The sequence below is a fragment of the Arachis hypogaea genome, chromosome 14 (genome assembly GCF_003086295.3).
Source record: "Arachis hypogaea cultivar Tifrunner chromosome 14, arahy.Tifrunner.gnm2.J5K5, whole genome shotgun sequence".
Classification (NCBI taxonomy): Eukaryota; Viridiplantae; Streptophyta; class Magnoliopsida; order Fabales; family Fabaceae; genus Arachis; species Arachis hypogaea.
The window spans coordinates 117,698,373-117,770,461 of NC_092049.1; the positions used below are offsets into that span (position 1 = coordinate 117,698,373).

The 72,089-nt window shown below is 36.3% G+C and overlaps 1 protein-coding gene and 1 non-coding gene across 3 annotated transcripts; one reads left to right on the forward strand and one right to left on the reverse strand.

Annotated features, from left to right (window-relative positions):
• Nucleotides 1-39,116: 39,116 nt before the first annotated feature.
• LOC112746648 (small nucleolar RNA R71) lies at nt 39,117-39,224 on the reverse strand. Its single transcript, XR_003174519.1, has one exon. It is a non-coding gene; the product is annotated as a small nucleolar RNA R71 (small nucleolar RNA).
• An 11,568-nt stretch (nt 39,225-50,792) lies between these two features.
• Nucleotides 50,793-53,467, forward strand: LOC112743802 (G-type lectin S-receptor-like serine/threonine-protein kinase SD2-5). Of its 2 annotated transcripts, XM_025793147.3 has the most exons (3): nt 50,965-51,615; nt 52,120-52,327; nt 52,406-53,467. In XM_025793147.3, the coding sequence occupies exons 1-3, from the start codon at nt 51,094-51,096 to the stop codon at nt 53,128-53,130; spliced, it is 1,455 nt and encodes a 484-aa protein (XP_025648932.1). In that variant the 5' UTR covers nt 50,965-51,093; the 3' UTR covers nt 53,131-53,467. The 2 variants fall into 2 exon arrangements, with proteins under 2 accessions (XP_025648930.1, XP_025648932.1); XM_025793145.3 differs by having other exon boundaries at nt 50,793-51,615; nt 52,120-53,467.
• The last annotated feature ends 18,622 nt before the right edge of the window (nt 53,468-72,089 follow it).

Sequence of the window (72,089 nt, forward strand, 5' to 3'; positions counted from 1 at the left end):
AGACTTTTGATTTATTTTGAATATATCTCTCACTTTTGTATTTGTATTTTGGCCTAGAGGCTTGTATTTGAGAGAGAAAAAAACTTGTATATGCCATTTTAAACTTCAGTTTCCTTTTTGTCGGTATATTTGGCTAGTCGGCTTAAACTCCGCGAGCCGTGGCTAGTTTCGTATGATATCACACTATTATACTATTATTTTGTTTATATCACATCTATTTCTTGTGCTTTAAGTTAGACACTTCGTTAGTTCTTTTTGCGCTTTTAAATCCTGTTTTTGAACCTTATCCTTCATCAGGCTTCTAGATAATATTATTCCTTCTATATATCATATGTATGAGCTTAGAACTATCATAATCCTTGATTAATCTTAGCTTTATGACGTGAGGTAAAGTTTAGGCTAATTGGGGTGTTACATTTAGTGGTATCAGAGCGGTTCGTCCTCGTGAGCCTGAGGGATGGACCGATTGTGCTTCATTACACACTCCGTGTGTCTTTTCTTTCATGCTATTTAGGTTATCTACTTGATATTTCATATCATGCTTGTTTGTGAGTGCCTTTTTGTGATAATTGAAGCACTAGACCTTTGATATTATGACTGATCACCTTGATATCGAATGTTTGGTGCAGACAGGAACCCTAATGGCTACTCACGGATGAGGTTGTACACGTTCAAGAAGAGAGAGTAGGAGTGAGCGACCGGCCGACAATCATGCCGAGTTCATGGCGGCAATGGCAAACCTTGCGAACACTATGGAGGCTAACACTGCTGCGACTCTGCAAGCTGTGCAGAGGTTAGGCCAACTGGCCGGAAATGGAGACGGAAATGGCGAGGGAAATGCGGATGACAATGATGAAGGGAGCGGAGACAACACGGGAGGTGCTTGGATGACCTTAGTGACTTTTCTCAAGGTGCATCCGCCAAGTTTCAGAGGTTCAACAAATCCCACAGAAGCGGACAACTGGTTCCAAGCGATGAAGCGTGCGCTGCAGGCACAGCATGTCCCGCCCAACCATTACGTGGAGTTTGCTGCTTATCAGCTTTGGGAAGAGGCCCAGCATTGGTGGCAAGCAGAGTGCCGATTGTTACAGCTTCAAAATGCCGACGTTCCTTGGGATGTGTTCCAAACGGCCTTCTACAAGAAGTATTTTCCTGAGTCTACAAGGGAAGCAAAGGAGATGGAACTATTACAGCTGGAGTAAGGTTCCTTGTCGGTGGCAGAATATACAAGCAAATTCGAGGAACTTTGTAGGTTCTCTAAGGCGTGTCAGGGTGCCCTGGAGGCCTATGAAAGCTAGAAGTGTGTCAAGTATCAAAGGGGTTTGTAGGACGACATCAGAACTGCTGTGGCTCCTATGGAGATCCGTATTTTCTCCGATCTGGTGAACAAGGCAAGAGTGGTTGAAGAGAACGCGAAGACGGTAGCCTCGTCAAGGGACACTCATGGAGTAAACACTAGTAGGGAACGCGACAACAACCTTGGACCAAGGGGACAAAACCTTAAGAAATATGGTGAAGGGAAGTGGTCAAGAGCTTATTCCCCGAATATGAAATGTCAAGAGTGTGGGAACTACCATCCGAGTAAGCCATGCCAGTTGGGTAAGAAACTATGTTACAAGTGTGGCGCACCAGGACATTTGGTTAGAGATTGTCCACACCGAAGAACACAGGAGGCGGGTCGATCATCACATCAAGATTGAGGTAATTACGAAGCCGATGGCTAAACCTCAACTTATCTTCATAGTATAGACTATCGTCATTCGTGTCGAAAAAGGTTTTATAGCTTAGATTGATTTTTAAATTTGGTTTGAAATTCTGGTTTGAATGATTTGGTTTTGAAACTAGGACTGGAATTTTTTATCAAATGATATGATTTTTAAAGGAAAGTGAGTCCTAGGATTTTGTTGAATTGTGGTTTTGGTTGTAAATCTAACTTATCAAAAAGGGATTCAAATTTAAAGGTTTTGATTTAAAGGTTTCAATGAATTTAGGAAAATCAGGCTTTAAGATGATTGATTTACAAATTAAAAAGTTTTTGACTCTTTTAATGAGGTTTTAACAATGGTCTCATTTAGATTGGACTTGTTTTAATTTTTCAAAACCAGTAATTAATTTAAGAAAAAATTTTCGGACTCATAATGACGATAATCAGAGTGACGCAGCGGAAGTTGTACGTTAAGTTATCGAAGTGTGAGTTCTGGAAGGAAGAAGTGAAGCTCTTAGGTCATGTGGTGAGCAAGAAAGGAATAGTCGTAGATCCTTCTAAGGTAGAATCGGTGATGGAATGGGAAGGACCTATAACGGTGGCGGAAGTCAGAAGCTTCTTGGTTTAGCCGGATATTACCGGAGATTCATTGAAGGATTTTCCCGGATTGCACTACCGATGAACAAGTTGACAAGAAAGTAAGTGCCTTTTGGGGTGGACGTCGGAGTGTGATGAGAGTTTCTAAACTTTAAAGTAGAAGTTAACTCCAACACCTGTTGTAATCTTTTTGGAACCGCATGAACCGTTCGAAGTGTACTGTGATGTTTCTCTGAAGGGTTTAGGTTGCGTGTTGAGGCAACACCGGAATGTGGTGGCGTACGCATCGCGTCAGCTGAGACCGCATGAGGTGAATTACTCAACTCATGACTTGGAATTAGTGGTGATTGTGTTTGCACTAAAGATTTGGAGGCACCCCTTGTACGGAGTGAGGTTTAACGTCTTTTCTGATCACAAGAGCCTCAAGTACGTCTTTGATCAGAAAGAGCTTAATGTGCGTTAGAGGAGATGGATGGAGTTGCTTAAGGACTATGATTTTGAAATGAGTTATCACCCTAGAAGGGCAAAGGTGGTCGCAGACGCATTGGGTCGGAAATCTTTAATAATTTTTTGGATGAGAATCAAGGAAGAGGAGTTAGTGAATAAGTTTGTGGATCTTAAGCTGGACATTGGTGAGGTTGCCGGAAGAGCTTGTTTGAGCCAGTTGCAGATTTCAAGCATGTTTGAGACGGAAAAATTCAGAAGGCTCAGCAAGATGAGTAGAAGCTTCAGAATTGTTCCAACAGTTGGTGATAAGGGGCGTGAGGATTTCACTAAGGATGGTGAAGGATTGTGGAAATATAAGGGAAGAAATTGCATACCGGATGTCGGGAGGTTGAGGTAAGATTTGTTGTCGGCGGCTCACTACAGTGTATTTCCTATTCATCCCAGAAGTGCGAAGATGTAATATGACATGGAGAGGATGTTCTGGTGGCCTGAGTTGAAAGGTGATGTAGCTACAATGGTATCCAAGTGTGGATCTGTCAGAAAGCGAAGATAGAGCATCAGAAACAGTCAGGAATGATGCAGCCTCTTGAGGTTCCTCAGTGGGAGTGGGAAGGAATCGCGATGGACCTTGTGACCGGTTTGCTGAGGACTAGGTTAGGATTTGATGCGGTTGGGTGATCGTGGTTCGCTTAACCAAATCTGCTCATTTTCTGCCTATCCGAGTGAACTATTCTCCAGAGGAGTTGGCGAGAGAGAACATCGACATGGTAGGATGATGGTGAATGAGATGCTTTGGCAACTTGTTGAGTTGGCAATGTCGAAAGTAGGATGCTTCAGGGAGAATATATATAATCAGATATATATTACGTCGAGTGATCTGGATTTTCGAGGGAGAAAATCTTTTAAGGAGGGGAAGATGTAAGAACCAGCGTTTTTACGAATAAAATTATTTAAATGCCCAAATTAAATTCCGGGAAGTTAGAATGAGAATTTGGAGATTTAAATATGATTTTGGAACTCAGTAGGTTTTTCTGAGTCAGGAAATGTGTTTTCTGCGAAAAACCGTGAAAAACCGTGAATCGAAAATTGAACCAGTTGAACCGGTTCAAGTCTGCCCGATACTACGCGAGAAAAAGTGGAAACAGTCAAATACCTTAAAAAATATTAGAAATGAAAAATCGGACGTTAGTGTTAAAGGTTTGGCCCAAAGTTGGGCCAAACGGGAAAAAAACACTAACGGATTGGACCATGTCCAAGTTGGGCCCAAGCCCAACATATAAAAGGGTTCATTAATGAACCAACTCAGCACAACACAATCACAAACACACCCACACCAGCTGAAAGGGGAGAAAGAGAAGAAACCCCTATGAGCACTATTCATCTTCTTCTTCCCAAGCTCATATCCTGAGCTACGGAGCTCCGATCGTCGCACCGTTTATGGCTACGCGTTCCTTGTGAAGAGCTCTACAAAATCCATACAAGAAAGTAGTAAGGTAACTAGGAAATCTTTTTTATTCTTCTCTACAAAGTTTCAAAAATCTAGGGTTTTGTGTTAAGTGAGATTTTGTGATTTTGGATGTTTAGGTTTGCTCTAATCTTTGTTTAGCCTTGGATTTTGGCCATCAAATCTGTTGGGAGAGATAAGAAATACTAAACCCTTGTGAAATTTGATTTATGTTAAGCCCTAGGTTGATTGGTGGTGATTTATATGTGTATAGCTTGATTATTGTGTAATTGGGAGCTTTTGGAGATTATTGGTGCTTGTTGGAGTGGAATTGAAAACTTGGTTTGGAGTTGAGAGCTTGCTTGTGCTCATTGTGGGTTAAAGGCATATTTGGAATCGGTCACGGTATGGTTTCAGTTTCCTCTATGTAGTATATAATATTCATGGACACTTAGGCTAGTGACCCATAGGATAGGTTTGGATTTGAATGATGGTATATGATGATTTGTTGATGATTTGATGATTATTGAGTTTGATTATGATGAGTAATAAGGATATGATGAGTATGAATGATTGGTGAAGTTGAGATGTGAATTGTGTTGATAGATATATTTGATATTGATGTCGATGAATTGGTAATGTAGTTGGAAGATTGTTAATGAGAGTTGATATATATGATATATTGATGTTGATGTTGTGAATGAGGAAAGTGAAAGAAAAATGTGGTAAGCTTGGTGTAATATAGCATAGAGGGTTAATTTTGATGAAAATTGGAGTTTGGATTGTGTTGGTTTGGTTTTGGTTGTGTTTACAAAGAAATTGTGGAAATTGTGATTTTTGGATAAAAGTTGGTTTTTAATGAACTTTGTCTGATCATAACTTTTGCCTCGGTTTTCAAAATCTGATAAAACTTATCTAAATTAAAGATCTTTGAAAACCCTTTAAATTGATATAAAGTTTCTGAAATTTGAAATTTTGTAGAGGAAGTTATGATTATTCAAAGTTGGTGTTAAAAATCTGAAATTCTGCAAAGTTGCAGAATTTCAGGATTTTCTGATATTTGTAGACGCACAGTCCTGTGCGCACGCACAACCCTGCAAAAATTCTATTCTGTGCGGATGCACAGACCTGTGCGTATGCACAGGTAGGGGAAAGGGCTCTAGTAGCAGCTCTACCACAGGTTGTGCGCACGCACATCAATGAAGAATTACGACCTGTGCGGATGCACAGCCTTGTGCGCACGCACAAGTCGGGAAGGGACGTCTGTTAGGGGCGCTCGCACAGCTTGTGTGAGTGAACAGATTTTATTAATTTTAGTACATGTGCGTACACACACTTTTAAAATCTTCCTAGGCGTGCGTACGCACACCCCTGTGTGGACGCACACGCCCTGTTTCATAATTTTAAACTTTGTTTTCAACTATTTCACCTTCCCAACAAGGTCGTAAGCTTCTTTAACACCATTTTAAGGCATTTGGGCTTAATTATGAATATGGGAATATGAGAGATAGGTGAAGAGTTTTAGTTAATGATTTTCATTAAAGATTAGAGAACGGAGACCTAGGTTTCTGGTGTACTGAGGATGGTTTGGTAGAGTGTGAAGGGAGAAAGGTGTATGAGTCCAAGATTCTGACGAACTAGTGAATTTGGAATAGAAAGTCATGAATAAGTGATGGTCGTGATGAGTTGAAGATTTGGAAATGGATGAGTATGGTTGATGGAATGAGAATGAGTGGAAGTGTGTTATGAGGAGTGACCTCTGAGTTTGATTTTGTAATTGTAATATGCATTGCTATCCGTCGTAGGGGTTGTGGCAGTATCCCACCTAGGTTCGGATGTGAGACTTAGCATTGAGCTTCTCACTCATTTTGATTGCTCCAGAGGGAGGTGGTAGGGCACGCATCCCTCGGAATATTTCCCTCTGAAAGGAGAAGGTGGTAGGGCACTCTCCCTCGGAATTTTCCTCCTGAGCATGGGTTTCTCTCTAATTGCAAGGTGGTAGGGCACTAACCCACAGAATCATGCAACAACCAGAGGAAAGTGGTAGGGCACGCTCCCTCGGAATATTTCCCTCTGACAGGAGAAGGTGGTAGGGCACTCTCCCTCGGAATTTTCCTCCTTATGCGCAATAGAGAGACTAATCCGGGAGTTGTCGACCGGATTTGCTGTCGGGTTTGGCACAATAACCGACATGTGATATCATAGCCAATAGGATAGGCATTCATCATATTCATCTTATATATGTTTGCTTGCTTTGACTACTTGAGTTTGCCTACTTGTATAATATGCCTACTTGCTTCTTGAACTACTTGTTACATACTTGAATATTACTTGTGTTTTCCTTGCTTGTATTATCTGTGTTTGTCTGGTTTTGAGGAGGTTAGGTAGGCGATGACGATAGGTTCACATGGAGGCTAGGTTGGTGAAGGCTGTGGGACAGCGGTGTTTGGTTAGAATAGAAATCCTTTAAGAATAGACTACCCTTTTTATGTACTAAGGTTTTAAGTTTTGTTAAGGTTTTACATATTATGCTTTATGGTTTAGATTGCTTTAAGCTTGAATTCTTGTGATGGATATGGATTCTAGGATTGCCTTTGGCGTCCCGGGGTCTTATATCCTACATCACTGGGTACTGTTACCATACTGAGAACCTCCGGTTCTCATACCATATTTTCTGTTGTGTTTCTCAGATGCAGGTCGCAACCCACCTCGGTGAGTTGTCTAGTTGGTGACAGAAGCAGATGATCTGGCTATTTCTTTTGAGACTTTTGATTTATTTTGAATATATCTCTCACTTTTGTATTTGTATTTTGGCCTAGAGGCTTGTATTTGAGAGAGAATAAAACTTGTATAAGCCATTTTGAACTTCAGTTTCCTTTTTGTCGGTATATTTGGCTAGTCGGCTTAAACTCCACGAGCCGTGACTAGTTTCGTATGATATCACACTATTATACTATTATTTTGTTTATATCACATCTGTTTCTTGTGCTTTAAGTTAGATACTTCGTTAGTTTGTTTTGCGCTTTTAAATCCTGTTTTTGAACCTTCATCAGGCTTCTGGATAATATTATTCCTTCTATATATCATATGTATGAGCTTAGAACTGTCGTAATCTTTGATTAATCTTAGCTTTATGACGCGAGGTAAAGTTTAGGCTAATTGGGGTGTTACAACTCCAATGAGGAAGAAGATTCTGAAGGTGAAGATAAAATCTGCTTTATGGCTGGTAATAATCATCTTAGCTTTACTATGACTGGTCTATAGATGATTTACATGCTATAACTGATGATCTTACACTAAACACCTCAAAACTGTTGGATAAGTACAATAAATACAGATTTGAAAAAGATGTGTTAAAAGATGAAAATAATTTTTTAAAAGAAAAAGTGAAGGAAACTGAATGTGCTTTGGATATTATTGAAGAAAACAGATTTCTAAAATCTGAACTTGAAAAACTTAAAGGAAAGCACATTATGGATCTGTCTTAAGAGCTGATTGTTGAAAATGAAAGATTAAATAAAATGATTAAAAGGCTGAATGGTGACTTAGCAAAATTTGCTCAAAGTTCTAGTAGCTTGGACAAGTTACTTGCAAGTCAAAGACCATTGTTTGAAAAATCTGGTTTGGGTTATGTAACCAAGGAAAGTGGAGTTTTTTATGATTCCTCTATGAAATTTGTGGCTTCTTCATCAAAAACCAAATTCAATTCCAACAAAACTGGTCTTGGATATACTCCCACACATGAGGAGGAATTTGATGAATTTTATACTAGTGAAAATGAGCCATCATCAAAAACCGAACCTACATCAAACAAGTCAGGTTTGGGATACATTTCGAATAATGAGGTTGCTTTCAAAAATCCACCATTTTACAACAAAACCTCACATTTGAAAGGCCCAAAAGCTTTCAAAAATTCTGGTTGGAATGATTTTACAAAGAGGAACAATTACAATAAAAATCAATTTGTCAAAAGAAAAACACTTCTTCCAAAAACTAGAAACTTCCAGTTATTTAATCATTTTCAGCATAATAGCTCACCTCAATTTCAGCAACATGCATAAGGAAATCATTGTTTTAATTGTAAAAAATTTGGTCACTCATATTCACAATGTTTCATTAAAAAAAGAATTGTAGGAAACCAATTTTACAATGTTGTGTGTGATTTCAATGCACTTGGGCAACCAAGATGGATTAACTTCAAAGGATCCAAATTAATTTGGATACCTAAGGTTACTTGAAGTTTTTGTTGCAGATTTGCCTAGCATCCAAGAACAAAAGGGATATGTGGTACTTAGATAGCGGATGCTCAAGGCACATGATTGGAAGGTCAACTTTCTTCATCAAACTAAACAAGTATGATGGAGGTTTTGTGACCTTTGGAGACGATGGTAAAGGTAAAATAGTGGCTGTTGAAAAGTAGGTAATAATCACTCCACTTTCATTGATGATGTCTTTTTGGTAAATGGCTTGAGGCACAACCTTTTGAGTATAAGTCAACTTTGTGATTTAGGATATTTAGTGATTTTCAAAAGACTTGAATGCTGTATGGTAAATGAAAATACCAATGAAGTACTTTTTGTTGCTAAGCATTGCAATAATGTGTATGGACTTACCCTTGATGAACTAAAGGATCAAAATGTAGCTTGTTTTCATTCTAAAGAATCTGAAAAGTGGCTATGGCAAAAGAGAATGGGTCATGCAAGTATGTTTCAAATAAAAAAACTTGTAAAGAAAGGTTTATTAAGAGGTCTTCCTTTGATAAGGTTTGACAAAGACATCACTTGTGATGCTTGCCAAATGGGAAAACAAACAAAATGTTCATTTAAGTCAAAGGAAGACATCTCTACTAAAAGGCCACTTGAATTGCTACATATTTATTTATTTGGTCCAACAAGGACTCAAAGCCTAGGTGGTAAACATTATGGTTTAGTGATTGTGGATGACTATACTAGGTTTGGTTGGGTTTTATTTCCTGCACATAAGAATTAAGCCTTTTCGGTCTTTGAACCTTTTTGCAAGAAAATTCAAAACGAAAAGGATTTAAAGATCTCTTCTATAAGAAATGATCATGGAACTGAATTTGAAAACCATTTGTTTGAATCCTTTTGTGAGGAATTGGGAATATCTCACAACTTCTCTTGTCCAAGAACACCAGAACAAAATGCTGTAGTGGAAAGAAGAAATAGAAGCATACAAAAAATGACAAGAGCTATGCTTTGTGAGAGCAATGTTTCAAAGTTCCTTTGGGCTGAAGAGGTTAACACGGCTTGCCACATTTTGAATAGAACCATCATAAGAAATTTTTTTAAGAAAACTCCTTATGAACTTTAGAAAGGTTACCCACCAAACTTGGACTACTGTAATGAAGTGATCAATTATTGGCTATAAAGATGCAAGGGGGTTTGGTTTGGTAAAAGGACAAGTAAATGGCAAGAAAGGTAAAGCAAACAACTAAATAAAGCAATTAATAAAGAGAGACATTCATGGCAAGGATTGAGAATATAGGCTTTCTATCCTAGTCACTCATAACAATAATTAACAAGAATCTATCCTATTTTATCATCTCTAACAATGGAAGAAAGTACAATGTTGTCTTCACACGAGAGAAAGTCAAATAAGACCAGCTAATCTCAATCCAAAAGTCCTAATCAACTTACTAATTGAATTAGCAAGAGATTAGGGTCAATGGAAATAATAGTAACTAACAATTCTAGATCACTAACATGAGTTGGGTATTAATGACTTAAGATTGCCTAATTCCTCTTTCTAAGCCAAGAATGCTCAAAAAGCTACTCTAACATCCAACCAAACATTTTGTCAAACACTTGGAATGCATAAAAGGAAAGCATAGTAAATTGCAAGGAAAGAATAAAATCTAACAACTACTCAAATGTAAGGAAATTAACAACAACTCAATTAAACAACAAGGGAATATAAAACATGAATTGCATTAAAAGAAAATCCAAATTGACAAGAGAGTTCACAACATAAAATGGTCAAAATAAGAAATTAACAAGAGAAAAGAGATGGATTAAGACAATACAACAAGGAATTGTAAAGAGGACAAGATGAAAACAAGAATTAAACCCTAGATCTAAGATGCAAATACCCTAAGAATCCTAATTCTAGAGAGAAGAGGGAGCTTCTCTCTCTAGAAAACTAAACTACATGGTGCTATTCTACAACTAAGTGCTCCCCCCTTTTTCCCAAGCTTGAATTCTGCATGAAATAGCCTTAGGAATGATTTGGATTTGGGCCTGGGCAGCTCAGAAATCGCCCCCAGCGTTTTTACTTTAATGAGGTCACGTGCGAGCTGTGACGCGTACGCATGGGTCACGCGTACGCATGGGTCACGCGTACGCATGGGTCACGTGTACGCATCGTCTGGCATTTTCTTCCCACACGTACGCGTCATGTCACGCGTACGCATCGCCTGGCGACCTCATCTTCACGCGTGCGCGTCTGTCATGTGTGTGCATCGATGTATGCACTCCAAATCCTTATTTTTCTATGAGTTCTTCACTTTGCATGCTTTTCTCTTCACTTCTTCCATCCAATACTTGCCTTATGAACCTGAAATCACTCAACAAACACATCAAGACATCGAATAGAATTAAAGTGAATTAAAATTAGCTATTTTAAGGCCCAAAAAGCATGTTTTTATACTTAAGCACAAATTAAGAGAGAATTACAAAACCATGCTATTTCATTGAATAAATATGAGAAAATGTGATAAAATCCCCTAAATTAAGTACAAGATAAACCACAAAATTGGGGTTTATCAACTACTTGCATATCTTTGGATGCAAATACTTTGTTCTTAATAACAAAGATAATTTGAGAAAATTTGATCCAAAGGCGTATGAGTGTTTGTTTGTAGGATATTCCACAACTAGTAAAGCATATAGGGTTTATCATCAAGATGCTAGGATAATTGAGGAGTCCATACATGTTACATTTTGTGATACTAATTTGGTTCAAAGTATTTTAGAAGACTGTGATGCAGGAAATCAAGCTCAAAAGGATGATGAAATTGTACAAAATCATGAAAATGGAAATTCTGGACAAGCTGAACCAGAAACTGCAGTGGCTAAAAATTTAAGAGACAATTCCATTTTGTCTCATGAATCTGAAGGAGATCCTGAAACCAGTAGTTTCTAGAATCCCTTGGTAACTGAATCTGCCTCCAAGTCCACCAGACCTCGTGAATGGAGATTCTTGAAGAATTATCCTGAGGAATTTGTCATTGGAGACGTTTCTCATGGGGTTAAAACTCGGTCTTCAACTAGAAAGGCAAATGAAGGAACAAACATTGCTCTTCTCTCTCAAATGGAGCCTCAAAATGTCAAGGAAGCCCTTGATGACCCTTCTTGGGTAAAGGCAATGGAAGATGAGCTTCAAGAATTTGAGAAGAACCAATTTTGGACATTGGTTCCAAGGCCGAATGGAAAGAAAGTGACCGGCACCAAGTGGATTTTTTGGAACAAGCTAGGAAAGGATGGTAGCATTGCAAGAAACAAAGCAAGGCTAGTGGCACAAGGATATGACCAAGAAGAAGGAATAGACTTTGATGAATCCTTTACTCCTGTTGCCTGAATGGAATCCATTAGACTTCTCTTAGCTTATGCTGCATTTTGTGGTTTTAAATTATATCAAATGGATGTGAAATGTGCATTCTTAAATGGTGTGATAGATAGAGAAGTGTATGTGGAGCAGCCACCAGGTTTTGAAAATAAAGAATTTTCCAACCATGTTTTCAAATTATCAAAAGGTCTCTATGGTTTGAGACAAGCTCCTAGAGTTTGGTATGAGAGACTTAGCACCTTTCTTTTGAAAAATAGTTTTCAAAGAGGCACCACAGACATAACTCTAATTATTCTTTCATTCTAGTCCAAATATATGTTGATGTCATTATTTTTGGATCAGCCAATGAATCCCTTTGTACTAAATTTGGAAAACTCATAACAAGTAAATTTGACATGAGTATGATGGGTGAACTGAATTTTTTTCTTGGGCTACAAATTAAATAAACTGAAAATGGTATTTTCATTCATCAAGAGAAGTATGCCAAGGAACTAGTTAAGAAATTTGGTATGAAAAATGGCAAACCCATGGAAACTCCCATGCACCATAATTCAAAATTAGGCAAGGGAGAAACTGAGAAAGATGTAGATGAGACTAGGTATAGAGGAATGATTGGCTCTCTTATGTACTTAACTTCCTCTAGACCTGATATTGTGCAAAGTGTTGGGATGTGTTCTAGATTCCAATCAAAACCAAAAGAGTCTCATCATTTTGCAGTAAAGAGGATCATTAGATATGTTCATGGCACATCCAATTTTGGTTTTTGGTATCCTAAGATTGATGATTTTTCTGCAGTTGGTTATTGTGATACAGATTTTGCCGGTGATAGAGTTGATAGAAGGAGCACATCAGGCTTATGTTACTTCCTTGGAAAGTCCTTGAATGTCTGGTCAAGTAAGAAGCAGCCAACAGTGGCTTAATCCACTGCAGAGGCTGAGTATATAGATGCTTCTTTTTGTTGTTCTCAACTCATGTGGTTAAAAACACAGCTTGCAGATTACAAGTTAAATGCTGTAAATATTCTCCTGCTGTGTGATAATATGAGTGCCATTAATATCTCTAAAAATCCAGTTTTGCACTCTAGGACCAAACATATTGAAGTGAAGTTTCACTCAATTAGAGAAAATGTTCAAAAGGGGGATATTAGCATTCAATTTGTTAAATCTGAGAAGAAATTAGCAGATATTTTTACTAAACCACTAGCTGAGGACAAATTCTGCATGCTTAGGACTAGCCTAGGAAATTTAAGCTATGATTCATTGTTTGAAAGTTGTTAATGTGTTTGTTGGAGTTTTTGTCTCATAAACAGGTATGAGACAATTCTGGGCAAGTGAAGAACGTTCCCTTCAAACAACATTCTCTGGACTTGTTTCTAGTGCAGATTTATCTGTGCTAATCTCAAAAATTCAGTTCATGAGTGGTCCAATATGTTTCCTTAATTCCAACCACCTCTGGGCCCAATATGAATGATATATATTCTTTTTGTTTTATTTTTGTTGGCCTGTTTTCTTTGGTTTATTTCTTTTTGTCCTTTAGTCCAAAAAGATTTCAATTTTTTAAATTAATTTCCATTTTAATTTTTAAATAAAATCAAATCTTTCTTTTTATGATGTCAAGTCATTTCAAGTCAAATCAGAAGGTGATGCAGTTGCATGGTTTGATAAATTTTCTTTTGGGTATGGTTACCAATACTTCTTCTTCTCTTTCTATAACTCTTCCAACCCTTTGGTTTCTCCCCACTACCTTTACTGCTTTTTTTCCTTCAAAAGTCTGAAACTAACCAAATGAGGAAGAAAACCATATCTCAAAAGCCTCCTCGTGAGAAGATATACAAGCTTCCTACAAAACAAAAACCCTCAACTCGCTCTCAGGACCGAACCTTCACTCCATCTCCTTCTCCTCCTACCTCACCTCCTCGGTCTGATCCCATGGCACACACTAAGAACCCTTCAAGATTTTCTCCTTCAGCCAAATAGATGCCACCACCGAAGGAGCCTCCATCCAAACCTGGTTCGTCGAAGCCGAGTACTTCAAAAGGGAAACGACCAGCCACAACTGAACCCTCCTCTGAGCCCACTCAACCTAAGACAAGGTCTGTTCCCTTGCGTTCTCAGAGAGGTAAACTTCGACTCCCTCTTAAATCTATTAGAGAACCAGACATTGATCTTTTTGCTCATAAATCTCACTTCATAACTTCTCATTCCAACTATAACCCTTATAGATTTAAGTCTGCCATGAACAATGACTTTTATGAAGGAGTTATTAAGTACCGTACCCTGTGTCCCTCTTTTCTTGCTGATTTGCCAAACCTGAAAAAGAAAGGTTTTTCATTTGTTGAAAATTTAGAATTTTTAGACTGGAATCGCCTTTTTAACATCAAAAAGCATGTTTACCCTCTTTTGGTTAAAGTGTTTTATGGTAACATGATATATCATGAGGGCAGAGTGCATTCTTATGTCAAGGGCCAAGATATTGTTTTAAATAATGAAACAATCAGTGATTCATTGAAATATACTGATGTTGGAGCTTGTGCTTATACTTCTGTTAAGTGGGATGAAGGAGTTGGTATTTCTTTCAATGATGCTTTGGCTCATATTTGTGAACATGTTTCCTTGATTGATGGCATTACACCCACTCACAAAGCCCTAGGATATGAACGTGCTCAGTTGCACCGAATTGTCAACCACATCATACTTCCTCAAAGTGGTTCATATCAAAGGGTATCTTATACTGACACTATCGTTTTGTATGCCCTGCTCACTAAAACAGAAATTTATTTTGCTTATTTGATGGTTAGATACATGTTTGACTCTGTTAGTAGTGAGAAAGACAAAGTCCTTCCTTATGGCATGTTTCTAACTTGTATTTTTGAGTATTTTGGTGTTGATTTGTCCAATGAGGACTATGAAAATAGACATTCATATCTAAAGGGAGGTGGTACAGTGAAACAGCAAAAATGACCTACTTGTTTTGAGAGAGTGGTACTAGATGATGAACATAATGAGTTCATTCCTGAGAAATCTCCTCCACCTTCTACCGAAGGCACCTCCATCTCCATTGGACAAAAATCTGCTCTGTTTAATGTTGTTAGGGATGTGGTCCAAGAGTTTGTCTCCCAATCCAATCACATGATTGCCATGAGTAAGGAACAAAGGAAGCTAGCAAGCAAGCATGAGAATTTCCTCCGTAAATCAAGGGATAGAGTGGCTGTATTTATGAAGTTCATTGATAATCTTTAACAAGATGAAGATCATGCCACTGATGCTGAAGAAGAGGCTGATTCGGAGGGAACTGGTTCAGATGCCTAGATTTGTCTTATGAGCTGCTGCTGTCTCATATTTTTGTCTCATGAAAACTGTTTCTCTTGTGTTTTTTTAACTACTTTCTGTTATTTCGGATGACTGTAATACTCTAACTACTGCTACACTTACTTTGAATTCATATGGTGTTTTAGACTGTGCATTAACTTTTCTTGCAGGTTTTAAGGTGCGAATTTTTCTTGATCTTGCCTACCTTCCACCCTTGATGACAAAAGGGAGAGTAGTAGTATGGGTTGTAAATTTTTAGTAGCTGTGTTGTGCATATCTGTTGTGATATTTTACTGCTACAATTATTCTTTGTTGCATGAGAACTTGATTTGCAAATCCTGCTACTGCAGTGAATTTTTGGCATGAGATTTGGAACTTGCTTTTATATTATGATGATAGTCTTAATGCCCTGTTTTGGTTGAAGCATGATCATTTTCTAAGTTCCTTTGTTAATCGTGCTGACATGACATGTTGAATATTGGGCTGGATTGGTGTTGCTAGTTGTTTAAACTTCTTTAGTCAAGATGAATTTTGTGTAGCTCTTTATTGTGCTCTCTATAAGTATAATGTAAACAGGAACAAAAAGAAAAGCATAAATCTAGGGGGAGCTACTCTTGAAAAGGAAAGGGGGAGCAATACATAAGCAAGAAACATCATTCAAAGGGAAGTCTCTCAACTCTACTAAAATTCAATTTCTTTTGGTTAATGTTTAATTATGTTTGTCATCAAGGGGGAGATTATTGAGCTAATTACCCAATTAGTTGTTAATCTTTTTGGTTGAGTGATGCAGGCCAAAACCAATACACAACAGCAGCCCAATTAGATGAAAATAAAAACAAGGCTGGTGGGCTACAAATAAATAGAAGCCCAAAGAAAAACAAAGCAAGTAATCAACGGGCCAAGCAAATCAAATCCGATCTAAGCCCGATTGCTTCTCTCATTCAAACTCTTCCAGTTTGCCTTTACCAAAAGCAACGTAAACTTTTTCCTATTCAGTCAAAACTCAGAAAGAGAAAGAGAAAGCTTAGTCCCTAAGTTATTCACCAAAGAAGCAAGAAAGAGAAGATTAAGCAAAAGGTTGAAGTCTAATCACCTACATCAAACTGCATCAAGAAGTCAGAAGCTAAAAGGTGATTTCATTTCCTTATACATGCATCATATCTTCTTCTCTTCATCTTCAATGTTTTGCCTATCCATTCTGGGTTACATGGGAAAGATGATCTCTACTCTTCACTCATGTGCATCTACAGTCATAAGTGTGTCTTGGGGACCAAGTTGTTTTTCAATGGCCAAGATCTGGGTTTACCATTGAAGATATCTGTTTCTGTTATCCTGTGGCTTTCGGTCAACAAGAAAAGGTTAGAACCAATTTCCTATTTTGAGGATTAATGGAAAAAGTGAGATGGTGAGTTGGTGAAGCACAAAGCTTGAGAGTTGACCTAGGAGAGAGCAACTCAGTAACATGCAAGGAGATACAAAAGAAGTTGGTTTACCATTTAGAAGCCAAGGAGAGATAACCAGTTTTCTTGAGGTGTACATTCTGAGAAGAGCTCTCTGAAGAAATTCATCTACTTGGACAGTGCTTCCTAGTCATAGGAGCATTCCGCCAGAATGAAGAACTGAATCAGAGGCTAGCAAATCTGGTTTATCACATAGCAAAGAGGCTGTTGAAGAGTCAATCTCCTTCATGTTTTGTAGATTGTAATTTACTTTTCAATGTTTATCTTTCTGTAATTTCTTGAGGTAAAAGGCTGAATGAGAGAGTCATTGAAAGAGCCTAAGAGAGAATAAGGCAGAGAGATACATATGAGTGAAAAGCCTAGAGTTATTTCAGATTTTTTTAGGTTAAGTCTGTATCTTGTATCTTGTACCTGTGAGGTATCCCTTTCTTAGTTGGGTGAGCACTAAGAGGGAATAGTTAGGTATTAGCATAACCAAGTCAAGTTAGGTTAGAACTTGAGTGTGAAAGGATTATGTCAATCTTGTGGAATTGGTGTATGTAATACTTTAACTATAGCGGAAATTCCACCATTGTTGTGGTGGAGATTGGACGTAGGTTGCATTGCACAAAGGCAACCGAACCAGGATACATGATGATGTCAGCTTCTCTCTTCCCTACTCTGTTTTGTTTTCTAATATTCATGAAGCAAAATAAAATTGTCTCATAAACTTTCCACTGCTGAGTTCAAACAGATTCAGATTGCAAGTTAGTTTTAAAAAGGTTATTACAGTAACTTAAAAGAAGGTCATAGATTCAATCCCCCTTCTCTAAGCCTTCTACAACCTTCAAGACATAACTCGGTCTTTAATGGCTAAGTACTTAATATCGATGTGCTTACTTCAACTACTACTTCTATTATTCTTAGCCATAAATACAGCAGTTGAATTGTCACAATATATTCTCAATGGCCTAGAGATAGAATCCATAATCTTAAGCCCAGAAATGAAATTCTTTAACCAAACACCTTGATATGTAGCCTCAAAACAAGCAATAAACTCGGCTTCCATGGTAGAAGTGGCTATAAGTGATTGTTTTATACTCTTCCAATATACTGCTCCATCAGCAAGCATAAAGATGTATCCTAACGTTGACTTTCTAGAATCAACACATCCTGCCAAGTCTGAATCTGAGTATCCAACAATTTCCAAATTGTCGGTTCATCTATATGTAAGCATGAAGTCCTTGGTCCCTTGAAGATACCTTAAGACCTTTTTTGTAGCTCTCCAATGGATAATTCCTGGATTACTTTGATATCTTCCTAACATGCTAACAGCAAAACAATGTCAGGTCTTGTACAGACCTGAGCATACATTAGGCTTCCAACAGCTGAAGCATAAGGAATATTTTGCATCTGTTTCTTTTCAAGTTCATTTTTGGGACATTGATCTAAGCAGAATTTGTCACCTTTTATAATAGGTGCAACACTTGGTGAACAATTTTGTATTTTAAACCTCTCAAGTACTTTATTAATATAGGCTTCTTGAGATAAACTTGAAATTCTTTTATGTTTATCTCTATGAATCTTTATGCCAATGACATAAGATGCATCATCCATATCTTTCATATCGAAATGTCTAGAGAGAAATTGTTTCACTTCATGTAACAACCCTAAATCATTTGTTGCAAGCAAAATATCATCTACATATAATATGAGAAATATGATCTTGCTCCCACTAACTTTGTGATATATACATTGATCAGAAATATTCTCAATGAACCCAAATGAAGAAATCACATTGTGAAACTTCAAATACCACTGTCGGGAAGCCTGCTTAAGACCATACATTGCTCTCTTAAGCTTGCAAACTAACTCCTTACCAGCACTTGAGATAAACCCTTCGAGTTATCTCATATAGACCTCTTCTTTCAAATATCCATTAAGAAAGGCCGTTTTCACATCCATTTGATGCAATTCTATGTTAAAGTGTGCTACCAATGCCATAATGATGCGGAAAGAATCTTTCTTTGAAACAGGAGAAAAAGTTTCCCTGTAGTCAACTCCTTCCCTTTGAGTAAATCCTTTAGCAATAAGTCAAGCCTTGTAGTGCTCAATATTTCCTGATGAATCCTTCTTGGTCTTAAAGACCCATTTACAGCCAATGGCCTTTTTCTCATCAGGCAATTCTACAAGATCCCAAATTTGGTTATCCGCCAAAGATTTCATTTCATCCTTCATAGCATCTAGCCATAAATTAGAATTACGACTTTTCATTGCTTGTGAAAACATCATTGGGTCATTTTCATAACAAACATCATAGTCAGACTCAGCAAGATACACTACATAGTTACTAGAAATTATAGGTTTTCTTATTCTTGTTGATCTTTTTAATGTTGCATCATCAATCTCTTGTAAAGGTGGTGGCATAACAGGTTCTTCCTCTTCTTGAAGTTGCTCTTGAGCAATATGCTCTTGAACAACAACAACATTTTCATTATGAAAAGTTTGATCCTCCACCATATGATCTACTTGAACATTATCTTCATGATGTGAAACATCAGTAATAGGTTGTTCTACATTGACCCTATCTATATGGGCATTGTATTGAACAATCACTCTTGTACATGGAGATGTTTGATAAACATTATCATTCTTAACAACTTTAAGAGGATGATTTCTCCCACTTTCCACATCATGCTCTAAATACCTTACATTTCTAGACTCAACTATTTTACTTGAATGGGAGGGACAATAAAATCTGTAACCCTTAGACTTTTCTGCATAGCCGATAAAATAGGCACTTATCGTCCTTAGGTCCAACTTCCTTTCTTGTGGAATATAAACCCGAACTTCGGCAAGACAACCCCAAATGCGTATATGATTCAAATTAGGTTTCCAACCTTTTTATAGCTCAAATGGCGTTTTAGAAACTGCCTTTGTTGGAATTCTATTTAATATATACGCGACTGTCTTAAGGGCTTCACTCCACAAGGATAAAGGAATATTGGAGTTGCTAAGCATACTCCTCACCATATTCAGCAAAGTCCTATTTCTTCTTTCATCTACACCATTGTGTTCTGGTGTGCCAGGCATGGTGTATTGTGCCACAATACCATGCTCTTGAAGATACTTTGCAAATGGACCAGGTGCTTGTCCACTTCCAGTATATCTCCTGTAGAATTCTCCACCTCTATCTGATCTCATGATCTTAATTTGCTTTCCGCATTGTTTCTCTACTTCAGCTTTATAAACTTTAAAAGCGTCCAATGCCTCATATTTATTATGAAGCATATATAGATACATATATCGTGAATAATCATCAATAAAGGAGATAAAGTATTTCTGACCACTTAAGGACATATCAGGACAACATATGTCAGTGTGAATTATTTCTAATATGTCAAAACTTCTCTTAGCACCTTTTTGAAACTTTTTAGTTTGCTTTCCCTTAATACAATCCACACAACTATCAAAATCAGTAAAGTATAGAGGTTCAAGAATCTCATCACTTACTAATTTCTTCATTCTCTCAATGGAGATGTGTCCCAATCTTAGGTGCCACAACATGGAGGATTTTTCATTCATATCATTACCATGCATAACCATAAAACCAGATGGAACATTATTAGCTAAATAGAGTTTAAATAAATTACCAATTAAAGTACCACGTCCAATAATATTAGAATTTTTAATAATGTCAACAGAATCATTATAAAAATTTATACATAATCCTTGTTTTACAAGCTTAGATAAAGAAATAAAATTTTTAGAAAAATTTGGAATAAAAAGTTTTTTCTAAATCTAAAATACAAGCAATACTTAATACAAGGCTAAATGTTCCACCAGCTTCCACACATGAACGCATTCGATTGTCCATATAGATGCTCACTTCACTTCTTATTGGTTTTCTTTTCCTTATGAAACCTGCATGGAATTTGAAATATGAATTTCAGTACCAGAATCAATCCACCAAGTGTCATGACATATTTCAACAAAATTAGATTCAAAACACACTGAAAGAATAAGATCACAAAGGTTAGTACCTTTTTTTTCAAGCCAAACTTTAAATTTTGGGCACTCCTTCTTCATGTGTCCTTTCTTTTTACAAAAGAAACACCATGCACCTTCTTTTTTCATAGGATGGAATACAATACCCTTTCCTTTCTTCTTATGAGCTTGCTTTTTACCACCCTCATTTGTCACTAATAGTGCACTTTCACCAAATTTCTGAATTAGCCTTCCTTTCTCTTGCACACACATCACCAGTAATTCGTTAATAGACCATTTTTCCTTATGAGTGTTATAAGAAATCTTAAATGGCCCGTACTGGGTAGGAAGAGAATTCAGAATAAGATGCACCAAAAATAAGTCAGAGATCTCAACCTCTAAAGCTTTCAATTGTGCTGCAATGTCTCTCAACCGCATGATGTGTTCACACACACCTCTTATGCTGATAAGCCTCATGGATGACAATTGTGTCATTAGGGTACTTGCAAGTGCCTTACTAGAAGACTCAAATTGTTCATCAATAGCTTTCATGTAATCCTTGGCATTCCTGCAATCAGGAATTGAACCTTAGATACTAGTTGAGATACGAGACTTAATGAACATCATACTTAAACGGTTGGATTTCTCCCACCGTTCGTATAATGCTACCTTGGCTTGAGAACTAGCATCAGTATGAGCCGGAGACTCTTCCTTACGAAGAGCATAGTCAAGGTCTGCACACCTTAAATGAAAGAGAATCTTATCTTTCCATTCTTTATAGTTGTCACCACTTAACAAATGAACTTCAGATATAGTTTCATATATCATTACTGCTGCAAATAATAAATCATACTAACATTACTCAACTTTAAATAGGCACATCAAAATCCATAACATATGATAATACAGGCGAATGCAAGTCATATCAAAATAAATATGAGTCATAGTGTCATTAAAATCTACCTGTGGACAAAAATTTTAACACACATAATATTCACTTTATTAACTAAAGTATTGAAACTAGAAAATAAAATACTACTTCTTAATACCTGTAGGCTAATTAAAAAGTAAAAATATTTTCTATTTCAACCTAATTATATGTGAATAACATAATAAATTCCTGTGGGTAAGTTTATTATATAATTCACAACAATTACAAATATATCATATTAATATTTATATGATTTCTTTAAATATAATTATTATCAAGGATACTGTGGCTATTCCTCAATAAATCATATATTAATCACAATATGATATGCAGCGAAAGAATTTATATTGCATGCAAATATAATCATCAAATAAATAAATTCAATAACATGAATAATAATATCAAAAGTGAAGATGATTTAGTGGATAACTTTTTTGTCAATATTTAAAAGATCCAAGTTCAAACTTCACTGCTACCAAAATTTGAATTTTTTTATAACAAATTTAAATTTTAAAATTTTGAAACCCAACAACTTCAAGGTAAAAGTAATATTATATAATAAACAAAATCCATCCTTGAAACAAGTTTTTTCTGTTTTCTCTCTTCCAACGTCTTCCCTTTCTCTTTTTTTTTTTTTAAATTCAAAAATGAGAAAACCTATGGGAATCATGAAAATCATACCATTATAAAGAACAACTATGACACAAATTCGGAGAATTCCTTCTGGCTTTTTATGGCGCGTCAATTTCAATGGTTTTTTGTTTACTTATTCCAAAATTTATACTATACATTTTTATGTTGAAAACAATTTATCAAAATAATGCACAGTAATAATTAAATTTTGAAATGGCAAAGTAGAGACAATTTTATTCTAATACCACATGTTAGATATTTTATAAAACCAATAATTTACGTACCTCCAGTCATTGCCAATAAATTCTTTGATTTAATTTAAAATTTCTAATTCTTGATTCACAAATCCAGATGGAATCAAGGTGTATTTATTTGTTATTATTATGATTAGAATTGAGGATCTAAATTTTATAAAATTTATAATGAACAGTCGTATTCTTTTCATAAAAAAATAGACTAACTGTCAATATAATTAATGAATAATTACAATATCACTCAAATTGATTTTTATATTAACAAATTAAATCATAATTAGAATAAAAATTTTAACAAAAAAAGTTATCAAACATTAAAAAACAGCGTTCAAAAAACTTAAAGGCATTTTTATCTTTTTATCGTGTTTGTCAAAACACACTTTTGTAGTCGTCATTGTTAAGTCTCTGAATATTTAGTGAGGTGCTGTTATATGTAGTTATCATGACTGACATGTAATATATATTATTATTAGACCTCGTTAATGAAGTTGCATATTTTATCATCATTAAGTCTCTAAATATTTAGTGAGGTGTTGTTATATGTAGTTATCGTGACTTACATGTAATTAATATATATTATTATTAGACCTCGTTAATGAAGTTCCATATTTTATCATCATTAAGTCTCTAAATATTTAGTGAGGTGTTGTTATATATAGTTATCATGACTTACATGTCATATATATTATTATTAGACCTCGTTAATGAAGTTGCATATTTTATTATTTTAAAGTGGACTTTCACAGTTATTTAGTTAATACTTCTTCAAATTTTTCTATACTACTGCTACAAGGACGAGTCAATTGAGAGATCAAAATTGTTACTTGTGTTGATTTAGATAATACTGCTTTTTTTGGGGGATTATGTGGTGCCAAAGTTAATGACTTGTGTTTATGACTCGGCTTAATTATCATATGATTGGTAATTTGCAACAGCTAAATGTGTCTTGATGGTAAGGGCCAGTTTGGCTAAACTTCTTAAATAAGTTCTTTTGAAAAATGAGATTAAAATATAAGGACTTTTATTAATATTAACTTTTAAATAAGTTATTTTGAGTTTGGAAAGTTATTATGGAAGTCATTGTTTTAAAGTTGTGCATTAAATAAGAGTGATAAAATAGCTTTTGAAAATAGGAGAAGTCACATTTTTTAACTTCTTCAAAAGCTCTTAAATAACTTTTTAAAAAGTTAAAAGTTTATCTAAAAATTTGTACCAAACACATTAATGTAACTTTCTATAAGTCAAAAGTTGAAAAAAGTAACTTTTTGGTGTTTCCCAAACGGGCCCTAAGTAGTGATAATTTCTAGTGATGTTAATTACATGACAAAATCATTTTAATAATTAAGTTTAATTAAAACAGTCTAATAATTTATTAGTATAATAAAAAATAATTGAAAAAGATAGAAATGTATAAAAATAACTTGGTTAAACTTAATTATAAAAATAATTTATTCACCTAATATTTTTTGAAAACTGATTTGGTGATTAAAATTTAATAAGAACTAAAGTGCTCAACCAAAAATATTACACTTATTTCTCGATTGCATTCCTAATATCCTTCTTTTGGGTTTTCTATTATTTTAAAAAAAAAATATTGACACAAAAAATCTGCTACTTATTTGTCTATATACTATATTATCTAATACTTTTTTTTTAATAAACAATTAAAATAATCAATTTTTTCATAATAAAATAATTAATTTTTTTTTAATAAAATAATCAAATATTGTTAAATAAAATATCAAAACGGACCAAATCCGCCGAATCGGCCTATCAAAATTGTAAAAAAAAAATGTTTTCTTAATGAGTATTTTTACCATCCCTAATGTCAAATTAAAGTTGGTTAATAAGGATTAAGGATATACTGTGTTTGGTTATAAAAGAGGCAATAGACCAAAGAGGTGATTAGGAAAATTAACGAAGCTAGGTGGGGATTCATCCTAGAGTCAAGTATTCTTACAAGAAAACTGGAACAATATGGAACAAATGCTTTTTTTCCCCCTACAGAAGAATTGATTTTCATTCATTAAAACCGTAAATATACGCGATAATAAATTCAGTATCACAGTGATATGCATCATAGATTATTACAAATTCCAAAAGCACAAATGCTTTGTTCAATTAAACTCATATTCTTTATCATGTAAATCTGGAAATTAAGTTTTTTTTTTTTTTAGCCCTTTTGTCCTTTTTGGCGGGGTCTTTTCTTTCTTTTGGATTGTGCTTGGTGTTTCCCCCTATTTTTTAGGGATGAGGTGCTTGGTTTGTATATAGAAATTCTCATATAGTGAGCACTGAATAGACAGTTCAAGTTGGAAAATTGAGTCTGGCCTTTTGGACACTGGGCCTGTATTGTGTTCCATTAAGAAATTTAAAATATACAACATAACCCAGATTCCAAGTAAAAAAAAAGCCAGATTGAAAAACAAAATCTACAATTATAAAGGTAACTAGGTAAGGCTGTTTCGGAAAAAACAAACCGTGAAAGAACAAAAAAAATCTTTATTTTTTGACCAAAGATAAGAGACTCGAACCTGTAACCTTTTAATTGAGTATGGAGAGATTATGTCATTTGAGATATAATAACTTATTAGCACAAAATAAAATCTTTAGATAAAGTACGGTTTTAATCTTTAATATTTTCTGACAAAAAAAAATCTTTAATATTTGGAATAATTTTTAATTTTATTTTTAATTTTTAAAATGTCTTATTTTATTTTGTTTTATTTTAATCTTCTAGTAAAAATTAAATATTTTTTTCAAAAAAAAATTGTAATTGTAGTGGTCACGATCATTGTTGTAGTGTTTTGAGAATGAAAGTGACATGATAATTTAAAAAAAAAAAAGATAACAATAAAAAATAATCCTTTTAGAAAAAAAAATTTAATTTAACCAAAAGACTAGAACAAAATAAAATATATAAAAAGAATAAAATATTTCAAATGTTAGTTAAAAACAAAATTAAAATTTAACCTAAATATTATGAACTAAATAATATTTTACTTAAAAAAAATATTTATGTGAGTATAAAAGTTTTTTGAATGTAATTAATTTTTAAAAAAAGTATTTTTATTAACAAAGGTAAAAGAATTTCTTTACTTTAAGTAATATGTTACTTTCAGAAAAACAATTTTAGAAAAAGTTTCAATAAACTATGAATTAAAAATATTTTTTTACTTTTATCCAAATATAAATTTATTTTTTTAAAAATATTTTTTAAAACAGATATAGTCCCCCAAAACCCCAAAAAAAAAAAAACACTGCACTTAATTACTTAAATTTGGTTTAAATCAGAGCTAGGGATGGCAATACCACTTGAACCTGCAGGTATCCACCACACTCCTATCCGTTCGGGGCGGGTAATTACCCGTTCCGCACCAGAGCGAATTTTTAGTGGAGCGGATTCTTGGAAGGGATGGGATGGGGTCGGATTTAGGTAATACTCGTTCTTATCCGTCCTGCTATATATATATAATATATGTAAAATAATTAGTAAATGATTAATAATATTGTATCATATTTAAATTTTTACTTTAATTTATGTTATGTATGTGATGATGATTAAATAAATTTTAAAATTTAATTTTATTTATTGAATTTTAATAATTATAAAGACGGATAGAGACGAAATGAGTTAAAATTCAGCATTTTATTACACGCGAATAAAAGAAAAGCAGGTTCTATGTAAATTATTATACGACGAGACAAAATCGGATAAAGCAAAAATCTGTCCCAACCCATTCCGTTGCCACCCTAATAAGAGTTTGCGAATTTGACAACTTGTATGGCGTTGGCGTTGAGGGTTGGTAAGTTGGAAACCAGCATGTCATCCAACCGTAAGAGAAGTGTCAGCAGCAGCAACAGTGGCCACGTGTATCAATGACAGCATGCCACGTCGCAAGCATAGAAGCAGGAGAGGACAAAGCCAATGGAAAGCATCATAGGACACTTCGGTATAGCCACTTGGAAACGAATTTTAAGGATAGCACTCAATGCCTCAATGGAGCAAAGGGATTTTGATGGACAAGGGTCCCACATGCTCACCCACGCCTCAAAGGCTTAAAACCCCACTCACTCACTCTCTCACTCCAAAAACTCTCAACCGAGGTCCCCCATATATGGAACATTATATATTGTTTGACTTATGCTACTTTCCTTTCATTTTTCAAGTAAAGGCATAGCAAGACTAAGATTACTCTTTTTTAAATTTAGCTCATTTATGCTCTAAAGATACATGTAAAGAATATAATAACAGAAAATTTTAAAGATTATTGTAATCATTATATTAGAAATATAAAAAAAAGTTAAATTTTTAATAATTTTTAGTCAAACATTTCTGATCTTTTTATAGTATTTTTAAAATATTTTCTTAGGACTAAAAATATTCGTGGTGCAATTTGAATCAATTGTGAGTTAAAAATTCATTCGATCTGAATACTAATTTTATTTACAGTATAGTTTTAATGGATTATTTTTAGAAAATCAAATCCAATTTCAAAAGGTTTGGATTTAACAGAATTTACGATTTCGTAAATTTAAAAAATTAAATATATATATATATATATAACGAGTCTTAATATCAAATTTTAAATAACCAATAATGTCATAATAAGTCCCAACAATATCTTAAAAAACTAATAGTAACATAACAATAGAAATAAAATTATAGATTAGTTTAAAAAAATCTTATTTTCAATTAATAAAATATTCACTAAATAATAATACATAAATAACATAAAAATTTATAACAAATTAAACATATTATAAGTAAAATTTTAAATATAATAATAAAATAATAATATTATAGCACATTGTACGATTTGGATTGGATTGGATCCGTTTTAAGAAGTAGATCTGAAATTCGATCAAATCCATGCAGTTTGCCAAAAATAGAATCCAATTAAATTCAAATTAGTGCGGTTATAATCGATTTTCGATTTGGATTAGATAAGTGATTTAATTTTGATCAATTTGGATTTAAACACCTCTATTTAGGACATAAATTAACAATTAGCAAAATTCTTTTTTTTATACTAGATTTGTTCCGTTCTGTATGAAGCTGCGGAGTTATAGCGATTCCTTCCGAGCAATGCGTTGCTTGATTTGAGGAGCTATACGTCAGCTTGGTTTGAACACCGCGGCAAAAATACCTGCAAAAGATACTCCGACAATCAAGTCAAAAAAAGTGCTTAAATAAGATATTATTAAGTTATAAATAAGCTTTGTGGAACCTGTCTTTCCTGAGGTTATGTCTTCGTTTATATAGACGATTTGTATACTAATTCTTTGAGTTTGTTCGAGATTCCAGGTAGGGGTACTGGTGCCGTTTTCTTCGGTAACGACTTGTTGATAATCTTTGACTGAAAATGTCTCGGAACCGATTTTACTGTTATTGCGGCCGAGTTATTCGGTTTGTTATTATTTGATTTGTTAGCCGAGGTATAGGAGACATATCATAGCCCCAAGCTTGTCTTGGTTAGAAGAAACGAAGGCGAGCTTAAATTTCGCATATACCTCGGCCATGGATATTGTGTTGTGTTAGTGCACCTCAGCCCCCAAGCTCTGCTTAGTTCTGTACAGAATTTGAAACGGTTTGCATTTAATGTGTGTCTTGCTTCTCGCGCTTGTTGGATTGATTGATGTGAAACGTGGTGCGCGTTTCTAGGTACCCTTGACCATTGGATTTTTACGTGAATTATAGCTATTCTTTGAAGGGTTGAGATTAAAAACCTTTCGTTGGTAACCGTTTATCCACTTCCATGTTAACTGTGTTTGTAACCCTTGCCTTAATTTTTAGACATCATAGATTTCCTGTGTAATCTTCTTTGACTTGTCATAGAATGAGTAAAAAAGGTGAGTGTTAATCTTCTCTTCGTGGTTTTTCTGCTTAACTTCTTTTCTGCTTCTGACGATGGAGAAAGAAAAAGTAGTGGTTGATGAAAATGATCCTTGTAACTGGGTTGATTCCAAAGTTAGGAGTTACGTTTCTCAGTTTGATGACGAGGAGTCTGTGAAAATGCGGGGTTCAAATTTGTGTGTCAGGGAGGTTAGTCAGATTAGGATAGAGATTTTACCTTGCAAGAGGGATGATCGTGTATGCGAGCATTTGTGTGACTGGTCTTACTTTTACATGTATAGCTGCTTATTTACAGAGTTAGGTGTTAGGGTTCCTTTCATTGATTTTGAGTGTGGTATATTATACTGGCTAAATTGTGCTCCAACCCAGCTGCATCCGAATTCCTGGGCTTTCCAAGTGTTAATGGACATGTTAGAATATCCTCCTTCCCTTAGATTATTTTTTTTTCTTTATTTCAAGCTAAAGGATTTGGGCGTGGGTTGTGGGTTAATCTAAGTAGTCATCATGGTCATTCAATTTTTGCTTTGTATAAGTCATCCTTTAAGGACTTCAAAACCATGTTTGTTAAAGTTAGGAGTGCGGAGGAAGACTTTCCTTTTTATGTAAATGAGTATCTTGAGGTTGTTGAGGTTAAGGGCGGGTCCTCAGCTACATTGTAGATGGTTGAGTCTGCCTATGAGTCTAAAAAAAAAAGTTGCACGGTTATGTTGAAGACAAACATGCTAGGTCATTGTGGGCTAAGCTTTTCCCTTTTATGACCTTGGCTGATGAACTCTACCGCTTTCCTGAGGATATGAAAATGATCAATGAGGTCGGTCGTGCAGGAACAAGTAGATTCCTTCAAGTACAAATAGTGATTTGCATCTCTTTTCCATTTTATGGTAGATTGCGTTGTGATTTTCATTTCTTTTTTTTTTCATAGGTGATTGGTCCCCATATCGTGGCTATTGGTAGGACACAAGAGCTTGCTCTTGAAAAGGAGGAAAGAGAAGCTTTGAGTGTTGCTGAATTATCAACTGTCGTGCAGGAGAAGGAGAAAGTAATAATTGAGCTTTCTTCTTCTCTAAAACAGAAGGAGACGGAGCTTATTGAGGAAAGACGTCTTCAGCTAGGCTGAGAATGATCAATTGACGGCTAGGCTGAAGGAGTTGAAGACCGAGGTTTATGAAGCCTTTGTACAAGGTTCGACCGAGCTGTATCTCAAGCCAAAGTCCTTTTTCTTGAGGCAGATGTTATGAAGCTTGATGCGACTAAAGTGGTTGTGAATAATGAGTTAGTTGATGATGATGCCATGGTGGAGAAAGAGAGCGAGAGCGCAAGCATCAGTGATAAAGCAGAATAGTTTGAATATCTTTTCAGTTTGCTTTTTGTTAAATGTGTTGGAAAACTGTTGCTGTATTTAGCAGTTGATTTGGACAATTGCCAAGTATGAATCTCGGTTTCTTTTGACTTAAAGTATTTGCAATTATATTTGTGATTCGGTTTTCTGATTATACTTTTGCAGCAATATAGATAATAGACATAGAAGTAGTAGTAGAATGAAATATATTGCATGTATTTACATTGGAATTGTAGCGTCCGACCTCATTAAAACCCCCTTTGAGTAAAAACCCATTTTTAGGGAAAACCTTCAAAACGGGAAAAAGAGTACCTTCATCCGCTCTTACTGAGATTGTTTTATGACTCGTACAACTTCAAAGAAGAAATATTCCAGGACCTTGACATGGGATCTTCCCTAAGTGACTCTAACTTATAAGCCCCCATTTCGAGGACTTTGATAACTCGGAATGGGCCTTCCCAGTTTGCTGCGAGTTTACCGTGCACTAGAGGTCTTTGTGCTTCTTTTGTTCGTCGAAGGACGAGGTCTCCTTCCTGGAAAGCTCGGGGAATTATCATTTTGTTGTGCCTTTTTTCTATGAGCTGTTTCATTGCACGCTGCTTTATAGCTGCTATTTCTCTTTCTTCTTCTATGAGGTTCAGGTCGGCCTTTCTTGTGTTGATATTATGATTGTGATCATATAATTCAGCTCTTAGGGTTGGGGTGCCGACTTCGACAGGTATTGATGCGTGAGCATCTTATGCCCTTTTTTCTAGTATTTTCTAGTTGTTTTTAGTTAGATTTTTTTAAGTTTTATTATATTTTAGTGCAAAAATCCTCTTTGGATGCTACTTTGAATTGTTTTGGTGTTTTTATAATTTCAGGTGAATTTTGGGCAAATTTGGCAGAGTTTTATGCAACAACGAAGAAAGGATAGCAGATGTTGTCAACCCTAACCTCCTGTCATTCCAATGAGTGTAACCTGAGTTACAAAGATCCAATTGATGCGGTCTCAACGGCGTTAGAAATCCAAATTTCAGAGATTTTCAACGATATATAATAGTCTATACTTTTTTTCTGCAATCACTGCCAAATCTGGTGCTAAACGTCGAGCCTGGCGTTTAGTGCCCAAGAAGGACAGACCAGCGCCAAAAACTTCCCCCTGCCGGCACTAAACGCCCACCTGGCGCTGAGCGCCAGTAGAGAACCTTAGCATACACGAATTTTGACCCCCTTTGGGACATTCAAACACCCATTATTGGCATTAAACGCCAGCAGCAGCTGAATCACTCCTGTTTGGGCCTCTCAAGTGGATTTAGCACTTCTTAGCCTATTTTATTTTCTCTTTGTAATTTTTATTTACAAATAAAATCTTTTAGGTCTAGAATTTATTATTAGGTTAGTATTTAAGGAATAAGATCCACCCTTTAGAGGGCATGAAGGATCTTCTTCCTTCCGCACTTTTCAGAATCCTGTTTTCTCTGTAAGTTATGAGCAACTAAATATCTTGGTTAAGGTTAGGAGCTCTGTTTATTTCTATGGATTAAGATTAGTATTCTTCTATTTTAATTTATGTTTGATTCAATTCTAAGGTGTTGTTTTCATTCTTAATCTGATGAACTGAGTGGAACGAGAGTATGACCCTTTTCTACATGAGTTCTTGTGATTCTCGAGAGAGTTATCTCGCTTGAACTACATCTTGAAAACACTCCTCCTAAATTATTAGTTACATGAACTAATTGGGATATGTGACATATAATCCTGTTAGCTTTGGGTAATTAGGTTTTTGTGGCCATAAACTAGTTTTCTGAACTTCACCATCTAATCTGAATTGAGTGACCACGAGAGTGGCATTTGATGAGGCTTAGAGCATATTAAATCACTAAGAGATTAGGGTTTAATCACTTATGGTTTGTCATAGAATGAATCATTCATTGTTAAAATAGTTGGTAAGACGTTTTAATCCGAAAAAGTAAACATCTGCAAGACCTTAACTGTTTTCTCACATTGTTTTCACACTGAACTATTTATTGCTTTCTTTATTTCTATTGTTCATTGTTTTATGCGTTTTATACCAACAACTCTCTTTTACTATTTGCCTGACTAAGTTCAATAGGACAATCATTGCTTGCTCAGTCCGACAATCCTCGTGGGATCAACCCTCACTCACCTGAGGTATTACTTGGATGACTCGGTGCACTTGCCGGTTAAGTTATACGAGTTCTAATTTCGCACACCAGGTATCAATGCTTCAGCTCCATAGACTAATTTGAAAGGGGTTTCTCCCGTAGATGATTGAATGATTGTGTTATAGCCCCATAGAATTTCTGGGATAAGGTCAGCCCATTCTCCTTTTGCATCATTGAGTTTCTTCTTTATTTCCAGCAATATGACTCGGTTAGCTGCTTCTACTTGCCCATTGTTTTGTGGGTTTTCAACCGAACTAAAATGGTGTTTAATATTGAAATTTTGTAAAAATGACGCAAGTTTATAGTCGGTAAATTATCTGCCATTATCGGATATTATTTCACTTGGTATACCGTACCTACAGATAATGTTTTTCCATAAGAAATATCTCACCTTTTTAGCTGTTATGCGTGCCAGTAGCTGTGCTTCTATCCATTTTGATAAATAGTCTATTAAGACCAAAAGAAATTTTACCTGTGTTGGCGCTTTCGGGAAGGGTCCTAGGATATCTAGTCCCCATATGTAGAATGGCCAGCTTACCTCGATAGTATGTAATTTCTCGGCTGGTGTTATTGTGATAGTGGCGTGCCTCTGACAATTTTCGCATGTCTTTACCTTGGTGATGCAGTCTCTTTTCATGGTCGGCCAACAGTATCCTGCTCGGAGGATTTTGGTAGCTAGAGCACGGCCTCCGATATGGTTTCTGCATACACCTTCATGTGTTTCTGCCATGACTACATCGACCTCTTCCTTGCTGAGGCATCTGAGCAGTGGTTTTGAGAAACCTCGCCTGTATAAACTGTTTGCGATGCTTATGTAAAAACTTGCTCTTCGTCGGAAGAGCTGGGGATTTGATTCTCCTTTCGGGATAGTTCCTGGATTGATATACTCAAGAAAAGGTGTTCTCCAATCTCTTACCTGTGTGATGCTCAATATGCAAGTTAGTTCAAAGCTTGGTTTTTCAAGTATTAATTGTGATAATATTGGTGTGTGCGTTGCTGGCTTAGTGGTAGCCAGTTTAGACAGTACATCGGCTCTAGTTTTTTGCTCCCTATGCACATGAATAATTTTGAATTTATCGAATTTTGAAATGAGATCTTTTTCTATGAGCCAATATTGCTCCAGCAAAGGATCTCTTACCTGGAAGTTTCCTTTAACTTATTATACGACCGGTAAGGAGTCGCAGTAAGACCGTGAGTCAAGATATTTGGAGACTTTGGATGAGCTTTAATCCTGCCAGCAGAGCCTCGTATTCTGCTTGGTTGTTGCTTGCTATAAAGGAGAATTATAGTGACTGTTCCGCTATCACTCTGTCTCTATCCTTTAGTAATACTCCTACTCCGCTTCCTTCGCAGTTTGATGCTCCATCTACATGTAGCTTTCAATTTGGCTTCTCAGTTGTATTTCGGTAGTAAGCTCAGAAACGAAATTAGCCAGTATTTGTGATTTCAAGGTCGGCCTTGACTAATATTGAATATCAAACTCGAAGAGTTTGATGGACCATTTGATCAATCGTCCAGCTAACTCGGGTCTGGTCAAAATTTGTCTCAAAGGTTGATCCGTTCTAACTATTATTGTGTGGCTTTGGAAATAGTGCCTTAATCTCCTTGCTGTGGTGACCAAAGCCAATGCCAGTTGTTCTATCTTCGGATACTTTGTTTCCGCCGATTGTAAGACTTTGCTGACGAAGTATACATGTTTCTGGACTTTTCCTATTTCAACAACAAACAGCAAACTTATAGCATGGTTAAAAATTGATAAATATAAATGTAATGGTTTACCAGTATCTGGCTTCTCGAGTATTGGAGGCGATGATAGGATGTCTTTCAGCTCAACAAAGGATTTTTCGCAGTCTTCATTCCATGTGAACTGTTTGTTATTAGATATGGTCTAAAAAAATGATATGATCGGTTTGCTATCACGGATAGTGGTGCGCGAAATTAGAACTCGCACAACTTCACCGGCAAGTGCACCGGGTTGTCCAAGTAATACCTCAGCTGAGTGAGGATCGATCCCACGAGGATTGTTGGATTGAGCAAGCAATAGTTATCTTGCTGGACTTAGTCAGGCAAAAAGTAAAGAGAATTATTGTTGTTGTAAGCGCATAAAATAAGAAAGTAAAGAAAAGCAATTAAAGATTGTTAAAGAGATAATATATGGAAGTAATTAAGGGTTCGGAGATGCTTATCTTTCCGGAGTAATACCTCTTACTGACTATTTTAACAATGAATGATTCATTCCATGACAAATTGTAAATGATTAAACCCCAATTCCTTGGAAATTTAATCTCCTCTGATTCTCATCAAAAGCCAGGGTCAGTGGTCATTCGATTCGAACGAGGCTGAAGCTCATTATTCTAGTTTAGCGCCACAAAAATCTTAATTATCCAAAACTGACAGGATTTCATGTCACATATCCCAATCAGCCGCAGGTAACCCTCAGTTTAGGAGGAGTATTTTCAAGCTGTAGCTCAAGCGACCTTGGTTAGAGTATCACAAAGAGCTCATGTAGAATCAGGGGTCATACTTCCATTCCACCCCAGATTCATAGGATTAAGAACGAAAACAACACCTTAGAATTGAATCAAATATTAATTAAAAGAGAAGAGTAATAATATTAATTCAAAGGAATAAGCAGAGCTCCTAACCTTAACCAGGAGGTTTAGTTACTCATAACTTTTACAGAGAAAATAGAGTAAAGAGGATTTGTCTGTCTCCCCTCCCGGGAGATGTGATCCTTAGAAGGAAGGAAGTCCCTTATTTATAGTAAAAATATCTAAGACTAAACCTAAAAGATGTTAATTTAAATTTAAAATTTACAAGGATAAGATAAGATAAGCTAAGGAGTGCTAAAATCTACTTTGGAGCCCACTTGGTGAGTGTTTGGGCTGATGCCTGGCGTTCAACTTGGATTCTGGGCATTCAACGCTGGTCCCTGCTCCCTGGTTGGCGTTCAACGCCAGTTTTGGGCGTTCAACTTGGGAGGTTGGTCCTTCTTGGGTGTTAAACGCCCATGCTTGGCGTTTAACGCCAGTTTTGGCAGTCATTATGGAAGAGAAGTATAGACTATTATATATTGCTGGAAAGCTCTGAAATTAGCTTTCCAACGCCTTTGAGATCGCGTTAATTGGACCTCTTCAACTCAAGATATGCTTGTTGGAATGCACGGAGGTCATGATTGACAGCATCTGCTATCCTTTCTTCGTCTCTGAACAAGATTCTGCCAAATTCGCCCAAAATTTACCTAAAATCATAGAAATAACACAAAAAACTCAAAGTAGCATCTAAAAGATGAATTTTGTACTAAAACATACTAAAAATGAATAAAATATAACCAAAAACACTAAGAAAATGCTATGAAAAAGGGTATAAGATGCTCTATCATCAGGTAGAAAGCATGACAGTGCTGCCACTCTTCCTGCCAGTTGTTGAACTTCTTTTATTGTTTTCGAATTTGTCATGTTCAGTATAGCGTCACACTTTTTTGAATTTGCTTCAATCCCTCGTGAGGTCAGCATAAATCCGAGGAACTTCCCTCTTTGTACTCCGAAGGCATATTTCTCCGGGTTCAGCCTCATGTTGTAAGCTCGGATTTGTTCAAAAATTTTTAATAGGTTGTCGCAGTGCGAGCTTTGTGCTGAAGTTTTTGCTACCATATCGTCTACATAAATTTTCATGTTCCGTCCTATTTGCTGTTTGAACACCTTGTCCATTAGTCTTTGATATGTGGCACTGATGAGCGGATAATTTATACGCTTTTTGGCATTATTTTTACATAGTTTTTAGTATGATTTAGTTAGTTTTTAATATATTTTTATTAGTTTTTAAATAAAAATCACATTTCTGGACTTTACTATGAGTTTGTGTGTTTTTCTGTGATTTCAGGTATTTTCTGGCTGAAATTGAGGGACTTGAGCAAAAATCAGATTCAGAGGTTGAAGAAGGACTCCAGATGCTGTTGGATTCTGACCTCCCTGCACTCAAAGTGGATTTTCTGGAGCTACAAGAGTCCAAATGGCGCGCTCTCAAATGCGTTAAAAAGTAGACATCCAGGGATTTCCAGTAATATATAATAGTCCATACTTTGCCCGAGTTTAGATGACGCAAACTGGCGTTCAACGCCAGTTCTCTGCCCTATTTTGGAGTTAAACGCCAGAAACAGGTTGCAAAGCAGAGTTAAATGCCAGAAACAAGTTACAAACTGGCGTTCAACTCCAAGGAAGACCTCTACACGTGAAAGTCAATGCTCAGCCCAAGCACACACCAAGTGGGCCTTAGAAGTTGATTTCTACATCATTTACTTATTTCTATAAACCCTAGTAACTAGTTTAGTATAAATAGGACTTTTTACTATTGTATTTACATCTTTGGATTATCCTTTGATCACATTTTGGAGGCTGGCCTCTCGGCCATGGCTGGACCTTCATCACTTATGTATTTTCAACGGTAGAGTTTCTACACACCATAGATTAAGGTGTGGAGCTCTGCTGTTCCTCATGAATTAATGCAAAGTACTATTATTTTTCTATTCAACTCAAGCCTATTTCTTATCTAAGATATACACTTGTTCTTCAACCTGAGGAAGGTGATTATCCGTGACACTCATCATCATTCTCACCTATGAACGCGTGCCTGATAACCACGTCCGTTCTACTTGTAATAGCTTAAGTGCGTATCTCTTAGCCTCCTGGTTCATGACGCCTGGTTGCCTCGCCTGACAACCGAGCTTTCCATTCCATGAGATCAGAGTCTTCGTGGTATAGGCTAGAATTATTGGCAGCCATTCTTGAGATCCGGAAAGTCTAAACCTTGTCTGTGGTATTCCGAGTAGGATCCAGGAAGGGATGGTTGTGACGAGCTTCAAACTCGCGAGTGCTGGGCGTAGTGACAGATGCAAAAGGATTACGGAATCCTATTCCAGTATGATCGAGAACCGATAGATGAATAGCCGAGCGGTGACAGCGCATTTTGGACCATTTTCACTGAGAGGACGGGATGTAGCCATTGACGACGGTGATGCCCTACATAAGCTTGCCATGGAAAGGAGTAGGAATGATTGGATGAAGACAGCAGAAAAGCAGAGGTTCGGAAGGAACAAAAGCATCTCTATACAGTTATCTGAAACTCTCACTAATGAATTACATAAGTATCTCTATCCCCTTTTATATTTTAATTATGTTTTAATTATCAATTCTCTATAACCATTTGAATCCGCCTGACTGAGATTTACAAGGTGACCATAACTTGCTTCAAGCCGACAATCTCCGTGGGATCGACCCTTACTCACGTAAGGTTTATTACTTGGACGACCCAGTGTACTTGCTGGTTAGTTGTGCGAAGTTGTGACAAAGTGTGTGAATTACGTTCCGAGCACCAAGTTTTTGGCGCCGTTGTTAAGGATGACAATTTCGTGCACCAAGTTTTTGGCGCCGTTGTCGGGGATTGTTCGAGTTTGGACAACTGACGGTTCATCTTGTTGCTCAGATTAGGTAATTTTATTTTATTTTTAAGATTTTTTATTTCTTATTTTTGAAAATAATAAAAAAAATCTTCTTTTTCGTTCTTCCCAAAATAATTTTCGAAAAAAATACAAAAAAAAATTAATAAAATCATAAAAACCAAAAATATTTTGTATTTCTTGTTAGAGTCTTATGTCAAGTTTTAAGTTTGGTGTCAATTGCATGTTGTTAATTTTTTTCTTAATTTTTGAAAATTCATGCATAATGTTCTTCATGATCTTCAAGTTGTTCTTGATAAATTTCCTTGTTTGATCTTTGCATTTTCTTGTTTTGTGTCTTTTCTTGTTTTTCATATGCATTTTCAATTTGTTAGTGTCTAAACATTGAAAATTTCTAAGTTTGGTGTCTTGCATGTTTTTCTTTTCTTAAAAATTTTCAAAAATAAGTCTTGATGTTCATCTTGATCTTCAAAGTGTTCTTGGTGTTCATCTTGACATTCAAAGTGTTATTGCATGCATTAGTTGTTTTGATTCATAATTTTTATGTTTTGTTTCAATTTAGTATTTTTCTCTCTCATCATTAAAAATTCAAAAATAAAAATATATCTTTTCTTGTTTTACTCATAAATTTCAATTCCAAAATTCTATCTTTTCAAATCTTTTTCAAAAATAAAATCTTTTTCATTTATTTTTATATATTTTCGAAATTTTTTTTTAAAAAAAAATTGATTTTCAAAATCTTTTTCCTATTCTTACTTCTTATTTTCGAAAATCTCACTAACATTTAATTTTTAGATTCAAAAATTTCAAGTTGTTACTTGCCTATTAAGAAAGGTTCGATCTTTAAATTTTAAAATCATATCTTTTTGTTTCTTGTTAGTCAAGTAATCAACTTTAATTTCAAAAATCAAATCTTTTTAAATTTCGTTTTTAAACCTTTTTCAAAATGATTTTCAATCATATCTTTTTCAAAATCTTTTCTAACTTCTTATCTTTTCAAAATTGATTTTCAAATTTTTTTTCAATTAACTACCTGACTTTTTGTTTGATTTTAAAAGTTTACTATTTCAATCATATCTTTTTTAAAACCACCTAACTACTTTTCTCTCTCCTAATTTTCGAAAATCACCTCCCTCTTTTTCAAAAATCTTTTTAATTAATTAATTATTTCTTCTAACTTTTTCGAATACTAATTAATAAATAAAATAAAAACAAAAGTTTTTTTCTTTTTTTCTTCTTCTAATTTTCAAAATTCTCTCCCCCTCATCTCTTTTTAATTATTTTATCTATCTACTAACACTTCTCTTCTTCTTAAAAATTCGAACCCTCTCTCTCTTTCTGTGTTCGAATTCTTTTTCTTCTCTTCTACTCACATAAAGGAACCTCTCTACTGTGGCAAAGAGGATCCCTATTATTTTCTGTTCCCTTCTTTTTCATATGAGCAGGAGCAAGGACAATAACATTCTTGTTGAAGCTGATCCTGAACCTGAAAGGACTCTGAAGAGGAGGCTAAGGGAAGCTAAAGCACAAATCTCTGGAGAAAATCTGACAGAAATTTTCGAAAAAGAAGGAGACATGGCCGAAAATAATAACAATGCAAGGAAGATGCTTGGTGACTTTACTGCACCAAATTCCAATTTACATGGAAGAAGCATCTCAATCCCTGACATTGGAGCAAATAATTTTGAGCTAAAGCCTCAATTAGTTTCTCTGATGCAACAGAATTGCAAGTTTCATGGACTTCCATCCGAAGATCCTTTTCATTTCTTAACTGAATTCTTGCAGATCTATGATACTGTTAAGACCAATGGGGTTGATCCCGAAGTCTACAGGCTTATGCTTTTCCTGTTTGCTGTAAGAGACAGAGCTAGAATATGGTTGGACTCTCAACCTAAAGACAGCCTGAACTCTTGGGATAAGCTGGTCACGGCTTTCTTAGCCAAGTTCTTTCCTCCTCAAAAGCTTAGCAAGCTTAGAGTGGATGTTCAAACCTTCAAACAGAAAGAAGGTAAATCCCTCTATGAAGCTTGGGAGAGATACAAGGAACTGACCAAAAAGTGTCCTTCTGACATGCTTTCAGAATGGACCATCCTGGATATATTCTATGATGGTCTGTCTGAATTATCTAAGATGTCATTGGACCATTCTGCAGGTGGATCCATTCACCTAAAGAAAACGCCTGCAGAAGCTCAGGAACTCATTGACATGGTTGCAAATAACCAGTTCATGTACACTTCTAAAAGGAATCCTGTGAGTAATGGGACGCCTCAGAGGAAGGGAGTTCTTGAAATTGATGCTCTGAATGCCATATTGGCTCAGAATAAAATATTGACTCAGTAAGTCAATATAATTTCTCAGAGTCTGAATGGATTGCAAGCTGCATCCAACAGTATTCAAGAGGCATCTTCTGAAGAAGAAGCTTATGATCCTGAGAACCCTGCAATAGCAGAGGTGAATTACATGGGGAAACCCTATGAAAATACCTATAATCCTTCATGGAGAAATCATCCAAATTTCTCATGGAAGGATCAACAAAAGCCTCAACCAGGCTTTAATAATGGTGGAAGAAACAAGTTTAGCAATAGCAAACCTTTTCCATTATCCACTCAGCAACAGACAGAGAATTCTGAGCAGAATCCATCTAGCTTAGCAAACATAGTCTCTGATCTATCTAAGGCCACTCTAAGTTTCATGAATGAAACAAGGTCCTCCATTAGAAATTTGGAGACACAAATGGGCCAGCTGAGTAAAAGGGTCACTGAAACTCCTCCCAGTACTCTCCCAAGCAATACAGAAGAGAATCCAAAAAGAGAGTGCAAGGCCATTACCTTACTTAGTGTGGCCGAACCCAAAGAGGAGGAGGAGGACGTGAATCCTAGTGAGGAAGACCTCCTGGGACGTCCAGTGACCAATAAAAAGTTCCCCTTTGAGGAACCAAAGGAATCTGAGGCTCATACAGAGACCATAGAGATTATATTCAACTTACTTCTACCCTTCATGAGCTCTGATGAGTATTCTTCCTCTGAAGAGGATGAGGACATTACTGAAGAGCAAGTTGCTAAGTACCTTGGTGCAATCATGAAGCTGAATGCCAAATTATTTGGAAGTGAGACTTGAAAAGATGAACCTCCCTTGCTCACCAATGAACTGAATGTATTGGATAGGCAGAAATTACCTCAAAAGAAACAGGATCCTGGTAAATTCTTAATACCCTGTACCATAGGCACCATAACCTTTGAGAAGGCTCTGTGTGACCTGGGGTCAGGCATTAACCTTATGCTACTCTCTGTAATGGAGAAACTTGGGATCTTTGAGGTGTAAGCTACCAGAATCTCATTAGAGATGGCAGATAACTCAAGAAAACAGGCTTATGGACTAGTAGAGGACGTGTTAGTAAAGGTTGAAGGCCTTTACATCCCTATTGATTTCATAATCCTAGACACTGGGAAGGATGAGGATGAATCCATCATCCTTGGAAGATCCTTCCTAGCCACAACAAGAGCTGTGATTGATGTGAACAGAGGAGAATTGGTCCTTCAACTGAATGAGGACAACCTTGTGTTTAAAACTCAAGGATCTCCTTCTGTAACCATGGAGAGGAAGCATGAAAAGCTTCTTTCACTGCAGAGTCAACCAAAACCCCCACAGTCAAACTCTAAGTTTGGTGTTGGGAGGCCATAACCAAACTCTAAGTTTGGTGTTGGGAGGTCCCAACCTTGCTCTGATTATCTGTGAGGCTCCATGAGAGCTCACTGTCAAGCTATTGACATTAAATAAGCGCTTGTTGGGAGGCAACCCAATGTTATTTAATTATATCTATTTATTTTCTATTGTTATTCTATGTTTTTTTTAGGTTGATGATCATGTGGAGTCACAAAAACTACTGAAAAATCAAAAATAGAATGAAAAACAGCATTAAAAATAGCACACCCTGGAGGAGGAGCATTCTGGCATTTAAATACCAGAAACAAGCATCTGTCTGGCGTTTAACGCCAGAAACAAGCATCAAGCTGGCGTTAAACACCAGAAACAAGCACCAGACTGGCGTTTAACGCCAGAACAGAGCATGGAAGTGCCGTTTAACGCCAGAAACAAGCAGCAGTCTGGCGTTAAACGCCAGGATTGCACACTAAGGGCGTTCTGTACACCTCAACGGAGCAGGGATGTTAAGTCCTTGACCCCACTAGATCTGTGGACCCCACAGGATCCCCACTTTTTCTTCTCTCCTCTTCACACCTTTTCATAACTCTCTTCCCCAAATACCCTTCACCAATCACCTCAATCACTCTTCCCCATCACCTCTTCACCACTCACATTCATCATCTCTTCCCCAAAAACCCCACCTACCTCCAAAATTTAAACTCTTCTCCCTCCCAAACCCAACCCTAAACCTTCCCCCACTCCTATATAAACCCCTCATTCCTTCTTCATTTTCACACAACACAACCCTTTCTTCTTCCCATTGGCCAAATACACACCTCTCTCCCTCTCCTCCATTTTTCTTCTTCTACTCCCTCTTCTCTTCTTTTGCTCGAGGACGAGCAAACCTTCTAAGTTTGGTGTGGTAAAAGTATTGCTTTTTGTTTTTCCATAACCATTTATGACACCTAAGGCCAGAGAAACCTCTAGAAAGAGGAAAGGGAAGACAATTGCTTCCACCTCTGAGTCATGGGAGATGGAGAGATTCATCTCAAAGGTTCATCAAGACCACTTCTATGAAGTTGTGGCCAAGAAGAAAGTGATCCCTGAGGTTTCTTTCAAGCTCAAAAAGAATGAGTATCCGGAGATCCGACTTGAGATCCAAAGAAGAGGTTGGGAAGTTCTCACCAACCCTATTCAACAAGTCGGGATCTTAATGGTTCAAGAGTTCTATACAAATGCATGGATCACTAGGAACCATGATCAAAGTGTGAACCCGAATCCAAAGCATTGGCTTACCATGGTTTAGGGGAAATACTTAGATTTCAGTCCGAAAAATATAAGGCTGGCGTTCAACTTGCCAATGATGGAAGAAAACGCACGCCCCTACACTAGAAGGGTCAACTTTGATCAAAGGTTGGACTAAGTCCTCATGGACATATGTGTGGAAGGAGCTCAATGGAAAGTTGACTCAAGAGGCAAGCCGGTTCGATTGAGAATACTGGACCTTAAGCCTGTAGCTAGAGGATGGTTGGAGTTCATTCAACGCTCAATTATTCCTACTAGCAACCGGTCTGAAGTTACTGTAGACCGGGCCATCATGATCCATAGTATCATGATTGGGGAGGAAGTGGAAGTTCATGAGATTATACCTCAAGAACTCTACAAGGTGGCTGACAAGTCCTCCACTTTGGCAAGGTTAGCCTTTCCTCACCTCATTTACCACCTCTGCAATTCGGCTGGGATTGACATAGAGGGAGACATCCTCATTGAAGAGGACAAGCCCATCACTAAGAAAAGGATAGAGCAAACAAGAGATCATGGACCTCAACAAGAGCATGAGTAAATTCCTCACCATGAAATCCCTGAGATGCCTCTATTGGGAGCAAATTAACACCTCCCTAGGAGAATTAAGTTCCAACATGGGACAACTAAGGATGGAGCACTAAGGGCACTCCATCATCCTCCATGAGATTAGAGAAGATCAAAGAGCTATGAGGGAGGAGCAACAAAGACAAGGAAGAGACATAGAGGAGCTCAAGAGCACCATTGGTTCTTCAAGAAGAGGAAGACGCCACCCTCACTAAGGTGGATCCGTTCCTTAATCTCCTTGTTCTTATTTTCCTATTTTTTCGTTTACTATGCTTTGTGTTTATGTTTGTGTCTTATTACATGATCATTAGTATTTAAGTGTCTATGTCTTAAAGCTATAAATGTCCTATGAATCCATCACCTTTCATAAATGAAAAATGTTTTAATTACAAAAGAACAAGAAGTACATGAATTTCGAATTCATCCTTGAAATTAGTTTAATTATTTTGATGTGGTGACAATACTTTTTGTTTTCTGAATGAATGCTTGAACAGTGCATATGTCTTTTGATATTGTGGTTTATGAATGTTAAATATGTTGGCTCTTGAAAGAATGATGAAAAAGAAGAAGTGTTATTGATAATCTGAAAAATCATAAAAATTGATTCTTGAAGCAAGAAAAAGCAGTGAATACAAAAGCTTGCAGAAAAAAAATAAAAGAAAAAATAGTGAAAAAAAAAGAAAGAAAAAGAAAAAGCAAGCAGAAAAAGCCAAAAGCTCTTAAAACCAAAAGGCAAGAGCAAAAAGCCAATAGCCCTTAAAACCAAAAGTCAAGGGTAATAAAAAGGATCCAAGGCTTTGAGCATCAGTGGATAGGAGGGCCTAAAGGAATAAAATCCTGGCCTAAGCGGCTAAACCAAGCTGTCCCTAACCATGTGCTTGTGGCGTGAAGGTGTCAAGTGAAAACTTGAGACTGAGCGGTTAAAGTCGAGGTCCAAAGCAAAAACAGAGTGTGCTTAAGAACCCTGGACACCTCTAATTAGGGAGTTTAGCAAAGCTGAGTCACAATCTGAAAAGGTTCACCCAGTTATGTGTCTGTGGCATTTATGTATCTGGTGGTGATACTGGAAAACAAAGTGCTTAGGGCCACGGCCAAGACTCATAAAGTAGCTGTGTTCAAGAATCAACATACTGAACTAGGAGAATTAATAACACTATCTGAATTCTGAGTTCCTATAGATGCCAATCATTCTGAACTTCAATGGATAAAGTGAGATGCCAAAACTATTCAAGAGGCAAAAAGCTACTAGTCCCGCTCATCTGATTGGAGCTAAGTTTCATTGATATTTTGGAATTTATAGTATATTCTCTTCTTTTTATCCTATTTGATTTTTAGTTGCTTGGGGACAAGCAACAATTTAAGTTTGGTGTTGTGATGAGCGGATAATTTATACGCTTTTTGGCATTATTTTTACATAGTTTTTAGTATAATTTAGTTAGTTTTTAATATATTTTTATTAGTTTTTAAATAAAAATCATATTTCTGGACTTTACTATGAGTTTGTGTATTTTTCTATGATTTCAGGTATTTTCTGGCTGAAATTGAGGGACTTGAGCAAAAATCAAATTCAGAGGTTGAAGAAGGACTGCAGATGCTGTTGGATTCTGACCTCCCTGCACTCAAAGTGGATTTTCTGGAGCTACAGAAGTCCAAATGGCGCGCTCTCAAATGCGCTGGAAATTAGACATCCAGGGCTTTCCAGCAATATATAATAGTTCATACTTTTCCCGAGTTTAGATGACGTAAACTGGCGTTCAACGCCAGTTTCCTGCCCTATTCTGGAGTTAAACGCCAGAAACAGGTTGCAAAGCAGAGTTAAACGCCAGAAACAAGTTACAAACTGGCATTCAACTCCAAGGAAGACCTCTACACGTGAAAGCTTCAATGCTCAGCCCAAGAACACACCAAGTGGGCCCCGGAAGTGGATTTCTGCATCATTTACTTATTTTTGTAAACCCTAGTAACTAGTTTAGTATAAATAGGACTTTTTACTATTGTATTTACATCTTTGGATTATCCTTTGATCACGTTTTGGAGGCTGGCCTCTCGGCTATGCCTGGACCTTCATCACTTATGTATTTTCAACGGTAGAGTTTCTACACACCATAGATTAAGGTGTGGAGCTCTGCTGTTCCTCATGAATTAATGCAAAGTACTATTGTTTTTCTATTCAACTCAAGCCTATTTCTTATCTAAGATATACACTTGTTCTTCAACCTGAGGAAGGTGATGATCCGTGACACTCATCATCATTCTCACCTATGAACGCGTGCCTGACAACCACGTCCGTTCTACTTGCAATAGCTTAAGTGCGTATCTCTTAGCCTCCTGGTTCATGACGCATGGTTGCCTCGCCTGACAACCGAGCCTTCTATTCCATGAGATTAGAGTCTTCGTGGTATAGGCTAGAATTATTGGCAGCCATTCTTGAGATCCGGAAAGTCTAAACCTTGTCTGTGGTATTCCGAGTAGGATACGGGAAAGGATGGCTGTGACGAGCTTCAAATTCGCGAGTGCTGGGCATAGTGACAGACGCAAAAGGATTACGGAATCCTATTCCAGTATGATTGAGAACCGACAGATGAATAGCCGTGCGGTGACAGCACATTTTGGACCATTTTCACTGAGAGGACGGGATGTAGCCATTGACGACGGTGATGCCCTCCATAAGCTTGCCATGGAAAGGAGTAGGAATGATTGGATGAAGACAGCAGGAAAGCTGAGATTCGGGAGGAACAAAAGCATCTCTATACACTTATCTGAAACTCTCACTAATGAATTACATAAGTATCTCTATCCCCTTTTATATTTTAATTATGTTTTAATTATCAATTCTCTATAACCATTTGAATCCGCCTGACTGAGATTTACATGGTGACCATAGCTTGCTTCAAGCCGACAATCTCCGTGGGATCGACCCTTACTCACGTAAGGTTTATTACTTGGACGATTCAGTGCACTTGCTGGTTAGTTGTGCGAAGTTGTAACAAAGTGTGTGAATTACGTTCCGAGTACCAAGTTTTTGGCGCCGTTGTTAAGGATCACAATTTCGTGCACCAGGCACCTGCATTTTTTAGACTAAATGACATTACCTTATAACAAAAGTTACCATGTTCTATTATAAAAGCTATTTTTCTTTGATCTTCTGGGTGTACGAGGATCTGGTTATAAGCAGAGTATGCATCCATGAAGCTTAAGCTGTTAAATCCAGAAGCATTATCTACTAATTTGTCAATGCAAGGTAATGGATAAACATCTTTAGTGTAGGCTTTATTAAGATTTGTAAGACGCACATGTGCCATTTACCTGAGCTTTTCCTTACCATTACCACATTGGATAACCATGTGGTGAATTGAATTTCTTTGATGAATCCTGGATTGAGTAGCTTCTTGGTCTCCTTGAGAGATGCTTGCTTTTTTTTTGTTCCAAGGTTTCGCTTCTTCTGAGCTATAGATTGGACTGTTTTATTGATAGCCAACTTGTGGCAGATGACGTCCAGATCTATCCCGGGCATATCGGTGGGTGTCCAGGCAAACAGATCGGCATTGTCCCAGAGCACTGATATTAGCTTTGATCATTCTTCACCTTTAAGAGCTTCCCCTACATATGTGAACTGATTCTTTTTGTCGATTAGAGTAATCTTTTGGAGGTTGTCCATAGGCTGAGGTCTTTCATTAAAATCTTTCCTGGAGCTGAGTTCGGATAATGATAGTATTTCCTTTTTATTGTGGATTGCTTGTACTTGTGACGGTGGCTTTAGCTTTGTCATACTGTGTTTGAGGCTCACATTATAGCATTGCCGAGCTTCTTGGTGGTCGGCATGTACCGTTGCTACTTAATTTCCCTGTACCTGAAACTTAACACACAAATGTAAAGTAGATACCACTGCTCTGAAGGCATTCAGAGCAGGTCTTCCGAGAATAATATTATAAGGACTGGGGCAGTCAACTATGAGGTACTAAATATCAATAGTTTTGATAATGGGCTCTCGCCCATTGTTGTTTTTAACCATATATGGCCCTGTATTGGGACTCTTTCTCCGAAAAACCTAACCAGTTTTCTAGATGAAGGTTACATAGATTTTTTAGATAGTTTCATTTTTTGAAAAGTTGAATAAAATAATATGCAGTGCTACTACCTGGGTCTAATAATACGTTTCTTACCAACAATTCTCCTGCTTGGATAGAAATTACCACTGGATCATTGAGGTTTGGGCTTGATGAAGCGAGATCAGACTGAGTGAAGATTATCGCCATATGTGTTGTGTCCCTTTTATTCGGAGGTATTGTTCCCTCGATTGCCAACATCGACTGCTAACTTCGTTTGTGGGCTGTATTTGTTTGACCTCCTCCTGTGAATCCTCTGGATATATAGTTTATGACTCCCATTGGCGGATTGGAGTTAGTCCACTTGCCTTTTTCTTTTTCTTTTGGGGTCTGTTGGCGTTCTTCTCGATCTAGGTTGCTCTCCCTGTTCTTCCTTCCGTCCACATACTTGTCCAGAAGACCTTGTCACACTAGCCTATCAAGTAGGACTTTGGCTATTACACATTGATCTGTAGTGTGACCAAACTTCTGGTGAAAAGCACAATGCTTAGATTTGTCAACAAACCTCTGGTCTTGGTAGTTTCCTGCTCGGTTAGGTGGCTTTATTATTTTTGCGTGGAGGATTTCTTTTATTATGTTTCCTCTCTTGGTGTTGAACCTTGTGTAAGTGTCGAACTTTGGGGTGAGCTTGAATGGCTTCTTTAGTTCTTTGTTGTTTGGTGCTCTAAAGATTTTTTCTTCCTCCCTTCTGGGTTGTTGTTTGTCCATCCTCCGGGCTTCACGGAGTTCCTCGATTTTTATTTGGCCGGTGGCTTTTTCTCGAAATTCAGCTAATGTCTTTAGTTTTGTTACTGTAATTGTCTCTTAGAACTTGCCAGGTCAGAGGCTGCTTTTGAGGGCATGCAAGTGGACCTCTAGGCTTAAATCAGGAATTTCCATGGTCACCTTGGCAAACTGCGTCATATAGTTCTTTAAACTCTCATACTATCCCTGCTTGATGGTGCTTAGGTAGTCTGACCCATGCACATATATTTTTGATGCAGCAAAATAATCAATGAAATATCTCGCTAGTTCCTCGAAAGAAGAGATTGAACCTGTAGGCAACTTAGAAAACCAAAGTAATGCAGCACCATCTAGAAAAGTAAGAAAATCTCAACAAAGTATAGGCTCAAAGGCACCATTAAAGAACATCATAGATTGAAATTTCTTAATGTGGACACGGGGATCACCGAATCCATCGTATGACTTGAGAGCGATTGGTAGCACAAAGTTCTTCGTCATTTGAAATTTGACAATGTCCTCAGAGAAGGGTTGTCTATTGTCAGCTTTTCTTTTGGCAGGGTGATCTCTTGGGATTCTGCCTCTCATGATTGCGTATTGCCCAGGTTGGAGCTCTTGGGGTCTCCTTCGCCATGTTTTCTGTTTTGGCCTTTGGATGATAGTTTAGCTATCCTTCAGACTTCCGCCTAAAGTTTGGAAATTTGAGCTAGGAGCTCGGCTTGTGTGGGTTGTTGGACCCCGTTATCAGCCATACCTGAGGATTAGTAATCTTGCAAAAAGAGAGTGGAAAGCTAAAAGTGAGTTAAATTCAGTGGGGTTTCTATATCGAGCCCATGGTGGGCGCCAAATGTTCCGTTCTGTATGAAACTGCCGAGTTATAGTGATTCCTTCCGAGCAATGCATTGCTTGAACTAAGGAGCTATACGTTGGCTTGGCTTGAACATCGCGGCAAAAATACCTGCAAAAGATACTCCGACGCTCAAGTAAAAAAAAAGGTGCTTAAATGAGATATTATTAAGTTATAAATAAGCTTTGTGGAACCTATCTTTGCTGAGGTTATGTCTTCGTTTATATAGACGATTTATATACTGATTCTTTGAGTTTGTTTGAGATTCTAGATAGGGGTACTGGTGCCGTTTCATTTGGTAATGGCTTGTTGATAATCTTTGACTGATAGTGTCTCAGAACCGATTTTACTGTTATTGTGGTCGAGTTATTCGGTTTGTTATTATTTGATTTGTTAGCCGAGGTATAGGGGACGTATCAAGATTTAAGGTGTTTAAGGTGTAGATAAGAAGAAAGGAGATTTAAGGGGATTTTTTTTGTTTAAATTAAATAAATATAAAATTTAAGGAGATTTAAGGGGCCAATGAGTAATAGCTCAAATGGTATAGTCTCTCCATACTCAATTAAGAGGTTGCGGGTTCGAGTCTTTTGATAAAAAAAAAAAAGAGATTTAAGGGGATTTTTTTTTTTTTGCATATCTCAAGTACTGAAACCATATTCAGTTTGTGCATATATCTCGGATATGAGACTCCATTTAACTCTTCTGTCATAAATTGGAGTCTCAGTATTCGAGATGTGTTTAATTTTTAGAACTCCTCTCAGTATTCGAGATGTGGCCAATTATATATTTATGTATATGTATTTTCGTAAATTTTATATTTATTTAATTAAAATAAAAAAATCCAGATTTAAGAGTATCTCTAATGCTTAATTTTAATTCAATTTATTTTAGATATCACAATATATTACATAATTATCTAAATATTTGTGACATCATATATCATAAAAATTAATTTGAGACTTAATGTAAAATTTATTACTCTAGTGCTTCATCTCAACTTAATTTAAATTTTATATCACTTTTAATCATTTTATTTAATGGGTTATTCAATTAACAACATTTAATTAGTTTTTTTTTTTAAATGACATGGTCTCTTTTTTATTTGATATTGATGCCATTTTAGATATTATATTCCATTAAATTTTAATTTTAAATCAATTTAGTTACTATAATTATAACCCAAAACGTATTCTATTAAAGTTGTTTTAAATGAGATATGAGACATGTTAAATATGATCTTAAATGAAATTTATTTCAGAAATTAGGTAATAACGGTTATAAAAACATTTGTTAAAAATATTAATATAGTAAATTTGTATTGAAAATTAAATATTTGGAGTTTTAATGTATTTATTATATATTTAATGAAAAATTAAACATTTTCAACTAAAATATATTGTTGAGTTTAAATAATTATAAATTGTATATTAAAAAAAAAATCTTACATCTATATTAAAGTTGATTTTCAAATATGTGAATCAAATTAAAGTTGATTTAAAAGATGGAAGTTTATTTTCAAATTATTAGTTTCACATATTTCGAAACTTCCATCTTTTACTCTTTTTTTAAACTAATATAGTATCAAATATGCATTCACATATTTGATATTTCCGAATTCCGAGTCTTAATATTTTATTATCATTATGTTGTAAGTTTGCTAAGTACGAGGTTTTCAAATTATACATGTGCAAGAAGACAGGTAACTTTCATGTAAGAATCTGAAATTTTTTTAAAATGGGAAAACAAAAGTATTCCTAATAATTTATTTCTTTTTTCAAAAATAAACTTTAAATATTAAATAAAAAAATACTAATTTTTTTTAAGATTCTAAAACGTTACAAATATTGAAATATATATCTATATTTCACTTTGTAATATTTTGTTAATTATTTTCAGTCAAATAATAAAAGCCAATAAAAACTAAATATCCCAGATTCCAATTAAAAAAGATATCGAATTGTATGTTAAGATATCAAAAGAATTAGTTCCATAACTGCCAAATATTTTAAAAAGATATAAGTAATTTAGATTGGTTAAGTGATTAGTGTATATTTAATCAAATCAGCAATAAATATTATTATTTTATCGGTAATAATTTATATTTATATTTATCAGAGTTTACATACATTAATTAATATCATTTACATATATATTTATCAAAATTTATATATATAAATTAATAAAATTTATTTATTAAAGATAATTTAATATTTATACTGACTAAATATTAACTAAAATTATTAAAAATGGTTGGTTAGGAAGAGTTTTTGTAATTAAATATTAAGGATTTCAATCTGGTCTTTAGGTATACAATCCAATGAATCCATTTTGAAAAGTAAAAAAATAAAAAATAAGAATTTGAGCTTGGTAAGAATCAAATATCATTCATTCATTACTGGTACTCACACCTTAATACACTTTAAAAACTCTCACATGGGGCAACTAAGTTCCAGCCCCCCTCTCTCTCTCAGTGTGCTGTTTCTTTATTAATTCTCTCCACAAAGCTGGAGAAACACTTTATCCAAGGAGAAAAAAAATAAGAAGCAGCAATTTCTTGTGCATGCAGAATATTTTTTATTAAAAACAAAATTAATTTTTTTTATTTTTAATTTTTGAATTTTTGTAATGAGCATGAACGAACCCCACCACTTGCTGTATTGATTGGCAATTGTTTAAGGCAAATGGAAAAACAAACAAACAATGAAAGCCATAATTTCTTTTTGGGAGTGGGAGGGTGTGTGAGGCAGAGTTTTGAGTAATCATGCCTAACTTTTCCTTCTTCACTAGTTGTAATCAATTCTGGCCTAAACCAAACCAAACCCACCTTCCAAATCATCCAATAAACATTCCCAAAACATCAAAATCCAATCTTGAAAGGCTCCTCCTCCTACTCATGAATCTTCTCTTCTTTGTTGTTTTCCTCTTCTTCACTTATGGATTTTCTTCTGAGCCTGGGGTTGGTATTGGCTACCAACTAATGGTAGCAGTTCCTGTGATTTATGACAGTGATTTCAAAGGGAGAGGTTTTCTTGTGGAGACTAATCACACAACAACAAAACCAAACTTCAGAGTTGCATTGAGCATTGATCCATTTAATGGTAGATACACATGCTCATTGCAGGTTTTCCTTGGTGATGTTAAGGTTTGGGATTCCGGACACTACTCAAGGTTCTTTACCACTGAGAAATGCTTGCTGGACATAACTATGGATGGTGATTTGATGCTCAAAGGTCCAAAAGAACATGTTGGGTGGAAAACTGGTACTTCTGGACAAGGTGTGAAGGTAATCTCTATCATCATAGTACAACACCAATCAATTCTGTTATTCTTATTCATGGTTTTAGATTGTGGTCGCAGCTACAATCATCAGCATTGCAGCTGTTTCAATAAGTTTTCCTACAATTTAGAAAACTGCGACCGCGATTTAAAACCATGATTATTATCAATGTATTACATAGAATCTAGAATTCTTGCTTTGATTCACTTTGAAAGTGTAGTTATGAAAGTGGAACTATATCACAAATTTGAACATAAACCATTGATGTTACATTTACTATGTTACATTTGTCAATTTTACTATGCAGAGATAAAATATGATCAATTAAGCTGCAATGCATAGAGCCTAATGCTTGAACTGCTCCTTTGCTTCAATTTGAAAGAGTATGTGTGGAAGTAATACTATATCACAAATTCAGAACACAAACATGACGTTGTAACTTCACTATGTGCTTAACTATGGCTATATTTCATGATTCTAATGCATGATTTTAACTCAATTTTGAAGCAGAGGTTGGAGATACAGAAAACAGGTAATCTAGTGCTTGTGGATGCAATGAACAATATCAAATGGCAGAGTTTCAATTTTCCTACTGATGTTATGCTTGAAGGCCAGGTACTTGATGTCGCGACTCGCTTGACATCTTTCCAAAGCAACTCAAGCCTGTTCTACTCTTTCGAAATTGAGGAAAACAGGGTTGCCCTGTACTTAAATTCCGGTAATTTGAGGTATTCTTATTGGCATTTTCAGCCTTCCATGAACAGAAGTATTTCATATGTTAAGCTGATCTCAACAGGGTTGGCATTGTTCAATGTCAAATACAAGAAAATTGCAGAAATCCAATCGAATCGTATTCATCCGTTAAGTTTCTTAGCACTCAAGAATGATACAGGAAACTTCGGCCTATATTACTATTCGCCGGAGAAAGCAAATTTTCAGGCCTCTTTTCAAGCACTCAACAGCACATGTGATCTTCCTATAGCTTGCAGGCCTTATGGAATTTGCACATTCTCCAATTCCTGCTCATGTATTCAGATTCTCTCGAAGGACGACAGCGAAATCAGTTCGGACTGCAGCAGTGCTGTTTCCGGCAGTTTTTGTGACGGAAAACAAGCCGAAATCATAGAGCTAGACAATGTGAGTAGTGTGCTAAAGGGTGTTCCTAAAATGGTCAAAATAAGCAAAGAAGAATGTGGAAATTTGTGCTTAGAGGATTGTAAATGTGCTTCAGCCTTGTATTTTAGGAATGCAAGCACAAATGTGGAAGAATGCTATATTTACAGATTAGTCCTTGGACTTAAACAGGTAGATAAAGGCACAGGGTTTAGTTATATGGTTAAGGTTCCAAAGGGAAGTGGTAGAAATCATGAGAAGCATAATAATAATAATGTGAAAAGATGGGTTTTGATTTTGGTAGGAGTGGTTGATGGAGTTATTATTTTGGTTATTGTTGGAGGGTTTGGATACTGGTTGGTCAAAAGGAGAACTCATACCATTCATTCTCAGGCCACTGCTTCATGAATATGAGCTGTTCATCAAAGCCACAGGTTCAATTTATGGTTTTCCATTTGGTTTTGGTTTTGGTCCTTGCTGTGTCAGTTTGTACGACGTTTCACAAGGATCAAAACCAAAATCACGAATTTTTCGGGATTAAAAGTTTGTTCAACAAAGAAGATAGATAAATAATTTATTTAAACATGTAAAGAATTTTGGTTGATTTTGGATAGAATGACATTCATAGATCACCCCATGTAATTGAAAATTTTTGGTGAAGTCTGAACACAAGTTGCTGGATATCACCAACTAGCACATAGTTTTTTTTTAATAAAAAAAGAAATGCTAACCTTTTTCTTTTCAATTTCTTCAAAGTAAACCTGTTTGAGCACTTCTTGTTAGGTATGTGATTAATAAACCTGATAGTTGTAATTTTATTATTAATATGAATGGCATAATTTTGTTAGGTATGGACATGCCAAAAATTGGTAGTTGAACACTAAACTTAAGTCTTATACAAATGAACTAAGTTGGGTTGGTTTAGTAATTAATTCACTAGTCTGTTTAAAGAAGTGTCTGAAATTTGAATTCTGCCTTGTGCATGTAGTAACCCATTGCCTAACAGCAAATTCTTAAATTGAGCTCCGATCCGCGATCGATTAATCCTTAGTCTACCAGACTGAAGGATATTGTGGGAAAAAAATCTTATGCAAATGTAAGCAAAACATGCTAATTTAGTCAGTAACCACTAAAATGGGAATCCATACTGCATTTTGCTGCCAATTTATGTCTATCATTAATATGGTATCTGAAAACGGTAAAAGCTTGGTGATTTGGATAGAGGAATTTTATGTATTTTGAATTTAGTAAAGACAGCAAATGTCTTTACTCTTTAGTTCTAGTTTCAAAGAAATCATTTTATTTGTTTATTAATATACATAATAAAGGATTTTAGGAACACAAATTTCAAATATTGCTGCATGTAGTTTTTTTATATTTGACACCATTTTAATACTAGTATTTAATTTTTTTTAATAACCAATATATATTCTCTTTATTTTATTAATTAAAAAATAATTTAAATATATAATTAATAATAATTATATTTTTATGGTAATATCGAAAATATTTAGTGTATGAATATTATTATTAAAAACATTATACACAAAATTTCTCTTCAATCCTTGTTATATATAAAATAGATATAGCAAATTTTTGTATACTTAAATATCTTATAATGGTGGACCAGGAGGCTTAACTATCATGCTAAAAATGATGATTTTACAGGATAACTATTAGTCATACATAAAATAAATAATTAATCATACAAAATAAGCATTATGTGGTTATTTTCCCTCTTGCTTACCCATGATGCCTTAGAGGTAAAATTTCCATGTCTAGCAACCCTTATTCTATGTTTCTGTCTTATGAGTTTTAGAATCAAGCTAATTAAATAATGGAGTAGAAAGCTACAAGTCAATGAGCATCCACAGTTCGTACAATTTCAATTATTTTTGACAGTTTAACTAAACTCTTTGAAATACAATACTCAATAAGAATAATTAATTCTACTTCTTATTCAAGATTTGTTAGGATGACCTATCTTTTAAATAAATTTTTACAACTTTATTTCTTATAAATGAGTGTGAGCCCACCAAAATAATTATCTTAAAGTAGGTTTGAATTGTGAGTCAAGAAAATTAAATATTTTATTTTTCACTAGTAAGGTACTCGATCAATTACTAATATGCTTCAAGCAAAGATATAATATAGGACACAAAAACATGCCCCCTCTTTTTTATGCATTTCATTTATGAGAGAGTTAATATTTTTATTTCTTCGTACTATTATTGCATGCAATCCGCTAAGATCATTACAATTCTTACTCTATGGTTGCATACATTTAACCAAAGAAGGGGTTCACATATGTGAAGAAAGAAGAAAATCTTTAGAATAAATGGAGGAAAGAAGTGTTAGTCTACTATTGTAATGTACATCTACTGTAATCAAATGTGTTTATTGCACACCCACCAATTAATTTTCCTTAAATAACCATGCTTCATTGAGATATTTAGGGATAATCATATTTACTGGCTAGGACTTTTTTAACCAATTTGAAGAATATGAATTCCGTTTGAGCGTAATTCTTATTTTCCTCTACATTAGTCATTTTTTATTATTTTCTCTTGTCTTCCTTTTTTTAAAGACACGAATATCTTTTATATTTATACTGGTAAGAAATAAGTAAATAAATAAACATATATTTCATTTGTTTAGATGTATTAAAACATGTATGACGGTAGCAAGATGGTGAAACTCGATCTAATCATTAAATTGGTGGAGTTAGACGAGATGGCAAAAAAAAAAATTGACAAAAATGTGGTATTCGCAGATATTTGTCTTTGTAAAATGGGGATGAAAATGGAGCAGGAACGAGGAATATTCTTTTAAATGGGGATGAGTCAGAAAATGGGTAGCAATCTTACAAATATTTACTGTCATTCTTAAATTAGAGGTTCAAAAATTTAAAACTTTAACTAATATTTAATTGAGATTGAATCGAATATAGTAAAATAATATATTTATAAACAAAATATATATTTAAAAAAAAGAATGTTTTGTATTTTATTGATTTAAATTAATTAACAACTAAAAAATCATACTGATTTAAACAATTAACTAATTTTTTATCTATGTATTGGTTTTTGACCGATTTTTTTTTTTTTTTTGTGACTGAAATAAATTAAACAAAGAAAAACAAAAGAAACAAAACAAGGAACTGCTTAAATAGAGGGACAGTCCCGTTTAAGACTACTCTTAAACTCCTCCCAAGGTGAAAGAAGCTCCACATGCGAAAGTTGTAACTTCATCGCCATCTTTGCCATAGTATCTGCCACCGTGTTTGCATCTCTCATAATCAAACGAAAGTCAACACGCCAATTCCAATGCATGATATCTCTTATTTTGAGCACCAGTGGATCAATAAACCCAAAACCATCTTGAGTAACAAGATTAAATGCTTCCACACAATCCGTCTCACAAATAACATCTCGTTGACCCACATCCCAAGCTAAGAGATATCCTCTCCAAATAGCAAACAATTCTCCTTGAAGAATACTATTACTCTCAATCATTCCCAAACACCCCCTTTGCCAGCTCCCATTACAATCTCTAATAACACAAGCAAAACCAACACTATCACCCGAACCAAAATAACTAGCATCACAATTAATCTTAAAAGTACCAATGGATGGGGGATTCCAAAAACCATTTAGAGTAGAGGGAAGGGACATACGTTGTAATTCAAAATATTTCTAAGCTCCTTTTCTGAAGTTAATGCCAGACAAATGACTTTTTCCGGAGGCCAAGTTTCATGGGGATTAAAGATGTCGTTATTCCTTGCTCGCCATATCCACCAAAGTCCCGAAAAGAACTTGAACGGGTGCTCTCTGCTATGATACAAGAACCAGTTCTTCAAATCCAAAGGATGACAAGGAATATCCAACCTTTGCCAGACAAGCTGAGCTTTTGGACAATCCCGAATACAATGTATAACCGATTCCTGGCTAGAAAGACATCTTGGACACCTATCCGATGACGACATCCCTCTTCTAAAGCGAAAACTTGCAGTAGGAAGAGCCTCCTTAAGACACAACCAAGCCAAAAACTTATGCTTTTCCGGAACAAGCTGACGCCAAAGCCAAAGCCAATTCTCCCTCTCCTCCCAACCAAACATCTGCTTACACAACCACAAGTAACCATTGCGTGAGTCATAGACTTTGGCAGCAGACCCACTCCAATACCAACCCACTTCCGGACCTGCTTGTTCATCTGGATTGTAAGAGAGAATATTATCTTGCAGATTTTGAGATAAAGGAGAATAAAGAGTATCCAAATGCCACCTACCAACCGACCAAATATCCTGTATCCGGAGATTCGAATCAGAAATGTGGACATAATCCATCTCATTAGATAACCGTCCTTCTCTCCTCCAGCTAGAAAACCAAAAATTCTGGTTCAAATCTCCAATACACCAAGCAAACCCATCCTTCAACACTTTCCAAGCCTTGCAAAGACACCTCCAAATGGGAGAGTCCTTGTTCTTAGGATAACTAAAACAGTCATATAGAGATGATCGGTATTTGGCATCCAATAATTGGACCCATAGCTTGTTTGGCTGCTGGAAAAAAGTCCAAACTAGCTTCCCAAGAAGAGCAATATTTACACAATAAGGATCTCTAATCCCCAAACCTCCATATTTTTTTGGAGTAACCAGTACCTTCCAACTAACAAGATTCAATCCTCTTCCATCAACTTGTCCTTTCCAAAGAAAATTCCTCATCATAGACTCCAATTTACTAATGATTCCTTTGGGAAAAATAGAGACCTGCATCTGGTACGTGGGAATAGCAGCGGCAACAGAATTAACCAAGCAGAGTCTACCAGCCCGATTGAGTAAACTCCCTTTCCAGCTTGCTAGCCTACTCCGAATCTTATCCAGGACACCATTGAAAGCTGAACGAGTCACTCTAGAATGGCTAAGGGTAACTCCAAGATACTTGCCCAAATCTTGGACAAATCTGATAGAGGATACCCCAGTGAAAACCTCTTTCCTTGTTGCAGAGACATTCTTGGAGCAAAGCGCTTTAGACTTCTCCACATTAATCTTCATCCCAGATGCTTTGCAAAAAGTCTCTAAAACCAACATCACATTTTGCACTTGTCTCTTTGTAGCTTTACAGAATAGAAGCAAGTCATCCGCAAACATTAAATGGGATATTCTTGGTCCCCCTCTAGAAATAGCAACCGGCTCCCACAAGCCCAAATCAACCTGATGACTAATAAAGCATGCCAGTCGCTCCATACACAACACAAAAAGATAGGGTGACATAGGGTCTCCTTGTCTAAGACCTCGGCTAGGAGTAAAGCCATTCAGACGACTCCCATTCCAAAGAATAGATAAGGAAGAAGCAGTGACACAATTCATAATCAAATTAAGTGTAGGAATAGGAAAACCAAAGCTCTTAAGGGTATGAGCTAAAAACCTCCAGTCAACTCTGTCATAAGCTTTCTCCAGATCAATCTTAAAGGCCAGTGTGCCTTTCTTTGATTTAGTCTTCTTCATAAAGTGGAGGACTTCTTGAGCAATAATGATGTTGTCAGGAGTTCCTCGTCCCGGAATAAATCCTCCTTGAAGCGGGCCAACAATCTCCGCAAGATGAGGACGAAGCCTATTAACAAGGACCTTCGTGATGATCTTGTAAACTACATTGCAGAGACTAATCGGCCTGAAATCTTTCATAGATACCGGTGATTCAACCTTTGGAATGAGAACCAGTAAAGTCTCCAACATTCTCGGATCAAGAGTAACACCGGAGAATGCCTGCTTAACCATCTTCCAAACATCAAGACCAATGATCTCCCAATATTCTTTGAAGAAGAAAGCTTGAAACCCATCCGGACCTGGAGCTTTAAAAGAGTTCATGTGAAAAACAGCTGTTTTGACTTCCTCCATAGTAACTGGTGCCGTAAGATTATTGCAAGCTTCCTCATTCAGAGAAGGAAGAGGCACATCACCAAGGCAACCCAAATCAACATCATCCAAATGACAGAATAAGCTTTTATAGAAAGACTCTGCTTCTTGACTCAGAACTTCTGGATCAGTTTCCCACACTCCATCCTTGAGAAAAAGGCCATGAATCTTATTATGCTTCCTTCGCGCAAGAGTTTGAATATGAAAGAATCTTGTATTCCTATCCCCAAACCTTACCCACTGCTCTCTGGACTTTTGGAACCATAGGAGCTCTTCTTGCACTAGAGTATTATTATAATCATCAAGCAACTGTTGCTCTTTCTGACGCAAATAAATACTATCCACCACTTCCAAACGCTTTTGTAAATAATTAATCTGCTGCTCTAATTCACATTTCTTAACAAAAATGTTACCAAATACCTTCGAGTTAAACTCTAGTGAATTCTTCTGTACTTCTGAAAGCTTGCCATGAATTCCTCTATTACCAGACCACCATGACTGGTTCACAATATCTTTATACCCAGGATGAGTAGCCCAAGCAGCAACAAATCGGAAAGGTCGATTCCCTTTAGGCTGAGGACGACCTTTACAACGCACCAGAATAGGGCAATGATCAGATTGAAGCCTATTTAAAACTTCTGCATAAGCCTCTGGAAAGATAGATAACCAACTACTATTTATACATACTCGATCAAGCTTTTTTGCCACGTCAACATAATTTTTCACCCTCCTGTACCAAGAAAACTGCCTCCCGATAGTCTTCAGATCAAACAAACCACTATCCCCTAATGAAGTAGCAAACATGTCTGCTCTTTGATGAGAAAAATGACAGCCCTTAGATTCATGAGAAAATTTGACTTCATTAAAATCACCAAGAACAATCCAAGGTCCTTGAAAAACCATGGATTGTGCAACAAGATAATCCCAAAGGAGAACCCTTTTATTAAATTGAGGACTGCCATAAATACCACTACACCTCCAAATTAAATTATCAAAGTGAACCTCAACAGTAACACCCTGATCAAAAGCATCAATGAACTTACAACAAACACCCTTCATAGAGGATAGAAACCAAATACCTCCCTTATGCCCCTGTGCCTCTACTATACCAACAGAGTGATACCCCAACCTTTCCCAAAATAATTTTAAATGCTGAAAAGGGGAATGAGTTTCAACCACAATAAAGAAAACAGGTCTAAATTTCCTAACAAGTTCCTTACAATGCACCCGGGCTAACTTATTAGAAGCACCCCTAATATTCCAAACAATCATATTTAAACTATCCATAAATAATAGGGACAGAATAAATAAGAACATAAGCTCTAAACAGAATCACCAACCTCAATAGGTGGTTTGTCCTGCGGTACTGGCACACTCTGATCCTCAATAATTGCCACCTTTGGACCCCCTGACACTGCACTTGCCATGCTTCCATCTACTAAGGTTTCCTCCGTTGTGCCACCATTTTTATCAACTGGCGAGTTCTGCAAGGAGGAAGGCCGAGGACGCTTCCGTAGAGAAATTCCACGACGTGCAGGAGTTCTGCGCGATGGAGATGGCGCAATTTCATGTTTTTCTTGCTTCCCCATCCTAATGCCAGTTGATTTGCCTCCATCACCATGCAAATTGGGCCTTGGAACCCTTCTCGAACCAAACTTGTGCTGCTTTCCATATTGGTCCTTCAAACCTGATGACTGGCCCATTGTAAATTTTTTCTTACGCAGCACTTGTTGCCAGCCCTCTCCATCATCCATGCATGCCTCATTAACAAGACCATCAGGCACGTGAGGAGCCAATGATTCCGTAACCACATCCGTCCCTTTAACAACTCCTAATTTCTCACCCAAATCACGAGCTTCTGATTCAGCCTCTTTTTGAATCTCATGATTGGTTTTTGACCGATTTATTATTACTAATTGATTTTTTGACTCGATCTCTGATTAACCTGATTAAATAATAGAGAGGGAAAAAAAGCATTGAATGTAATAAATAATTAATGGATATTACCTTCATAGAAGATTTATAAATGACAAAAATATGGAAAGCTCTTTAGATACTCTATTAGTCTGGAAGAATAATTCTTAATTCAATTATGCTAATAATAACTGAAGAATCATTTGACAACTATAATACACACGTCGACACGTGAATTTTAAAATTTTATAAGATATGGGACACACATACATATAAAATATAAATTATTTTTTAGATAAATCGTAATGATATTTTGATATTTTATTGATATTAAAATATAAATTAATTTTTATAATTATTATTAATATTTTATTTTAATTATATCAAGTATTTATAATATTTTTTATTTTAATAAATAGTAATATATACTATATCTAAATTTATTTCAAGAATATATGTTAAGAACAATACTGGACATGCTGACACGTGATGGTATTTAAGTGTGTCCAAACGTGTCCGGAGAATAATTTTTTACTTTTTATTAAGATACGGTTGGACACAACAGACATGCGTGTCGGACGAGTGTTGGTGAGTGTCGTGTCCAAAATGTATCCGATACGCGGACACGACAACTCAGCGAAGTGTCCGTGCTTCATAGTTTGACAACAAACATTTAGCAACGTAATTATCTAAAATAAAAGTGAAGAAATCTTTATATTTAAAGCATCTATTGTGAATAACCACTTCTTACGGATTCAATCTCTTGAATCCCCATAGGTCTTCCGTAACCTGGCTCAACTGGCGCAATTCCAATGAATTCTTTAAATTTTTGGATAAGGGATCTTTTCGCAAGATAACTTAGGAATTCTATAAAAGGAGAGCTTAGCCGCTCTCATAGGTATGATTCAATTCCATCTTAAATGTCAAAATTCTATCTCATTAACTTTTTGACTTGAACGTCGAAGTATCTTTGTAGATACTATCCTCCACCACTCCCAAAATCAGATCGCACCACTATCGAGACTGACAAGTTCCTCATCCAATTTATCAATCCGTGCAAGGTCATCCTTGTACATTAGTACCGTTTGTGGAGACTCATAAATTCTCGGTAGCATGGAGGACGAACACGAGTAGTAGCCTCAAAACCACAACCACGATCACTCAAATCCGTAAACTTTTCATGAAAAGCAAATCGAGGATGACCCCCCAGCTCATGGGAGGATAACCAGCATTGTCCTCACCCAGGCTGCTCTTAGTCAGCCAAGATAACGATCACGGAAAAAAAAATTGACGATCTCATGAAAGCGAACCTTCGGCGGTTTGGGAGAAAACACTAATAGAATAATCCAAGAACTCCATCACCGAGTACAAACTCTAGAAGGCAGGATCACCATGAACTAGCGCTACCAACTGGAGCGCACAAGTGAAGCGGTTTCCCAGACCACAACATGAAGAGATCAAAGGGCGCGATCACCAAACTGACACTACGATAGGCATTGGAATCGCAGTAGGCCTCTGGAATCCACTAATACCGGGATGACGATGAAAGAAGACATCATAGGGATTCCAAGCGAAAAAGAAATGATCACGTGATAATGGGGGCCACCCCATTCATCGAAAAGGTCTTAAGGGTCAGGCTGCCAAAGGGGTTTGACAAATCAACCGACATGAAGTATGACAGCACGAAAGACTTCCAAGAACATCTAATGACTTTTGAAGCCAGAATAAACCTAGAAGGGGCAGTCGACGTCGTTTAGTGTCGGGCTTTTCTAGTAACGCTGGCAGGCCCTATCATCAAGTGGTTCAATGCACTCCCAAATGGCGTGATATCTTGGTTCGCTGATATCTTGGTTCCCAAATGGCATGATATCTTGGTCCGCAACATGAAGAGATCAAAGGGCGCGATCACCAAACTGACACTACGGTAGGCGTCGGAATCGCAGTAGGCCTCTGGAATCCACTATTACCGGGATGACAATGAAAGGAGACACCATAGGGATTCCAAGCGAAGAAGAAATGATCACGTGATAATGGGGGCCACCCCATTCATCCAAAAGGTCTTAAGGGTCAGGCTGCCAAAGGGGTTTGACAAATCAACCGACATGAAGTATGACAGCACGAAAGACTTCCAAGAACATCTAATAGCTTTTGAAGCCAGAATAAACCTAGAAGGAGCAGTCGACGTCGTTTAGTGTCGGGCTTTTCCAGTAACGCTGGCAGGCCCTATCATCAAGTGGTTCAATGCACTCCCAAATGGCGTGATATCTTGGTTTGCTGATATCTCTAAAAAAATTCATGGCACAATTCATCACACAGATTGTGAAAGCAAAACATCCGATCATCTTTCCTGGAGTCACCCAAAGACCAGATGAGCCCATAAGAAAATAGTTGGACAGGTTCAATGACGAATGCTGCAGGTAGACGGGTTGACAGATTCAGTGGCCAGCTTATGCCTAACTAACAGGCTCATTAACGAAGATTTCAGGAAGCACCTCACGATTAAACCAGTCTGGACGATGCATGAAATCCAGAGCATGGCAAGGAACACATAAACGATGAAGAAGTGAGCCAAGTCGTGGCAGCTAATAAACGGCACCATGATGTCATGAACTAACTCGCCAATCAAAAAATCCCTAAAAGAACACGTCAAGATCGTCGCCCCCAACCGGCCCCAATCACAAAAATCTACCATCAGATAGTAGAACGAGGCGTGCTTCTGAAGCCTAGGCAGTTAAAGGAGCACACAGACGGCAATAAAATCATACATGTAGTGCGACTACCACAGAGGATACAACCATAGGACTCAAGATTTCTTTGACCTCAAGGATGCACTCAAACAGGCCATCCGAGACGGCAAACTCCCTGAGTTCACCAAAGTTATTCGAGAGCCCAAGAGGACGGCGAGAGATAAATCACCAGAACAAGAAGGATGAAATCTTAGGGGTATAAAAACGGTGTGCCACGAAATTCCAGATGTCAACCCAACCATAGTGGTAAACGTCATCATAGGAAAGAATGCATTTGAGAAATCAAAATCCGCACTAAAAAAGGACCTCTGAGTGTTAGCCTTCAAAGATGAAAAAAGGGGGCCCCCACCACTCCAACCATGAAGTTCCCCTCCGACAATATCAGAACGACATAGCGGAGGAAGACGCCTCCTTCGTCATTGATGCACCACTATTGTATGGTACATTTTAGGCTGAATTGAGTGGATTTTATCCATTATTCTCACACTTATTCACATAATTCGCATGTTTTATATTTTTCTTCCTAATTTTGTTCAATGAAATAATTAGTCTTGTTCCATTGACACACGTAGGGCAAGGATTCATGCCTAAACCAATAGTGTAGATGAGGTTTCTATCAACTTTGAGAGGAACAAGAGCAGGGTATTGATCAAAGTTTAGGCTTCTGAGTTTTTTGTTGAGACTCTGTGCAAAAGATGAGTCATTTCTGGCAGGAAGTTGAAGTTGAGGAAGAGAAGGGATCAGTGTTTGAGATGCCTTTGTATTGGAATATAGCTGTGATGGTTTTGTTGTCAACTGAGATTGGAGCATCCATGAAGACCCTTTGCGGCCATGAAGTACCTGCTTGGAAGTTGAAACAATGTTGGCATGGACTAAAACATTTGTGGTTTGTCCTTGTCCAATTAGTATGGTACTATGGTGAATGGTTTGTTAAATTTTGATGGATGATAGTTTAGGTATTTTATTAAATTTTCTGAATTAATTTTGTTGATGATTGATGATGTTTTTTTAAATATTTGAAATTATATATTTAATTTTTAATAATTTTATTTAATATTTAATAAAACCGGTTGAATCCCAGTTGAACCTCGGTTGAACCATTGAACCAGTGAACCAGTCACTCTACCGGTTCATTGACTGGTCGCAACCTTGGAAAATACAGATTAAAGACTGCAGAGTGAAGCTGGAAGGGAGGATTCACTTCTCATTCATTCACACTTTAGGTTTTAGATGTAGAATTCTAGAGAGAGGGGCTCTCTCCTCTCTCTAGGTTTTAGGGTTTCTACTACAATTTCTTCTTAAATTTAGATTTAGTTTCTGTTTTTATTTATAATTCTTTGCAATTTATTGTTCTAGCATGTTTATTCTTCATTTCTACTTGTTATTTCCTTTACTTTGTTATCCTTATGTTTATGCACTCTTGATACTTTGGATCTTTGTTAATGCAATTTATATGTTCATGTTGTTATTGCTTTTTTCAATTGTCATTATTAATTTCTTTCAATTGGTAGTTGTTAGATTTTACTAGTGTTGCAATTTTACCATGCTTTTAGTTTGTGCCGATCAAGTGTTTGATAAAATGTTTGGTTGGATTTTAAATTAGATTTTTGTATTCTTAGCTTGGATTGAGTATTAGAGACTCTTGAGTTATCAAAAGTCTTTTGTTGATTGGTAATTGAAGATTACCGGTTAGCTTGAACTTCACCAAAGCTAGTCTCTCACTATGAGTTGACTAGGACTTGTAACCTCAAGTTGATTGTATACACTTGACCTTCCTCCATTGGTTAGAGGTTGACTAAGTGAAGGCAATTCATATTTACCATCACAATTGACGATGATAATGAGGATAGTACTTCTAATTCTCTTTCCTTGCTAAGAGCTTTCTTAGTTATTAGTTTATTTTCTTGCCATTTTACTTTCCTGTTCCTTACTTCAGAAACCCCAAAAATATACTTTTCCATAACCAATAATAAACTACACTTCCCTATAATTCCTTGAGAGATGACCCGAGATTTGAATACTTCGGTTAATTTTATTGGGTTTGTATTTGTGACAAACAATATAAACATTGATTGAGGTTTAATTGTCAGTTTAGAACTATACTTGCAATACAATATTTTTGTGAAAATCTTTACCGATATTTTTCCTTCGTCAAGTTTTTGGCACTGTTGTCGGGGAATGACAAATGTATGCCTTGTTATTGGTTATTGTGAATATGTTTGCATTTTGTTTCTTTGTTAGTTTTTGCTAGTTTAGAAGTCTATTTTCATTATTTCTTAGTTTTTGTCTTTATTTTCTCTTGTTACTATGAATTCTCACCCCTTTGGCTATGAGTGTGGTTACAATTTTGTTTTAGGAAGTGGAGATTATAATGAAGGCTTGCATCAAGGATGGGACAATCAAGGATGGGAGGAGCCACAAGGATTTGATCAACCCTCTTGGCAACAACCTCCTCCAATGTACTATGAGCAACAACCATTCCACGATGCATACCAAGACAATGGATATGGTGGACCTCCTTGTGACTACCAACAACCACCACCATATGCCTATGAACTCCCTCCTCAACATAGCCTTGAACCACCATACTCACAAGCCCCATACCACTAAACACCTTCATATGATCCTAACCCTTATCCACCATACCAACCACCTTATGAGCCATATGAGCCATACTTAGAACCACCCACATTCCAACCCAATTACTCCCAAGAACCACCACCTCAATATACACCACCTCCAATGTATACAAACTTTCAACCACAGGATGAATTTTCCTTTCCACCACAACCCTCCATAGGGGAATGTCCATATCCATCAATCCAAGAGCAATATGATCCTAATTATGTTATCCAATTGGAACAAGAGCCACAGGATCATTTTAAGAAAGTAATGGATCGACTTCAAGCAACCATCTCTCATGGCTAACAAATCTCAACTTGAGAACAAAGGGACTGGAGTGTGTTGTACAACAAGTGGAAAAGATAGAGAGTGTTGAACCGCCATATCCTTATCATGATGAACCACCCTCCTATTATGAACCCCTTCTCCCAACCGATGAACCCACATATTCACTCCAGTCTCTAATGGATGACACCCTTGGTGTTCTTCTTCAAGGAAAAAGAGAGATGCAAAGGACGACACTAGAGTTCATAGCTACCTTGACCGAGGTAGTAGATAATTTAGCTTCACTGCGCTTCGACACTCAAAGTACCCTCGTGGCCGCATGTGGATAATCAATAGAAGAGTGTAGCATGAAGGAGAGATTAGGAACTCCGGTGAAAAATGAGGAATGTGACTTTGTATTGGAACAAGTGGAGGAAGCCGTAATTGTTGAAGAGGAAGAGGTGGTTGAAGATTTAGGAGATGCTGAAAATCCATGGGAATCTATAGTTGTAGAGTATTCCTCCAAGAAGCTTGAAATTAATATTGAGGAGGGTAGTGCACAACCTCTAAGGCATATTCCCTATGAAGAATTGGACGGGATAGATCAAGAAGCAAGTTCCCTTGGTAATGATGATCATGAATTAAGCCATCCTAGTTATGAATTTGTACCCACAAGTGAACCTCTTGAGTTAGAAGAGCCTTCTCCCCATGACATTGAAAGCAACGTTGAAGTAGATTTCTCTCAACCTCATATTTATGATTTGAGTGACGGAGAAGAGTTCGATGAATTCGGTGAGGAAGAGCTTGAAAGTGAAGAATCTTTTCAAAAGGTGGAAGTCATTCGGCAAGGTTGGACGGGAGCTGAATATGCTTTGTCAAGATCGTTGGAGACTTCTCTACCTAGGTTGCCATCTACTCCTTCATTTAAGTGGGTAAAACTTATCTCTATTAGCTTTATTGTCCCACTTGAGTATGGTATTCTTAAAACGGATGGCCAACTTAGGAGGCTTTGTGGAATTAAGCGTAAGAGAAGGATGTCTAGTGGGTGGAGTTGCGAATCAAGACTCATCAAGGTTGAGATTTTAAGAGATAAATGCAAGGGTTGGACTAGTGATCAATTGGTTGGATCTAAGAGAAGAGTTTGGTACTTCATTGGGAATTTGGATTTCCTGCCACCCAGTTGGAACAATGATGATCCACTTAAAGATGGGTGTAGAAACAAGATTTGGGATCCCGGCATACAAGAGGATCAACTTTGGGAGCTCAAAGCTGGTGAAAAACTTCATCAAGGCTTGGTGAATTCATTTGGAAATGTTGGAGCTTAATGGAAGTCCAAGCGTTGGTGGAAGTTTTAGGATGAGTTCAAGCACAAGCCACCATGACAAAGAGCTCACCAAATGTCCAACTTAAGGACTTTAACTAAAAGTGCTAGGTGGGAGGCACCCCACCGTGGTAAATTCTTCCTATTTTCCTGTTTATTTATATTGGTCATAAATTGAATTTTCAATTTTAGTTAGATTTATTTATTTTGAGTTACAGTTTAGCTTGTTTAATAATCTTTGACATTACTTTGGTAGCTTGTGAGCTTCTCAATCAGCTTTAAAAAAAAAAGGGTGTCACGCGTGCACGTGCCTGACGCATACGCGTCAACGCCCGAATTTGATTCTTGCCCAAACCATGCTAGAATGGCGCGACAGCACGGCCTGGACAGTAAGTTGTGCCAGGACCGCACTGGTGAGGTGCTAGGCACATAGCCCATTCCACGCGTACGCTTCGCTGACGCGTACGCGTCGTGTGAATTTTTTGGTTCCCACGTGTGGGCCTGACCGACGCGCACACATCATATGCTGATGCCGCAATGCTGGTACATCAACCCGAGAGTTATGCTCGAACTGTGCTGGTCTCGTGCGTCCAGCACGAATAGTTGTCATGCGTACGCGTGACCGACGCTTACGCATCCCTTTCTTCTTTTTACAATACATGCGCACGCGTGGACGACGCGCAGACGTGGATGACGTGTACGCGTCACTTCCTTTTACTGCAAACCACGCGTACGTGTGGTCGACGCATCCGCGTCGCATCCCTGTCTCTTCTTTCTTTATTTCTTTCCTACTTCTTCTTTTTTTCTCCCCTTCTTCTTTCCTCCCTTCCTATCTCTTCTTCTCAATTCTCTCATGCATTCTCTCTTACATTTCTCCACTCTTTCTTCTTCCGCTTTTCAAAGTTTTACTTCTCATTTTTCTCATCTTTCTTTTCTTTTGCTCATTGCAATTGCATTTGCATACTTTCATTTATTCCATTTTAATTTTGTTTTTCTTCCTCGTTCTTATTTTCTTTTCTAAATTTTGTGTTTTACTATTGGTGTTAAATTTTTCTACGCAACTGTTGATAATTCTTGAACCATTTTGGTGCTTCTTGACTTTTTTACTATTTGGTCGACATGCCATTTGCTTATATTATTTTCTCACTTGCATGTTGTGACTACCATGTAGTTGAGAACCTCATTATTATTTAGCATTAGCCCACCCATATTTTATTTATTTGCATATCTTTGTTTGTGGGTTATTCTTCTTCCTTTTTCTCTTCTTTCAGGATGGCCACCAAGAAGGAGAATAGAACACTTCTAAACGGAGCGACAAACAAGTACCGCCGCACAATCTTTGGAGAAAGCGCATCAGTTGCAGCAACCCGTCCACTTGCACATCTTTGCATGCACCGAGGATGGTGCAATCTTTAAGTGTGGGGAGGTTGAGACCGACTTCCGTGGGTAACTACTTTATTCTCAACACCAATTCTTAATTTTTAGTGAGTTGTTGCATTGCATAAGAGATTGCATGTGTAGTTAGTTGCTTGCATATATGTACTACTTAGTTGAAGTGATGAATTCTCTTCCAAGAAACTGTTTAAAGCATTTCACTAATTTGAATGAAAATTTTTGTTGAACTTGCTTGAAGAAATCTATTTTGGAACATGGTTTAGAGCTCGAACACACAAAATCAGTGAGATTTTGAACCTATTTGATTGGTTGCATCTTATCAACCAATATTTTATTTTGGTGTGTGTTGTTCTCTCTAAAATTGTGATCTTTGTCTTGCTTTATTCTATATTTCTATTGTTTGATGTATGCATGCACTTACGTGATTGAGGCCTTTGTTTCACTATAGCTCACATACCCATATGGCATTACCGTTTCATTATACTTTGCAAACCAATGTTGAGCCTATTTTACCCCATTTGTTCTTTACTTTAGCACATCATTAACTCTAAGCAAAAAAATAATAATGTCCTTAATTTGAATCCTTGGTTAGCTTAGATGAGTGAGAGTGCACAATTTAAGTGTGGAAAAATTGGGTTTGGAAACATTTGGTTTGGGAATTGGGTGCTGTATATTTTTATGAAAAAGTGAAAAGAATGTTGAGAACATCTTCATGCATTCAATACCTTAATCGTATGCATTGAGAAAAATAAAATAAAAAGAAAAACCAAAAATAAAAAAAATAAAAAGAAAAAAAAGAGAAAAAAATAAAAAGGGGACAAAATGTCCCAAGGTGAATGGTGATAGCAATGCATATGTACTGTACTCAAAATTGGGATGCATCAATATGTGGACAACATAGTTAATGGGTAGTTAGATTTTATATTCTGATTACATGGATCGTCTTAAGTTAGGTAGAAAGTTTAGGTTAATTAAGGATTCAGATTCTAGTCCACTTGACCAAATACAATTCTACCTTGACCCTAACCCCATTACAACCCTTGAAAGATCTCTTGTTATGTGTATTTGTGCATTAAATTTTTGTTGATTGGTAGAAGAAGAGCAAGCCTTAGAAATCAAGGTTAGTAGAAAATTGAGAGAATCGAATCTTAAACACTTGAGCAGGCACGGACCTACGTGCAAGGAAGAGGGGGCATTTGCCCCCATAAAATATATATATATATATATATATATTGTTATATTGTGTTTATTTTAAAATAAAATATAAATGATTTTCTTGTGTTTTATGTTAAAATTTTGTTATTAAACTTAACATATAATAATAATAATAATAATAATAATAATAATAATAATAATAATATTATTATTAAATTTGAGTTAGTATAATAATAATAAATAAATAAATAAATAAACTCAAAAAATAGTAATAATTAATTTTATTATATTAATTAATTAGTTGATAATTAAATTAAAATTTAATTATAAGTGATTGTGTGTATATTTTTAGTTTTTATCAATATATATATAGATAGTTATAATTTAAAATTTTAAATATATCTAAATCAATTTGGATTAGTCGAGTGATCAATTTAGTTATTGTTCGCTTAAGTAAGTGTTGGGAATTCAAATTTTATCTCGTATGTGTAGCAACTCATTGGCCAATTGTAGACTTTTAAATGAAATTCAAATTCATAACGGATTAATCCTTAATTTGTTGAGTATTGTAGAAAGCAAAAAAATATATATCTATACCTAAATTTTATTATTATTTTGCCCCCACTGTAAAATTTTTCTGGGTCCGTCACTGCACTTGAGTGATTAGAGTGTATACACTTCTGGTGAGGGTTCGATGCTGGATATTTTGTTCCCGGCTTTCACGAGTTTTCTTTTTGCAAATCTATTTATACTTTATTTTATGATTTGAATTAGTGAGATCCAGTTCATATTTGTTCTTGAAAGATTTATTTACTTTTAACCAAGTAGGTAAGAGCATTTTGCATGTAGTTGCATTCATATAGATAGGTTGCATTTCATAAATTCTACCATTCCTCTTCACCTCCTTTATACCTTCTTTTGAGCTTAGCATGAGGACATGCTAACGTTTAAGTGTGGGGAGATTTGATGCACCACTATTTTATGGTACATTTTAGGCTGAATTGAGTAGATTTTATCCATTATTCTCACACTTATTCACATAATTCACACGTTTTACATTTTTCTTCCTAATTTTGTGCCATGATTGAAAATATGCTTCTTTGGCCTTAAATTTGCTAATTTTTAATTCCCTTTTATTACCATCGATGCCGTGATATGTTTGATAAATATTTTTAGAATTTATAGGGCATGAATGGCTTAAAGGATGGAAAAGAAGCATGCAAAAGTGGAAGAAACACAAGAAATTGAAGTTTTGAGAATATGGTAGCGACGCGCACGCGTGGACAACGCGTACGCTGACTGAGCCAATGTCCAAATGACGCGCACGCATGGCTGATGCCTACGCGTGGCTGATGCCTACGCTGAGGGCAATTTTTGGGCTGCTTTTGACCCATTTTCAGGCCCGAAAATACATATCAGAGGTTGCAGAGTGAAGCTGGAAGGGAGGATTCACTTCTCATTCATTCACACTTTAGGTTTTAGATGTAGAATTCTAGAGAGAGAGGCTCTCTCCTCTCTCTAGGTTTTAGAATTTCTACTACAATTTCTTCTTAGATTTAGAGTTACTTTCTGTTTTATTTACAATTCCTTGTAATTTATTGTTCTAGCACCTTTGTTCTTCAATTCTACTTGTTATTTCCTTCACTTTGTTATCCTTATGTTTATGCACTCTTGATACTTTGGATCTTTGTTAATGCAATTTATATGTTCATGTTGTTATTGCTTTCTTCAGTTGTCATTGTTAATTTCTTTCAATTAGTAGTTGTTACATTTTATTATTGTTGCAATTTTACCATACTTTTAGTTTGTGCCTACCAAGTGTTTGATAAAATGCTTGGTTGGATTTTAAATTAGATTTTTGTATTTTTAGCTTGGATTGAGTATTTAGAGACTCTTAAGTTATCAAAAGTCTTTTGTTGATTGGTAATTGAAGATTGTCGATTAGCTTGAACTTCACCAAAGCTAGTCTCTCACTATGAGTTGACTAGGACTTGTGAACTCAAGTTGATTGTATACACTTGACTTTCCTCCATTG

Bases quoted from the DNA above. Each gene is read 5' to 3' on its own strand.
- LOC112743802 (XM_025793145.3), top strand. From the start codon at position 51,094: ATGCCTAACTTTTCCTTCTTCACTAGTTGTAATCAATTCTGGCCTAAA. The intron at 51,616-52,119 runs GTAATCTCTATC...ATTTTGAAGCAG, and splicing joins CTTCTGGACAAGGTGTGAAG to AGGTTGGAGATACAGAAAAC.